Source organism: Rhododendron vialii, chromosome 2a, assembly GCF_030253575.1.
Source record: "Rhododendron vialii isolate Sample 1 chromosome 2a, ASM3025357v1".
In the NCBI taxonomy this organism is placed as follows: Eukaryota; Viridiplantae; Streptophyta; class Magnoliopsida; order Ericales; family Ericaceae; genus Rhododendron; species Rhododendron vialii.
The window spans coordinates 35,561,523-35,622,470 of record NC_080558.1 but is presented as its reverse complement, the minus strand read 5'-3'; the positions used below and the strand labels follow the sequence as shown (position 1 = coordinate 35,622,470).

The window sequence follows — 60,948 nt, the reverse complement described above, 5'->3', positions numbered from 1 at the left end:
AGGGATTCATTTTGGTACTTCTCTTTAGGAGTGCGGTTATCATTATGGAGATTGCCAAAATCACTCCCTTTTGTTATTAGGACTAATTTAAGGTATATCAAAGTGTTAGAATTTTATTTATACCTCTATTTTGAGTTTTTTTTTTATTTTTTGTACATATATTAAAACTACATAAAATATATGTTATGGTCAATCCGGAATAGTACCGAAATATGCACCAGTACCGGAACATATCGTCCTAGTAGAGAAAATGGTAAGTTTGCCAGCACGGGATTGATAACTTTGATTGGAACATCCATTCACTCTATGACCTAAAGCTATTTATCTTACAATCTATGATCTTTTACGTGATTTTAAAAACTTCGTATAAAAAAACTCATTGAGATCTATCAAACAAAATTCATATTTGATATAAAAAATATTATAGATTAAGAAGTATAGACAATTTTTTGAGACTTTCAAAGAAGGAAAGAGAACCAAGAATTTGGGACAAATGGAGTACATTTTTCATTTTGCCCCTAAAAGTAGATTCAATTTTAAAAAATCGGTGAGTAAAAATATAATGATGTTCTCGTGGAGGATAATAGGGAAAGTAATACTTTTAAAGTGTTGATAATATCTCCATAAAAAGTTTTATTTACGAAGTGGGTCCATAAAAAGTTTTATTTACGAAGTGGGAATCATAAAAAAGGAACAGAGGGAGTAGGATATTTTACGTCTCAACTCTAATAAAAATTTTAACCACCAGTTACAGTAAAAAATTGTATCGAACTAGTAACCGTGGTTTAAATTATGGTTTAGATAAAATTAAAACCTCCGTTTTAGTTATTGTTTTGACTTTAGGTACATATTTCGGTTTTGGTTTTATTTTTGCCAATAACCAAACCGCATTGTTGACCTCCCTATGTATTTTCATACATTGAATTACTAGTTTGTGTACCAATGTGGTATTAATTCATTAGTTGGTTGAGTTTTATTTTTATAGTTGTCCCATTTCAGAATGAATCTGCACACTACTCTAATGCCAACCTAAATTCACTTACTAGTATTTCACTTTCACCATGATATCAACTTTCCTGGTACACCGTACCTAAATTCAACTACACAACTGATAGGCCATGCCTCGGTAAATTAGTTGAATGAACTTCACATATCAAAACTTTTTTTAAGGTAAAAAGACGATAGAGCACCCAAAACATAATACACAAAATGTTATCATCCACGCATAGAGCCATGTGTGCGAGCTCCCCACTTGAATGAGGATATGCTAGTCTGTGTGCAAGTGGTGTTCCTAGACTTTTTGACATACAATCATTGTAGTTCCACAACCATTTGTGCACACAAATGCACACACACTCGCATAAGTGTAAAGGCCGTGTGTTAGGGCTCCGGAGTCCGGACACACACGTTAAAGACACGAAACCACACATGCAATTCTACATACTTACAAGTTAAGTATAAAAGAGACGCCATTATGAAGAAACCAGATATCTAACATCATCTTATTACACAACATATACTCTCTCTCTCTCTCTCTCTCTCTCTCTCTCTCTCTCTCTCTCTCTCTTTTTATTGTTTGGCAAAAATTATACTTTAGTCGGTCCAGCAGCTTCTCTCTCTGTAAACACTTTGACCCGTGCGACATTTTCTTCCCAATGCACAAGTCAGAACTGTGTCCATGGCCAGCACAGACTGTAAACACCACAAGGACTTCAACTGAACAAATCAGGAGCATGACCTTATACTATGATGTCGGTAAGTAGCACTAATCCATGACCTAGAAAGTCCTGGAGTATTTCCTGATTTCGTACATGATGGAAGATATGGAAACAAGATCTTTATTGAGCGAAGACCCACCAACGATCCTCTTTATGCAATCTGAGAGCCTGGTGTAATAGAGCAGCAACTGTGTTAACGCGGCCCTTAAGATATCCATCCCACACAAGAAGTTGCTGAAAGAAGTGATCACATCATTGTGCATCAGCTCTATTGCTGCTTTCCATCTACTCCCAAAATCCTTTACAAGAGGCTCAACCTCCGAAACAGTTATTGCTCTCTCAGAGCTACTAGTTGTGTCCTCAGCTAATAAAAAACACTTGCAAAATAAGTCCAGCTTCCTGAGAGGGGGAAAAACAAAACACTAAAAAGATGCCCATGATGTTTTTAAATATACTTACAGGCTCTGGTCTTTACAAACTTGATGAGATCACTGAAATGCTCCAACAACAACTCTTCCTGCAAAAAGAGAAGCAAAGTCGAAGACTAACTGATTAAACGGTTTAACATAGTGAATGATACCCGACATGACATTCAAGCCTGATAACTCGGAGTCTCGGACTGCCAAGTAACTAACATGAAAATGAATTCGAGTGCCAAATATCCAAATTAAAGGACTTTTTTCCCTAGTTGCCATCTTACCCTGAACCTACTACCTCGACCAAGTAGATGTCTATCTAATGCTTGTTAATTTGAAGAAACAAGTTAGGAACACTGTTTTTGGTCCCAGAACATAAATTGGCCAACTTGAAAACGACGACAGGGAATTTGAATGTTCTATGACTTGGCACATACATTTGATTTACAAATATACAAATCCAAGTTTAATTCATGCAATACATGCTACCAGCTCATAACATTTCTTGGTTAGGGGTGGACCAAGTGCAGAAGTCTTCGAATACATTTGAATCTTCTGAAGTGAAATCACTAGAGTCAAAAGTAGATGGCTTTACATGGCTACAACATGGGCACTCAGACTCCACCAACAAATTAGATTTATAGCAGAAATCTTGCTTTGGCTCGTGATAAGCCCTCGACAGCGTAAATAAATGGCTTATCGCTCTCAATTTTGTCACACACGCGTGCATAACTCGCTTATTTTGAATGATGTTGCAAGAAGGTGGTGTTTTCGTGAGTTTCAGGTAAAACATGGAAATAAAGCGATTTTGAACGCAAAGAATGACTCCCGGAAGTATCCAAGGCCCCGTGGCATCCCACCACCTAGTCCCAAGGAATGTTTAAAGAAGTATCAAAGATTGCTCGGGACATCAAAGGGCTGTTGGAAGGAAGAAAACAGCACGGAAACATTCTGCCAGACTTGTATCGATACTGAGGAATTAGCTGTACCAGTACAGCCTGACCAGAACCTGCCCCAAAACTGCCAAGACCAAGACTTCGGTACTGAGGAAAAGCTTGTACCTGTACAACCTGGAAAAATCTGCGTTTTTGTGCCCGCCTTCATAACTTTCCAGGGGCATTTAGGACTTTTGTAACATGACTTTGAGGGGCTATAAATACCTTTAAGCCTCATTTTGTTAGGTTATCTTTATCTTTAACACTTTCACTCTCTGCCTCCATTAAAAAGCTCTCCCCGCTCTTCTCATTCATGTCTTGAGGAGGGATTTTAGGTACCATCTATTTACTTTTGAAGCTTTCGGTCTTCATTAAAGTTGTAAGGAATTCTCTCATCTTCAAGGTTCTCGTGTTTATTTCAAGTATTATCCATGTTTCGTTTTTTCCTTGTCTTTACCCTTGCCCATTTCATGTCTTGTTTTGATATGTGTGAGTAGTTTACTAAGGCTAGGTTGTGGGATGGTTAGCATCCCGTAGCTATGGGTATTTCTTGTTCTTCTCGCATAAATCTTCGTTTTCTAATTTAAGCATGTGCTTGGGTTATTTTTATGTATCAAAACTCAGAGGTGTTAACCTCTTTGATCATATGTAGGCAAGGGTTGGACTACTTGCCACATATGTTGCTTGTTAAGAAGAGAAGATCAAGCTCTTGTGTTATGGGTGTTGATTATCCCTAAGCCTAGTCTTTAGTTTTAAATCTCCAGATAAAAAGCCGTAGTTAGGTTAAGTAGCCATTTAACCAAATCACTTAAAAGTTGACCGTCTCAAAGCCAAACTCAAGGTTGGCGGTCCCAACGCTAAAAACTTCCAATCAAGCTATGGCCGCGGTCTTTGTGGATTCGACCCCAAACTTCCTAGTATTATGCTTTCAACCGGCCTAGCCCTACGCTTGGGGCATTCTTATTTTGGCACACTTAAAGGTCGCAAGCATTTTTGGCGCTAATGCCGGGGAGCGCTTTCTTTTATAGCTTATTTTGAAGATTCGCCAAATCATTGTAAGTAACTCGTTTAATTTTACTTTGCGTAATTTGTACTTAATCTAGTGGATACCTCTAACCTGAGTTCTTTCAAACGTGAGGTATAACGAAGTTAGAGTAAGTATAGATTACCTTTTCTTTTATTATCTATACTTATCGAAGCGGCGACATAGCCCCTCTAGTCTGTTTATTGTGTGGTATGCACATTGTTTCTCGAGGAAGGAGTCAAGGTGTATGCGTGGTGTCTATCGGAGCCTGACCTCTAAGAGGCTTCATAGATTTGTCTCCTCCGCGATCTACTCGATTACGAGCTAGAACACCACCACAAGTTTTCTCCCCTCCACGAGAAAGAATGGCGCATCCGCAGCCGGAAGGACTATGAGGGGTTATTTGAATCCAGCTCGCACTACTCCATGACCCACCATAGTCCTACCGGCTGCGAATGCTGCCAATACTTTCACCGTTAAAGATACTTTCATCAGTCAAATCCAAACTTTCAAACAAAAAGATGGGGAGTCCTTTTATCCATATTGAGATACAAGGATTTGCTAAATTCAATCATCATGGATTTGAAGATTTTCAAAAGATTGACCTTCTTTTTGAAGGGATGCTCCGTAAGTAATCGACAACTTATTGATACGAAGAGTGGCGAAGGATTCCTAGATAAACCCCCTATTGCGGCGTAGGATTACCTTGAGGGCTTGGCGGAAAACACGCAATCTTGGGATTAGTCGGACCCTTCTGAAAAGAATGTGGATAATCCGGTTCCGAGTAGTTTCGGGAAATTTCAGTTGAGTGAGCAAAGCGACCTATCTCATAAGGTCACTCAACTCACTCGTCAGCTTGAAACTCTTGCACTCAATAGAGCCGAGGTGGCCTCTGTGGCCAAGCCAGAGGAAATTTGCGTTCTTTGTGAAGTTGCAGGTCATGCTACAAGTGATTGCCAAATGCCGACCGTTCAACGGTTTGACCCTTATTCGCAAACGTATAATGCAAGGTGAAAGATTCACCCAAACTTATCGTGGAGCGATTCCTCAACCTCCCAGACCTTCACAAGCCGGCCATCAACAAGAAGAAGAAGGAAATCTACAAAGATGACAATAAAAACTACGTACTAAAAATTGAAAAATAGAAATGAAAGGGATGGAATGTCAACCACCCAATACCCCGACCAAGTTTGGGGATTTTCCAACTAACTCCAACTACTTCATCATCCTTCTCGGCTATCTCCGGTTCTTTTCCACTCCTTCTCGTGCTCGTCCCCTCAAAACCTCCCCTAGTGCAAGGCACCTCATCCTCCGTTTGCTCCTCGGGAGTGGACTCCCTGGTTTCGCTTCCACACCTCGCAACAAACAACAACAATGCGCACTTGATTGTTGAGACATCTCTCCTTGTCCGCCGTATTTGCATTTCAAGCTTCTTTTGCTTTCCTTGAATGGAGATGAGTTGGCAAGACATGATTCTCATCCATTGTTCGGGTCAAGCGGCTTGGGTGGTAGCGGTGGGCAAAGAGGCACCAACAATGTCCGAGTGACTAGGCTGGGAAAGAGACTTGCTTTCTCCACTGAACCTCCTGTAATGGTTCGGGAGTTAGTTTCTCGAGGGTTCGAGCACCTTGCTCTTCACAAATTTTAGAAACCACGACGGAAAACCCTAAACTCCCAAACTCTCACCTCTCTCTAAAATCTCCACCAAACCCACTCAAATACCTCACATTCTACCATCAATCTCCAACTTCCAACCTAGAATCTTCAAGTTTCAACCACGAATCAGGAGTTTCAAGTCCAAAACCACGGGTTCACTGTTGTTCCTAGAAAGATCTGCTCGAAATCTCATCAAAGAGTTCTCTCTGCAATTTTCGAGTAAACTCTCCTGTCCATAGATTTCTAAGTATCCCCATATCTCACATCCCCACCACAGAAAACCCCAACCCTTCCACACCTAAAAGAAACCGAAAACCCTAACCTCCACTTCTGCATTTTGTTTGTGGCGTTGAGCTGTGTTTTGGCTGTTCTCACTGTGGTGATTCTACTCTGTGTTGGTAGTTGTTGCAATGGGGAGGTCCAAGCTCATGGCAGATGGAATAAAATCGTACAGGGCCGACGGAAGCAGGGTCCCAGGATATCTCAAGCCTGTGGACCTGGTTAGAGCTGTTAAGCGTGAGCAAAGAGAGGAGGATGAGGGCCGAAAAAGGAAGAGGGATGCGGAGGAGGTGGAGAAAAAGAAGTGGGTTGATGGGCTTAAGGGCTGAAATTTCACATGCGAGTGTCACGTGGACCGCACCAAAATGGGGACCCACCCTATCATTGAGGTCATACGCCAAGTACTTGAAGAACAATCAACGCCCCAACTCCCGTGCCATTACTTATCCGGACCATGGTTGGTCAAAATCTGAAAATGAAATACTAAACCCTCACTGACAAATTGCTGGAAGGTGGAAGATTTGTTCACGGTCGGCTATTTGAGCTGTATCATTTGTGTGATTAACAAAGTGGTACATTACAATCTATTCCCCCACGGTTCGGAGAAGAGACCGCACAAGTCTGACGGGGAAATCCTTTATGTTTTTGGCTCTAAAGATGATGTTATTGACTAGGCTCGGTGGATTTGGGTAGAAATGATGAAATTTAGGCAGCGAGGTTCTTCCAAGTCCAACAATCCTTTTCCCGCCATGGTCACTAAAATTTGTGAAGAGCCAGGTGCTCGAACCCCCGAGAAACTAACTCCCTGAACTCCCGGTCCCATTACGAGAGGTTTGGTGGAGAAAAGCAAGTCCCTTTTCCAGCCTACTCACCCAGACATTGTTGGTGCCTCTTTGCCCACCGCTACCACCCAAGCCGTTTGACACGAACAATGGATGAGAATCATGTCTTGCCAACTCATCTCCATTCAAGGGAAGCAAAAGAAGCTTGAAACGCAAATACGGTAGACTAGGAGAGATGTCTCAGCAATCAAGCGCGCATTGTTGTGGTTTGTCGCAAGGTGTGGAAGCAAAACTGGGGAGTCTTATGTCCCGACAGAGGAGGATCTTCGGGAGTCCACTCCGGAGGAGCAAACGGAGGATGAGGTGCCTGGCATTAGTGGAGGTGGCGAAGGGACAAGCACGAGGAGTGGAAAAGAACCGGAGATAGCCAAGGAGGATGATTAAGTAGTTGGAGTGAGTTGGAAAATCCCCAAACTTGGTCGGGGTATTGGGTGGTTGACATTCCACCCCTTTCATTCCTGTTTTTCCATTTTTAGCACGTAGTTTTTATTGTCTTCTTTGTAGATTTCCTTCTTCTTGTTGATGGCAGGCTTGTGGCCGTAGTTGGGTAGGTCAGGGGATGGTAGTGGCCAAAGGTAGTTTTTTTGAACGGCAGCCAAGGGTAGTTTAAACCAAGCAAAAATATGGCCGCTTCCCTTTTTGTTTCCCTTTCTTGACACCAAGGTCATTTTAAGCCTTTAAAGTCCTTAGTTGATCCAAACTTGCGCTTATCTAACTCCTTTTGATGCATGATAGATCGTTGCTATTTAAGTTGTGAAATTTCCTAGTTTGTAGTTGTGAATAATTAGCCTTCCACTTTTGTGGCGCTTTGATAGCATGCGTACCTTTTTGTTCTCCTGCTATTGCTTTTGATCACTAGCGTCGTCATGGGATGTGATCGTATCTTGCTGTGTGAAAAGTAGAGCCTATCTTTGAGAGTTTTTGGAATCAAAATTCGAATGTGATGCATGTTGCTTGATTGTACAATTTGCATAATTTGTTCACCTTAGTTCATGGAACGCATGTGCGTGGGTTGCATGTGATTGAGTTTGAAGGGTGTTTTGTTTGGACTCTTGCCGAGTGTCTTGGGCATAGTTGTTGAATCTTGTTTCGGGGGAAGATTGCATAGCATTAGTTAAATACGTTTTGTTTTTGTTTGCTAGGGACTAGCAAAGTCCAAGTTGGGGATGTAATAAGCCCTCGATAGTGTGAATAAATGGGCTTATCACTCTCAATTTTGTCCCACACACGTGCATAACTCGCTTATTTTGAACGAGGTTGCACAAAGGTGGTGTTTTAGTGAGTTTTTAGGTAAAGCATGGAAATAAGGTGATTTTGAACGCCAAGGACGACTCCCTTCCGTATCTAAGTATCCAAAGGCCCTGTGGCATCCCACCACCGAGTCTCAAGGAATGTTTAAATAAGTATCGAAGAGTGTTCAGGACGTCAAAGGGCCGTTGGAAGGAAGAAAACAGCACGGAAACATTCTGCCAGACATGTACTAGTATTGAGGAATTGGCTGTACCGGTACAGCCTGACCAGAACCTGCCCAAAACTGCCAAGACCAAGACTTGTACCAGTACTGAGGAAAAGCTAGTACTTGTACAACCTGGGAAAATCTGCGTTTTTGTGCCCGACTTTATAACTTTCCAGGGGCATTTAGGACTTTTATAACATGACTTTGAGGGGCCATAAATACCTTTTAAGCCTCATTTTGTTAGGTTATCTTTATCTTTAACACTTTCTCTCTCTACCTCCATTAAAGAGCTCTCGCCTCTCTCCTCATTCATGTCTTGAGGAGGGATTTTAGGTACCATCTATTTACTTTCAAAACTTTCGGTCTTCATTAAAGTTGTAAAGAATTCTCTCCTCTTCAAGGATCTTGTGTTTATTTCAAGTATTATCCATGTTTCATTTTTACCTTGTCTACCCTTGCTCATTTCATGTCTTCTTTTGATACGTGTGAGTAGTTTACTAAGGCTAGGTTGTGGGATGGTTAGCATCCCATAGCCATGGGTATTTCTTGTTCTTCTCTCGTAAATCTTCGTTTTTTAGTTTAAGCATGTGCTTGGGTTATTTTTATGTATCAAAACTCGAACGTGTTAACCTCTTTCATCATATGTAGGCAAGGGTTAGACTACTTGCCACATATGATGCTTGGAGCTATGTCCTTTCAAGTGTTCGTTAAAATGTCTCAAAACCCTAGTCACACTTAACATCCTTGTTAAGAAGAGAAGATCAAGTTTGCCCTTGTGTTATGGGTGTTGATTATCCCTAAGCCTAGTCTTTAGTTTTAAATCTCCAGTGCCATAGTTAGGTTAAATAGCCATTTAACCAAATCACTCAAAAGTTGGTCGTCTCAAAGCCAAACTCGAAGTTGGTGGTCCTAACGCTAAAAACTCTACACAAAGCGAATTTCCAATCAAGCTATGGCTGCACTCTCTGTGGATTCGACCCCGGACTTCTGGGTATTATGCTTTCAAGCGACCTAGCCCTACGATTGGGGCATTCTTATTTCGGCACATTTAAAGGTCGCAAGCAGCTCGGTTATGCTATTTTAAACCACTGGGGAGGGTAAGCCAAATATAGAAACCCAATTTATCCGATTTGACTTTAGCAATCCCTCACTATTTCACAAGCAAGCTTCGAAGCATAGTTCTTACATACCACAAAAATTGCTGTGTAGTTCTTCAGCAGTTCCTCAAAGTGCAGTTGAATCTTCCCACCTTCTGGACCAGCTTCCTGTGAACCAAATAATAAAAATCTTGAGCAAGATCTCCAGAGGTATTAACACATTTTTGAGCATCTTAGTTTGGTAGTTATTCATTTCCGAGATAAGCATTTCCTCCGAGATTTCTTCTCAACCTTCAACAAGTCTGCAATTACCTTTAATACAGCAATTGTCATGTCATAATTGTTAATCAGAAAAACAGTCTGCAGCTTAGGCTTTGGAAACATTTGCGCAAGTTTGACAAGCAAGTCATTAGCAGCCATTCTGAGTCTTTCCAGGTTCAATTCAATCTGGAAATATAAGGCCGCAGCTAGTTAAGTAACCATTCTGAATGGCAACTGCAGAATAAAAGTTTAGCACTTGCAAGTCAAGTAGGTCCAACCTGGCCATGTCCAAATTCAACATTAAGATGAATGAGAGAGGCAGTAAACTCAGCATAGCGCCTCATTACATAATGAGGATGGACATCATCTTCCCATAATGCTTTCACATTTGCATTTCGCAAGCTGCTTAGGTGCATGTCAAATACCATCTTGAAACGAGGCCATAAAGAAATGTTGACCTGCTCAAATTCATTAAAGTAATTCCATTGGTCTATATTGAGATAGTTCCACAGGCAAGGAAAATAGGATCTAAAAGAGAATACATGACCTCCCAAAGACATTGGTTTCGCAACTCACTCATAATCAGTTGGAATGAAGAAATTTTGTAAAACTACAATGTTTCATCGGAACTTTCTGAGTTTCAATGGTCCCATTCAGCAAAATTTAAACAAGTGTTGGCAAAAAAGTCACCTGTGCAAGATTATGTCATCTAATCCTAGATCACAACTAAGTTCAAACGCAGTCTATATTCCTATATAAGGTCATGAGCTAATGTGCAATAGTCTAGGCTAGAATAGTAGGAGCAATAATATGCACCGTGTACAGTAATATCTAATTATGAGTAGTTACTGTTTGTATGATGCAATAGATGATGTAAGCAACCTTTTCCTCCCTATAAAAGGGAGGACATCCCCGTAATGTAATCCAGGCTAGTCCAAGTAAATGAATACCATTACAGACACCAAGTGGGTACAAACACTAAGTAGGTTAGGATCGCAATAATGGAAACAAGAGGGGAGATATTATAGAACACTGGTACTGGTATTCATTTACTTGGACTAGCCTGGATTACATTACGGGGATGTCCTCCCTTTTATAGGGAGGAAAAGGTTGCTTACATCATCTATTGCATCATACAAACAATAACTACTCATAATTAGATATTACTGTACACGGTGCATATTATTGCTCCAACTATTCTAGCCTAGACTATTGTACTGGACTTAAAGTAGTTTACAGACTTTCACTTTCACCCCTCTCCGGAAAGAGGACATTATTGTACTCCAATAATATGATACAACAACAAACAGTAATCACCAATAATTTTCACCCTTGTCACTCTGGATCATCTGAATTGCTTTCTTCATCTCTGTCAGTCAAGTGATACTGGGTCAAAAGATAGCGAATATTTTGGCGCCATTCTTCCGGATAAGCATCATTGAATTTCCAGTTTGCAGACTCATAATGGAGGAGAGATGAGGGAACGTCGGCAGGTGTTAATCCATTGAGTGAACACATTGTTTGAGTCATGACCAGATAATTTCCACTGTGGATCTCAATGCTTGGGGACTCTTGATATGCTGAAAGGAATATAGTGTGATACTCCTTTTTCCAGGTGATAGAACCATCAGGATTAGGAACACATCTGTTGTTGCGAGTTGTCCAAAAAGCAAATTGGAGATCTTCATCTGGACCTGTGGGAACTTGTCTGATCTTTTGCTGCCAGTAGGGTATGCTTCCAAAAAGCAAAAGAAATTTTAAAAAGAAATCTTCTGGGCGTTGGACTTGATTGAACGCCGCATGAGCCAAATAAACCAAGACTGCTGATTTATTAAAACAGACACTTATAGTATACACATCGACTAAATACCATATGAGGAGAAAGGCTTCTTTTTTAAAATAAAAGGTATTATGGTAAGATACTTCAAACTGAGTAAGAAAAGGATAGACAGGATGGAAGGGTAGACCTTTTATGGGACCTTCATCAAGACCATACTTGAAAATACAGAGATGTTGAAGGTTTTGACACATTTGGACACATCTAGAAAGAAGGGTTAACTCTAAAAGATGACACTGAAAGTGGACAGGAAAATTGATCGGATGGAAACAGGAAATCATGGGAAAACAACCAGGAACAAAGGGATGTGGTTTTGTTTTGGAAAACTGATTGATTTCTTTTTTGAGTCTTGATAAAAAATCAAGGAGGACATTTGTTTTTCCTTTTATGTGAACAGCATCAAAACTCCAATTGGAAAACCAATTTGCCCATCTGAGTAACTGTGCCTTTGGAAGGTGCTTCTGTTTGAACTTGAGCATGCTGGGAAAACTCATCATATCAGTCTCAATTAGGAAATGATGACCGATTAGATGAAATTCAAACTTCTCAATGCTCCTTTTGATTGCCAGAATTTCTTTGTAAGTAGAGTGGTAATGAAGTTCTGCTGGAGAGAATGCACCACTCTTGTATCCACAAATTCTGCGCTTTTGATCTGAATTTTCTTCCAAAAGAACTGCTCCCCAATATAGATCAGAGGCATCTGTCTGAAGGACTCTCTTTCCATCTGAAGGTATGGCTAAAGGAGGAAGAGTTTTGGTTAGGGCTTTGAGGTCTTTTACAGCTTTGGTACAAAGGGCTGACCAAGGAGAAGGGGTTTTCTTTAGTAGAGCTGAGAGAGGAGTTCGGTATTGGGCCAGGTTGGGAATAAAATCAGCCATATAGTTAACAATTCCAAGGAACTGTTGGACTTGTTTGACTGTGAGATTTTCATCTGAAAAATGATCCAGTTGGGAGGCTATATGAGGTTGGAGGGTATATTGACCTTTAGAGATATGCATCCCTAAAAAATCAATTTCTGGTTGAGCAAGAAACATCTTTTTCTCTGAAAGCATGATGCCATGGGTTTGGACTAGAGAATGGAAAATTTGTAGTAGGACAACATGAGACTCAATATCTGGAGAAAAAAGTAGGATATCATCTATATAGATAAGGGCTGAGGATAATATAGGAGCAAATACCCGAATCATGGCCTTTTGAAATAAGGATGGAGCTGTTTTCAATCCAAAAGGCATGACTGACCACTGGAAGTGGTGATCTGGAATGCAGAAACCAGTTTTAGGACGATCATCTGGATGGATGCCCAGCTGCCAAAAACCTGCTTTCAAGTCAAACTTTGAGAAAATTTGAGCTTTGGGCAAGTTTGCAAAAAGAACACTTCTCCGAGGAAGAGGGAATTTGTTATCTTGCAAAAAATGATTAAGAGGCTGGTAGTTGATAACCAGGCGAAGTTTTCCTCTTATCTGCTCTGTTCTTTTGTTGACATAAAATGCTTCACATGCCCACTGAGAGGTTGTGGGTTCAATCAAACCTTCTGATTGAAGTTGCTGAAGCTCTTGAAGAGCAAGCTGGTAATGTTCTGGGTTCATTCCATGATGGGTAGCTTTGGTAGGGTTGATGTCTTCATTTTTCTTAAAGGGAAGAGAAATGAAGAAGTCTGGATTTTTCCAAAGTGGGTTGGAGCATTTGGTGAGAAACTGGGAATGGGATTCAGCACAGGAAGTTTGGATTATGGCTTCTTTAATGGTGGAGAAAGTTTCTATGGAAAAGAGATTTGGTTGGGTGGTCCAGGGTAACAAATAGTTTTTGTATTTCAAACCTTTTTTGAGCCAGGAAACTTTGCTGAGATTTTGGAGAATATCGAAGCCTAACAATAAATCTTTCCCTGGGAGATCAGAACCATAGACTTGATGTTTTATGGTGTATCCAGGAAAAAGTTGAATGGAAACAGGCTTACTTATCAGAGTGATAACAAATGTTTCTCCATTGGCTGCTGTAAAGGGTCTGAAACAAGACTGCCAGTAAGACCTGGGGAGTATTGCTGGGTTGAGAATGGAGGCTGCTGCACCAGTATCAAAGAAAGCGATGACTGGTATGGGTTTCTCATATTTGCCAAGCAAAATTTTGACCTTGGCTAAAGGCTGAGCCAGCATGATGTTGGAAAACCCAATTGTTTGGACTTCATAAGGGAATGAGTCAGGATCATCAGAAGAGTCACCTGATTCTGAGGAATCGTCTGAATCATCAAAGGTAAATGCAAGGACTGCTTCATCTGTTGCTTCATCGTCGATGGAAAATAGTGATTCTATATCAGCATCTTCAAGATCATCTTCAATGAGAGCCAAAGAGTTCACCATTTTGTCTTTTGCTGCCTTATTTGAACACTGTTTTGCATAGTGCCCCTTCTTTCCGCATATGTAGCAGCGATCAGACTTTCGCTGCCCTCTGAACTTTTTCTTCTTGAAAAATTTCCATTTTCTCTGGCGTGGGAACTTGCCAGATTTTGGAAACTTTGAAAACTTGCCAGGAGATTGAAACTTCCATTTTTGAAAGTGTTTAGACTTCCGGTATGAAGGACGGCAAGTGCACTTCTTGTCTTTGCACTTTATAGATAGGTCAGGACGATCACATGCTTTACCAAGAAGTTTTCCCTGTTCTTCAAGAGTTCTGAGGAATTTCTGGTGATTGCACAATTTTTCCAAGGCAATCAAAGAGTGCTGGTAAATACCACCAAGAGATGTTGCATTCAGTGTCAATCCTTTTGTCTGAAGTAATCTTGTTGTCTCATTTCCCAATGGTTCTGGAAGGGAATTGAGAAAGGCTTGCTTGAGATTGACATCATCCATGCCGTTGAGAAGATAAAATCTCTGAGACATACGGTCATAGTGAGTCTCGAGATCTTTCCTTTTGAATGAACAGCACTTCATGCTGAGATATTCCTCTCGAACAAACTCTTTTGTGTTGTTGTGGTCACCAAGAAACTCAGTATGCAGGACTGAGATGAATTGATCAAGAGTTGGCAATTGTTTGAGCTGTAGCTGTCGGTATTCACCAAGAGCTAAGTACCATTGACGTAGGCGACCAAGAAATTTTGCTGTACACTTAGTAATGACATCACTGAGTGTAGCGTTTGGGGAAAGCATAGCAGCTGTGCACCAAGCATGAATCTAATAAAGTTTATCCAACCATTTTGATGGGGGAATGGTGTCAAAAGAGAAACCTTGGGTATGCATATTGGAATGTGAAAAGGAATCAAAGGTAGGAATTTCAGGGGGTGTATCAAACTCAGGACCTTCTTCAATGATGGGATCTTCAACATGTTCTTCTGGGTTTTCAGGGTTCATCATGAAAACAGTAGGAATTGGCATAGAGTTTGTGGATTCAGTATCTGAATCAAACTCAATGGTTGGTTCAGGAGATGGGGTTTCTGGTATAGTGGCTAAGGTATGTAGGAGAGTGGAGATTGGATTTTTAGCGGGGCTAGACGTTGGTTGAACCATTAACTGAGGTGATTTGGAATTTGGGTCAGATAGTTTGGAGGGAGTGGAGGTAGTTGGAGTAGATGTAGATGTAGATGGTGGAGACGGACTTTGTGGAGGCTGGACAGGTTTTATCTGGGGCTTTGGGAAAGGAAGTTTTGGTGGAGATGGTCTTTTTGGTGGAGGAAGAAAAGCTGATGAGCTCCCAAAAATATTGGACTCACTAAATCCTGAAGTAGGATTTATAGGTAAGGGTTGAGACATTTGAGGATACCCAAACAAACTTTGTTGAGAAGAAGATGTGAACATATCAAACGGGCTTTTTTGTTGAAAATTCTGCTGAGCTTGGAGAGAATGAAGCTGGTTCTGGAGATGCTTCATTTCAGCATCCTTGTGGTAAAAGGCTGCTGAAAATGCTTGGTTGGCATAAGCCATTTGGAGAAGTTCCTGGTGAACATTCTGAATTTTTTGCTGCAAATCTCTGATAAGAAGTTCCAAGGTTGATAACTTCTCATGAACTGCATTCTCCAAATTTTGCTGGGAGTTAGCAATTCTCTGAAGAATTTTGTTCTGAGCCAGAGAATTTGCTGACTGCCAATTTATTGCTGCTTCTGCTGCTGACACTGCTTTGGTACTACCATCAGGGAGAATGGTAGTAGAGTCTGAAATTTTATGCCGATGGGTCGTTCTTTCTTGGGAATTATGAAATTCCAAAGGAGAAAAATCTGCTTCTGTCCAGGAAGGGGATGAGGTGAACATGAAACATCTACTCGGTTGACTCGATGAACCATCATCAGATGGAGGTTGAGGAGGAGGTGGAGATTTACAAGGAGTGGGAGGTGAAGAAGGACATATGGGACATGGTTCTTCAAAATCCTCATCATCTTCTAGGAGACTGTCTTCTAGACAATCGTCACAGTCACGGGTATCAAAATAACAATGACCTGTTTCTGGATTTTTGAAATAGAAGACTGGAAGGCCACTGGGATCAAAATATTTAATTGGAGGACCAGGCCTAGAACCATCCACAAACATGTTAATTCTCGAAGGAAAAATAACAGGATGGGTTGAAGATGAGGCAGAGGTTTCTTTTGGAAAAGTAATTTCCACGGTACCATCAGGTTTGGTGATGAAAGTTGGGTTGGATGTTTGGACAGGTATGGGCTTGTTTTGGTTTTTCTCATAAGCTGTAACCCAAGATTCTGGGAGAAGCTTGAGAAGCTCAGGACGGGAAATTTGTCGGGGTACATGGACACAAGAAGCTTGGTGAGGTGCATTTATGGTGAGGAAAAGGGCTTCATCTGTGGAGGATGGTAAGGACATGTCAAAAGCATGGTTTTGGAGACGGTAGGCCATTTGGTAGTGAAGGGTGGCTGCATATGTGGAGGAGATTTGGGAGGCACCACCAATTTAAACTTGGACCTTCAAGGCGGATAGCAGATGAGGATCTGCTAATGGCATGTTGAAATTGGGGTAGAAGGTAAAAATCACAGTTCCAGCATTTAGAGTGGTTTGAACTGTAGCGATGCATGCGTGCTGATACTGTAAAAACCTGGTATCGACCAGAGCAAGTCTGGACGTAACAGGCAAACCTTTTCTACCATGGAAAGTGACAGCAAGTCGAATTGCTCCAAAGTGAAGATGGGTAAATCCTTCTTGTTGCCAAAGACGAGGCAAATCAACCGGGATTTCCAAAGGTAAAAGTTGTTCAGCTTCAGTTGCTGCTATGAAGCACTGATCAAATTTAGAGGCTTGAACATACTCTTTTACGGAGGTTGGGCGTTTTGTGGAGAAAAGTTGGGTGACGGTCTTTTTTACAGAAGTTTGTGGTCTGACAAAAGCATTATAGGGATTTAGGAAAGGGAGATCAGTAAGAGGAACCTTACTATCATCAGGTAGGTATTCAAACTCATACAAATATTCTAGATTAGAAGAGGAAGATGAGGAATTTCTACTGGTGGAGGAACATGAAGGGACTAAGGATGACAAAGCAGAGGAGTGGGTGGTAAACAGGTGATCCATTTTTAAGAGTAGAATTCTGGGTTCTCCTTTTTCCTCAGTACAACAAACCTTTTTCCTTTTTCAACGTATAGATCTTCAACCAATTCTGATTAATAAAATTCTGTATACTAGGGTAGATAAACCGAGACACACTGCTCAATAGCCAAAAGTCTCAAGGTACTTTAACCCACTGATACAAAATTCTTTTAACCAAAATAGTTGATGAAGTTTCTGATGTGGAGGATCCTGTGAAGGCAACAACAGAGCAAACGCTTCAAGTTTTTCTTTTAAAAAAGATTTGAAGTAGTTTTTGGAAAAGAAGTTCCCAGAAGAGGGTTTAAGCTAGAATGGAAGACATGGCTCTGATACCAAATTTACAGACACCAAGTGGGTACAAACACTAAGTAGGTTAGGATCGCAATAATGGAAACAAGAGGGGAGATATTATAGAACACTGGTACTGGTATTCATTTACTTGGACTAGCTTGGATTACATTACGGGGATGTCCTCCCTTTTATAGGGAGGAAAAGGTTGCTTACATCATCTATTGCATCATACAAACAGTAACTACTCATAATTAGATATTACTGTACACGGTGCATATTATTGCTCCTACTATTCTAGCCTAGACTATTGTACTGGACTTAAAGTTAACCGGTTAGATTGCCATCGCAGTTGTTGCCTTGTTGGTAAGAGAAGGAAATTACAAAACCATCAACTGAACTTGACCTCATCTCTTCCCTCACATTGCAATCATTCGATTCATTCTACATACTTTTCTTTTTCGCCCCTCTTTTCTTTCTAAGTGCATTATCCACCAGTATCAGAGGGTCTTAGATAGAGGTGTAAATTTGGCCCGGCCCAAGCCCATTTGACTCCCCAAAAAAAAATTGGGCAAGGCTGGGCCCGCCCAATGTTAAAAAGTCTAGGCACAGGCCGTGGCCCTAACATATCTGGGCTAAAGGCTTGGGTTTGGGCTCAAGCCTGGGCTATTTAGGGCCTTTTTTCTTAGAAGTTTATTTCTAGAAGTAAAATTAATACTTGAGCATAATAAGTATTTTAATTACTTAAAAATTATGGGTATTTTGAACTACATGAATCGCATAAAAGTGTTTATAGAGTGCATGACTTTAAGACAATGTGTGTGGAATATAATTGAATAATGTAGGCAAAAAATTTTGAATAAAAATACTTATTTACATTGAAAAAACCATGAATGATACATAATAAAAATTTTATAATTAACATGAGTTTATATATTGCACATCGAGTACATCCCAACTAGTATATTCTTGCTCTTCATTAAAACACTAAAAAAAACAAATCATTACCAATATTTGCATTAGGATCCATAACAGAAAACAAGCTACTACTAGTAACTAACCAATTAATTGAAAAACTAAGTAGATGTTACCAAATGGCAACTTGAAACAAAAGTTGGCTCTCACCTTTAAAAATGAAGAGCTTTAGAGTGTGTGTGTGTGTGTGTGTGTGTGTTGAAAAAGTATAAAGGATGTAAAGTGAGGATTGTGCAAAGAGAATTGAAAACTTGGAGTAGTTATAGAGTTACGAATTAATTAGAATATCAGGCTTTTTTCGGGCTAAAATCTTCAGGCTTAGGACCAGGCTAGTAGGGTAGCCCTACCCATAGGGTTCGGGTAGGGCCTAGAGCCTGGCTAACATCAGGCCCGAGTCAGGCTAAATTTCAATGGGCTATGGCGGGCTTAGGGCCACTGGGCATGCCCCTGGAATCCTTTGTTCATCCAGGCATGCAACAACGAGCAAAACAAGGTAAGTCATTAATGCACTAATAAGTAAAGCATATTTTCTGGAAATAGCAATGGTGCTTAGTGCCCTCAATCAAAAAAGCTTTTGAATGTGCTATAATGACCAAAATCGTTAATGTACTAATAAGTAAAGCATATTTTCCAGAAATAGCAATGGTGCCTAGTGATGCTCTCAAGACGAGCATAAGTTTTTGAGCCTATATACATAACAGAGTGACCTCACTGCTGCTGATATGAAAGTATGCCTCAGAAGAATATAGTTAATGGGAAAGTCACTATACAAGTTTTGCATTATTTTGTGTTACTTTGAAAATGGGTTGTTCCGATCATATTGGTCATGTTTGAGAAAGGGAATTGGAGCTAAAAGCCAGTTGAAAAACCAAAAGGTTAAGTACATCTATGCGTGTGTGTGTGTGTGTTGGGGAAGGGGGTGGGGGCGGGGGCGAAGGAATAAACTATGCGTGCAGATGTAGCAGATGAACGATACATACCTTATCCAAATATGAATCCAGGCATGGGATGCGCCTTCGAGACATGATGAGCTGGGAAGGAAAAAACTATGAGTGACACGAGGTCTTGCACACAAAATTTGACCAAATTCAAACCCTTAACTAAACAAGACCAATATAAAATCGACAACTGGATTCACATCTAGCTAACACAGTTTACACAAGCATTTCTAAAGGAATAAGGTAACCATTATTTGGAGTATCAAAATCGTTGATTTCTTCTTGCACTTAAAGTATAAGTCTTCTTTTTCTGCAACAAGGGTGTTCGGGGCTTTGCCCGGCTAATCTTCCCTGGTGCATGTAGTCATGGCATCCTTAATATACAAGGTAATACAGGACCAAAATCCTAGCCTCAAGGAGAATCAAGGACACTGGAATATTTCTTCATTGGTCCACTCCTTGAGATTCAAACTCGTGACTTCCTTACAAGGAAGTTCTATGCTATGGCCAGCTCAGTCGGTTTCTCCGATGGAATTGTCCTAGGATAACTTGGTTGTTCTTCACAAGAAAGTGTACCAGCCATGCTCCCTTTTAGAACCCTAACTTGGATAACACCCTTATTATCATAGTAGAGACAAGTAAAAGAGGAGAGAAAAAGATGCAAATCAAAGAGAAGCCAATGGATACAGTAGACCGCAGTTGATACTGTAACAGATGAATTTAGAAACCATGATCCAGACATCACTCCTTGTCTTCCATGAGTGCACAAAACACATCCAGATCAATGGTCATTTCATTCGCCAGCATGTTCAGTTTGATACCACTCATCTGCCACCTTGCAACTTGGGGATCTCGTCGCCAAGATCCACGCTCCTGCTTGGCATGGCTCACATCATGAATTTGAGGGAGTTGTGAAATGCAGTTTTACCATGCTTTTCCTATTCTACATTTAAGTTTAGGGTATTTGGGTCGTATTTGGGTCTTCTTTGCTCACTGTGATTCTCTTTATTCTATTACTGTAAATGAACCTCGTAAATCGTAATAAGGACTTTTAGAGATTTCCAATCCACAATAAATGCTTCTCTTTCTCTCCACCCTGCTAACAGAAATTAATTGGACGGGAAATAGTAAACACTTGAACTGCATTGAACTATTGGACCAGAGCTACATCTATCATTTTGAAATACCTCATACCTGTTACTCTACATTGAATTGTGTCCTCGAATAGTTATGTATTGCATGAGATTTCAAAGCAAAATTCTGATTGTAGAACAGGTGCAACTGTCTTTCTTTTTTTTGTTGCAACGCAACAGATGCAACTGTTTCATAGCTGCTTGATATACTTGTTGGGCCCATTTCCTAACCACTTAAGCTTTTGGAACTACAGGCAACTTAACAAGTAAATACTTACGTTGTTACACATGCATGCATATACCCAATACACCCCAACTCTCTCTTCTTCTTTTTTTGAATGGCAAAAAATACATACAAATTTAGGAGCTCAATAGAGTCCCACCATATAGGTGACCATTACCTGGTGCAGGTGTATAATTCGGATCATAAGCATTAGGCCAATGGCATCAAAACAATTTGGAAGGATTGTATTAAAGTGTTCATCAATAACTGCAAATGGACCTGATACACATCAAAGTTACAGAATATGTCAAAGTTCCCAAATTTCGAAGTCTCTGACAACCATTTAAAATGCTACTTCCAATATTCATTGAGGAAAGCATATTCTTTTTCCATATTACACCTACGCAATGAAAGTTAACTATTGTCATGGGGAATGCCTTGAAACTCAAAGCCTTTAAGATAGTAAAATGCCTGTATATTCACTCAGTTCTCATTCAGGTAACATGTACAAGAAGATTTGAAGAAGAGAGCGTGACAATCTGGATGCAACAAGATTAATCTCATAGAAAGAAAAGTGGCAGCAAGTTGCTATCATAGAATCATTCCATTTTTGATGCAATCAGTGAAAATGGACAATACCGTACACCAGTACCTGCAAATATTTCATAAAATATGGATTCTTCCCCGAAGAAATCATCACAGAAGAGATACCTGTGTAATGAGAGAACGAAGGTTAATATCTATTACTCACAAAATAGATACCTGTTATGGTGTAAGGCAGTATTGACTAGCATTTAAATAATATATCAAATCAAGAGTCTACTCAGAACTGGCAGTATCCATAAGAAGCTTGTGCAAGCTCCTAAATAGGAGTTCATAAGGATATTTGCGGGAGCTGGCTTCGGCTATATGGGGAATCAATGCAGGTTCATCTATTTCCTGAAATAATAAGTTCAACAATGACCCTGCCGATCAGCTAGAAACCGAGGCAAAAATAGAAATTACCCGAGTACAAAATGCAAATGATATTTATAGTAAAAGATTAGCATGCAATTGTCCAACATTTGAAATTATGTTTTCAAGAGAAAACTAGAAATGTCTTTCTTATTTCATCATTAATATATCGAATATCTATAGACACAAGAATAACCGTATACATCACATTTCCACCAATCCAGAAATGCAGCTTCACATGGCTTATTTCCCTTTTGAACTGTAATGATGATTCATAATGATATGGATGAATGTATTTATGCAATGCCCTCATATTTGCATCTCTTTTCACATCACTGTCTCTTCAAAAGAGAAACTTGAAGCAATGGAGAAAATTCCAAGCCACAAATAAGGGAGTCAGCCAAAAGGGGACACAGCATAAAACAAGCTCTCTCCCATGTTTCCCAGATTACATGCCTTCAAAACCCAAAGGACTTTGCAACCTAGGCGATGTGGAAAATACTAGTTTTGGAGGGAGATAATTAACTGATGCGGAACAAACTCCAACACTCCCCCGCACGTGTGATCCCCGACTTGCATGTGGAGAGGTAAACAAACGATCCATAACACAAGGATCACAACAACCAACAGTGCACTTGATGTAGTATGTAGTAAGGGTATTTATGTCTTTTTGTATTGAGTCTATATATAGGTGTTGGAGTCCTTTCTTTTGGGAGCTTTTATCATTTTGAACAAATATTATCAAGAGCTAGTCTCTTTTGTATCCAATTTGGGAAGTTTCTCTCTCTACATCATCTATGGGTACCTTTGGTTGCATCATTTGGTATCAGAGCACCTGAGCTTAGATCCTGACCCTTCATCTCGCCGGAATCCTCGCCGGAAAACCTACTCTCGCCAGAAAACCTCGCCGGAACCCTCAAACACCTTAACTCCCTTCAAAATCCATGGATTTGGCCATTTCCGAACCATTTCAGCCTTCAATCAAACCCTAAACCTTTGAATCAGACCTGTTTTCACCTAAATCGACACACCCAAGCTCCGAAAATTCTAATCGCACCTGTTCGACCAGTTCTTACCCTAAATCGACCCTATACCCAACGAATCAAGCCATTTTCGAGCCTGTAGTTGTCACACCAGTCCCATTTCCCGCAGCCCTGATCTCAGAAACTCGATTCCATGCTCTGTAGGACCAGATTCAGTGATTTCGGACTGATTTCAACCTGTTTCTGCTGATTTCGGACCAGATCTGAGGTGGTTAAGTGTCGAATCTTTACTTTCTTTACTGGGTTGTTGCTAGATTGCTCCATGGTTGTCGATTCGAGTGTGATTACTGTTGATTAAGTGTTTTGAAGTTGTTTCTGTTGAAATTGGTGGCTGAGTTAACTGGATTTTCATTATTTGGGGTGGATTTACTTGTTTGGAGTTGAATTTGGGTATTGTAATAGCTTATCGGGCTAGAAGTAGAAGAGGAGGTAGAGGTAGAGGCTTTGTAGTGAACAATGGTGAAGAGAATGAGTTTGGCAACCAAAGCCATGAGATTCAAGAGTTGAGACAACAAATTGCTACCCTAACAGCGATGGTGCAAGGCTTGCAAGTGTCGCGTGCAGGTAGCGGAGGGTTCGAGGACTCTTAAAGTCATTTTGACAATCCTTTTGGTGATCCGAATTGGCGTAGGCCACCTTCCACTCACTCTCTTTATAGATGGGAGAAAAACATCAAGATTGAACTTCCCAAGTTCGGGAAGTTCAATGGAAGTCTTAACTCGGATGAGTTTGTTGATTGGATAAATACTGTTGAAAGAGTGTTTGACTATGGAGATGTCTCCGAGGAGAAGAAGGTGAAGTTAGTAGCTATCCGTCTCAAAGGACGAGGTTCCGCTTGGTGGGAGCAATTGCAAGGAACTAGGTTACGAAGAGGAAAGGGAAAGATTAGAGAATAAGAGAAAATAAAGAAGAAACTCAATGAGCAATTCTTGCCTTTCAACTATATGCAAAACCTCTACAAGAATTTGCATAATCTCAAACAAGTTGAAAGTGTTGATGAGTACACGGAGGCTTTCCATCAACTTGTTGCTAGAGTTGATTTGAATGAAAGTGAAGATCAAATGGTTGCAAAGTACATAAGTGGGTTGACAACCACCATCCAAGATGCCCTTGCTATGCAAACTTTGTGGACGGTTTCAGAAGCTTACAATCAATGTTCTAAATGGCTCTTGGCGGTAGTCCGGCGGAGACCCACCTCCAAGCAATTCGGTAGAATTTTTTTTTTTGAACAAACCATTATCCAATCAAACTATATTCCATGTATCCATAATGCAAGTTCAAACTTCAAAGTTCAAACCCAAATGAAATTAAGTAGTAGCAACTAGCAAATAAGTTGAATAAGACAATAAGTAGCAGGGCTTCGCTCACCTCCCTCGTATTATTTTATATATATATATATATATATATATATATATATATATTTTTAGGCCGCCAAAGACCTCCAAAAACGCCGACGACGCCGCCAAGGCCGCCTTGGCGGTTGCCAAACACTGCCAAACCTCCCTGGGCGCCAAATCAAACGCCAAGCGGCAGGGCACCTCCAAGCACCTAGGCAGCCGCCATTTATAACACTACTTACAATCGGGCCTTGGTAGTCGAAAAGCAAGAAAAAAAGGAAGTTTTCGAGATCCAGTTAACAATATCAAGGCGGTTTCAAGTCCGGGCAGCCCTTTTACTCTTATGCTAGGGGTGGTTTTTCCTCTAGTGGTGGCCAAGGTGCTTCTTCCGGGGTTATTTCCCAAAACCGAGCAAATAAGGCTTCAACACCAGCCCAAAATCAGCCTCAATCTGGTGCTTCGGGGGCTCGAAATCAATTCCAAAATGGGAGTTTTAAGTGCTTCAAGTGTGGGGAACCGGGTCACAAGTCTTGTCGTAAGGCTTCCGGAGGTCGTAACAAGACGCTTTTCATTGAGGAGGTTACGGAACAACGTTGTGAGGATGATATTCCCGTTTATAACGAAGAAATATGTGAAGAAATTAGGGGTGAGATGAGGAGGAAGAAGGCTATGCGTTGATGATCAAAAAGACTCTCCTTACTCCCAAGGATGCTAGTAATGAAGATTGGTTGCGTACCAATATCTTTTATACCACTTGCAATGTTGGCGGTAGAGTTTGCAACATGATTATTGATAGCGGAAGTTGTGAGAATGTAGTCTCTCAAGAGGTGGTGGACAAGTTACAACTCAAAGTGGAGGAGCATCCCCATCATTATACCCTTTCTTGGTTCAAGAAGGGCAATGAAATCAAGATAACTAAAAGGTGCTTGGTATCTTTCTCCATTCGGCAAAAGTACTTTTGATGAAGCTTGGTGCGATGTAGTTCCTATGGATGCTTGTCATATAACACTTGGTTGCCCGTGGCAATATGATAGGCATTCCATCCATGATGGAAAGAAGAATACATACACCATTAGAAACGACAATTCACTTTGTTACCTATGAAGGAGAAGGTGACTACAAAGCCTCATCCCACTACATTGCTTGCTTCTAAAGGATTTCTCAAGGAAAGTCATGAAACCGGGTATGTTCTAGTGTTGGTTCCTATGGCAGATATGGGTGTGTCGGATGTTCCCAAGACTATTTCTAAACTTTTGAAGGAGTATGTTGATGTGTTTCCTCAAGAGTTGCCTCCCGAATTGCCTCCTTTACGAGATATTCAACATTGTATCGACTTGGTACCCAGGGCACCTCTTCCGAATAAGCCCGCATATAGAATGTCTCCAAGGGAGAGGGAAGAGATTCAAAGGCAAGTTAAGGATCTTCTAGAGAAAGACTACATAAGGGCACGCCTTAGCCCTTATGCCATGCCGGCTCTTTTGACTCCAAAGAAGGATGGTTCGTGGAGGATGTGTGTGGATAGTAGAGCTATTAACAAGATCACAATCAAGTACCGCTTTCCCATTCCAAGGCTAGTGATATGTTGGATTGCTTTGCCGGTTCAAAGGTCTTCTCAAAGATTGATCTAAGAAGTGGTTATCATCAAATTCAAGTTCGTCCGGGAGATGAATGGAAAACGGCTTTCAAGACCCCTCATGGCCTCGTTAAATGACTTGTAATGCCTTTTGGTCTTACCAATGCTCCAAGCACTTTAATGTGGGTAATGACTCAAATGCTTCAACCTCGCTTGGGTATATGTGTAGTTGTGTACTTTGATGATATCTTGGTGTATAGTCGGTGTTTTGAAGATCACTCATCCCACATCCAACAAGTCTTTGAAATCTTGAGAAGAGAGATTTTATGGGAACTTGAAAAAGTGTAGTTTTGCCATTTAAAGGTGGTATTTTTGGGGTTTGTGTTTTCAAAAGGGGTTCACATGGATGAAGACAAGATTAAGGCCATTGTGGAATGGCCAACGCCTACAAGTGTTCATGAAGTGAGGAGTTTTCATGGGTTAGCTACTTTTTACCGGAGGTTCATTGCCAACTTTAGTAGTATCGCGGCTCCTCTTACAGATTGCCTCACGCAAAGGGTGTTTATATGGTCCCAAGAAGTCGCCAAAAGTTTTAAATTGTTGAAGTCCAAACTTACCGAAGCTCCTATCTTGGCCTTACCCGACTTTGACAAACCTTTTGAACTTGATTGTGATGCTTTGGGAGTGGGGATTGGTGGAGTCCTAAGCCAAGGTGGTCAACCTATTGCTTTCTTTAGCGAGAAGTTGAACGGTGCTAAACACAAGTACTCTACTTATGACTTGGAATTCTATGCCATTGTCCAAGCCATCAAGCATTGGAGTTACTACCTTGCCTACAAGGAATTTGTTCTCGACACCGATCATGAAGCTCTTAAGTACATCAATAGCCAACAACACCTCAATAAACGGCATGCCAAGTGGGTGGCTTATCTACAACAATTCACGTTCTCTTTGAGGTACAAATCGGGGATTCTCAACAAAATGGCCAATGGTTTGAGTAGAAGAGCGGCTCTCTTGGTGGTAATGAAGAACAAGGTTGTTGGGTTTGAAGAATTTCGCACTTTCTATGCCGAAGATCCTTACTTTAGTAAGATAATCGATACTTTGCAAAGGGGTAATAAGGTTATCGATCCATGTTTCATGATGAAGGATGGATTTCTCTTCAAAGAACTCAAGTTGTGTGTCCCTACATGCTCTTTAAGGGAGCAATTGTTGGCCGAAAGTCACAAGTTGGGTCATTTTGGCAAGGATAAGACTCTAGCGTTGCTTCAATATGCATAATATTGGCCGGGAATGATTAAAGATGCGGGGGGCTATGTGCAAAGGTGTCAAACTTGCCAACAGAGCAACGGACAGCCACTAATGCGGGGTTGTATTTGCCTTTACCGGTGCCAGAAAGTCCTAGGAAATGCGTGAGTACGGATTTTGTTTTGGGGCTTCCTCCTACGCAAAGACGGAGTGATTCCATCATGGTGGTAGTGGATCAGTTCTCAAAAATGGCTCATTTCATACCTTGTAAGAAGATTATGGATGCGACTAACATTGTCAATCTCTATTTCAAGGAGGTCTACAAGTTGCATGGTGTCCCTACTTCTGTTGTCTCTGATAGAGATGCTAAGTTCCTTACCCACTTTTGGAAGACCTTGTGGAGGAAGATTGGCCCCAACTTATGCTTTAGTACTTCTTTCCACCCTCAAACCGATGGTCAAACGGAAGTGGTAACCCGGAGTCTTGGGAATTTGTTGCGATGCTTAGTTGGTGAACATCCAAAAAGTTGGGATGGAATTCTTCCCTTGGCAGAGTTTGCTTACAATTCTTCTCTAAACCGCACCATCCACACTTCCCCATTTGAAGCGGCTTACGGGGTTGAAACCTTCTAGTGTGGTTGACCTCATTCCTTTGCCAACCTAAGAAGGGACACTCCAAGGCGGAAGATATGGCTACTTTTATGAAGAATATCCACTCTCAAGTTAAGCTCAACATTGAGAAGTCTAATGCGAAGTATAAGGCGGCCATTGATGCACACAAAAGGGAGGTTTAGTTCAAAGAAGGGGATCTTGTTTAGGTTATCTTGAGCAAGAATAGGCATCCTCACGGTACTTACATGAAGTTGAACAATCGGAAAGTGGGTGCTTGTGAAGTCTTGCGCAAGATCAATGACAACGCTTATCAAGTCCGCTTACCCTCTCACTTGAGCATCTCCAACACATTCAATGTGCAACACTTGGTGCCCTATTTGCCGGAGGACACTACCGTAACTTAAGGACAAGTTTCTTTTTAGTAGGGGAGTATGATGTAGCATGTAGTAAGGGTATTTATGTCTTTTTGTATTGAGTCTATATATAGGTGTTGGAGTCCTTTCTTTTGGGTGCTTTTATCATTTTGAACAAATATTATCAAGAGCTAGTCTCTTTTGTATTACATTTGGGAGTTTCTCTCTCTACATTATCTATGGGTACCTTTGGTTGCATCAGCACTTATGGCACAAACAAGGGAGAACAAATTCTGTGAAACCCTAGCTCTGATACCATGTTAAAGCATCCAACTTAGAATTGCCAATGAGTGGAGAGGCCGTCATGCTCTTTTACTAGTTTTGAAGGAGATAATTAAGTGATGTGGGACAAACTCCAACAAATGTAACACCTTCTCAACCACAGCTGTAAAAGGCGATCCTAGGAGCATCAGGGCATAGGTTCCCGTCTCAACTAGGGTAGAGCAAGGCGACATAAAAGAGGCAGAGAATAGGCAAGAGAGGTGTGGGCCCCAGTTGGAGGCGAAAGGCACAAGAGGCGTCGCCTCTTGCAAATCCTAGAAAATCAGGGAAAATAAGGCATCAAATAAAAAAGGTACCATGTGGCCTTTCATGTGGCCTACAATCAATCTAAACTTGATTTTCTTCGAACAGATTCTCTATCTTCTGGTTGAAGCTCTGCCCTCTGTCCCCCTAGATTTTGCCAATCACTCTGTCTCTCTCTATATTCATAATTTCATACCTTATATCTACATATGTGTGCAGGGCCTGGATATATATGGTTTCAATGACTTCGAGGCAAGGTTTTAAAAAATGGCCATTATGTAACGTAACGGGTTTTTGAAGGTCCAATATCCTAATGGGTGAAATAACGGCGTTACGAAAATTCACGAGCGTATCGGCCATTATGCCCGTTACGTATCTCGTAACGGCCGTCACACCCTGTCATAGGACCTTTACGTTGACAGAACACCGTGAACAACAGTTAAATTGTAACGGGTTTTCTTCTTTGTTTTTTTTTTTTTATTCATTTCTTCTACCTCCATGTGATCCTACAGTGTATTCTTAACTTTATGAAATGCCTTCAAGTGCTAAACAATAGTTTGAGAACCAAACTCTTGTTAGAATGAGAAAAAAAGAACTTTAATTTCGTTCTTAAAACGCAACATTTGATCCAATCTTACTTAAAACTACTTATAAAAAAGTAAAATATTGCTTAAAAACATTAAATTTAGTCATAAATACGGTTAGAGCATGTGTATCAATGAATTTTTCAGCACTTGCTAGTGCTTGAAAAAAATTCACAAGTGCAGTGTCCGATTTCCGTTACACATTGACCGATACTCCTGATATCCGTTACTCATGACTACGATCGTTATGCTGACGGCTACCGCGATTTAAAACCATGCTTCTAGGGTTCTTAAGAATTTGGTATGGGTGAATAACTAGTACTACCTCCGTCCCAAAAGATTGTCCGATCCGCAGAATGAGAACTTAAAAAAAATGCGTCTTTTGTTAAAAAACAAATGGAACTTTTATATGCAAGTTACTAGACATCAATGAATTCTTAAATTGATCAAAAGTGTAGAAATATTTTGATAATAGTACATTATTTTTAAGTTCCCGTTTTGTGGACCACACAATCTTTTTACAGAAAACCATTCAGAAAAATAACAAATTTGGATAATTAACAGCAGGATAAAACCTTTAGAATATTAGTCCTCTCTCCCAGAGCAAAAACAGCAGACCGATTCTTCAGAGGTTCTCTTCCTCTAGAAAAAAGACCACTACTTCTGGTGTCAACACCTAACAAATCACTAGATGTCGCTATATCCAATTGCAATTTCTCCAATGCTTGAATATAAGCACGAAAATGTGCACTTAAAACCTGCATACAGAAGGCATAACGATGTAGAACATATCAACACATGTCATCTGAAAACCTGTATACAAAAGAAGAAAGTAAGAAAACATGCGAACACGTATCGTAATTTCTGGCCAATAGAACACGCTAGGATAATGATATTCAGAACCTGCACGAACAAAAGAAGGAAAATACATATTCCAACCTAAATCAAACAACAATTTGGAATGAATTCATCATTAATAAAACCGCCAATTCAGTTTTATGGACATACCAACTAGAAGAGCAAGGGATGCATATGCTTCTGTATGTTAACAGAACTCCATCAACCTAGAACCACGGTAATGAGCAAGGGACAATAATGAAAGAGCAACTAAGAACTATATCCCCTATTGAATACAAGCAAGCATATAGCATGAACTATAGCCCCTATCAAGAAAAGATGGGGCTAAACTTTATTCAAAAACCTTAATCTGAAAGGCCTTCAGATAAATTTGGAAGGGGAAAAACAGAAGTTGATAAGAGATTATTAGTTTCAAAAATATGACCTTGTTAAGTTATGGGTTTATATGTAATTAGTTGTAGTTTACATTTAATCTCTTATGTAAGTAGATTAGGAGATAAGGTCTAATGTGTAGTTAATGTTTACATTTGTATAAGTATAATGTAATGAGAAATAAACCCTAATTTTTGGGTCTCAATTTCGGTGTCCACGTTTTACAGACCTAAATACATCCATCACACCACATTGTTGAAGCCACCTGCTAGCGACTAATGAATGGATGGGTCCAAACAAATTTGAGCTTGTCACAGTTTCTTCAGATTTTAATTACGCAAGAACGTGGTTTTGCACCTTTCAGCAGTGGGTCACAGGTAGACAGGAAAGAAAAGAGCAAAGTAGTCACATGCAACTGTGAGGGACTAGGCTCTGCTAACATGAAAACTATTGCATGGATTTCATTTGTATAATTGAGGCTTAATCATGAACTACTAGGAACGTGACCTCTGACATTCTCTGCACGACCCATCAAGAATTGGGGTAATTCTTCCTTTTATATCCTCCATAATTGCCCAAGGGTAGTCCAAATAAAATTAGAACATGTAATATAGTAGTTCATCATCATTCATATTTCATATCATTATTTGAACGTAAAAATACACCAGGTAGAGATCATTCATGAAATTAGATCATTCACTCATAGGTCCCAAAAGATTGCAAATAATGTAGTTCAATATTTCATGATGCTGGTTGTAGCTAGACATTTCCCAATTATTCCATGGTGTTTAGTTCACTCATCCCGTGAATATATGCTGCATGAGATCAAGATAAGGATGAAGAACACATCAAATAGTGTTTATTCAAAAGCAAGTACGCAAATCTAATCAAAAGTTTTAAAATGGTTAAGAACAGTTACCTTGTTCATCGTGTCAACGTATGCAGCATGAACCTCAGTGTATACCTCCTTACCATGCTCCTTGAGAAAGGATATAATATACCTACATATTCAATAATTTAACACCACATTAACATAAATCTGACTGATATACAAATACTACTAATGCAAATCGTACGTCCACTAAGAAAGATAAAACTGTCAGAGATACAATATAAGCCTGCACCGAAAAAATTAAAGACTGGGGCAATGATAACCAGATGTGCAAAATATAGCCTAGAGACTACGTCAGTGTTCCAAGTTGAATTATAACTCCAATAACTCAAATTCTCTATGGTTCATGAACTCTATTATAGCCTTAAACTTGGCTTAAATCGGCCCATAACCATGGTAAATAAGACACTAAAATAAACTTGAACACGCCCTATCTAATTGTGGCCACACAAATTTAGGATGTGGAAGCCCAAAACAAAATTCGTGGGCCCCATGGCATACACAAAATCCATATTGGTCCAAAGCGAGGAATCTCTCATCACCAGTCAAGTCTCAAATTATGTGCATTTGATTTTAATTTGCTGCTTGTCTAATTTAGTTTGGGCCAAGTATATTTCAAGCTAAATGGTGTCAGAACATTAGTTCATCAAAGTCCCACAGGATTAGGAGTTGAAGGTAGTAACATGAGATTCTAATAAGTAGTGATGCAACCAGCTGTTTATGCATTTTGGAGTTTTCTGGCTGCAAAGGAATCTTCTGAATTGTTATACTTGCAGAAGTTTGACAAGCTACGCCGGGATTGTAATTAATCGGATTCTTTGACTATGGGGCACAAACAGTCAGGTTCATAGAAACTTTTTCGTTTCCTGCATTGGGTAACTAAGGAACAGCTCTAACCTTTTAGTTACCAGATCCTTTGACTTCGGCTCTCAAAAGAATGTGAGCAGGCAGAGATATTTTCCAGAAGTATGTTCAGTAGATGAGCTTAATAGCTCAGCCCCAGCTAGGGTCTTAAGAGCAGGAAGTTTGGGTTTGAGGAGTCAACCCCACGGCAACTTTCTGTCCCTCCACCATGCAAAAGGCCAGCATCTAGCTGCTGTCTTTTTTTTTTCTCCTACCATATTTCAGCTTTAATGATTGCTATCCACACTGTTATCTTATTTAATCAATAGAACTTGTCCATTGTTGTCCTGGTTTGCATCAAATAGACATCACTAAGGGGAGAATTAGAAATGATGAGGTGGAGAGCATCGAAATCATTTTATTTTCTGATAGATTAACATGAATAGAAGGTCTGAAGACTCTGAACAAGATACATTTGTAGGAAAATAACAGTTATAAACCGAAATATTACAAATGCAAAGTATACTTGAGTCCAACACAACTATATTCATGAATCAAGAATTAATCACAACAAAAATGATATTATAATTGGATCAGACACATTTAATGTACCAGCACCAGCACAATGTAAATGTCAAAAAAGAATCAATACATAGGAGCAAGAGCAATGAATTATGAAAGTGCCAACTAGTGGCCATCTTAACGAGTGTTGAATAAACAGTATGTAAACCACGCAAAAAAGTGATATGAAAACAATTATGAAGGCAAAGAAATAACTTACCTATACTTTAGTAGAACACTCTGTTGAAGGATCTGGATATTGGTTTTGGGTTTCCTCAATGCATAAAGCTTTTGAACAATGAACTCAAAAACCTAAAAGATAGGGACAAAGGAGGTAAAAGATGAAAAGCTGACAAATGAAAAACATTACCAAACCAAACCGAGCCTTATGTCCCAATCAATTGGGGTCGGCTGACAAATGAAAAACATTAATATTTATTAATATTCACATAGTAATTTGTAGCGGATGTTAGTTTAAAAAAAAAATAGTTGCGTGATTCATGATGTGATGGTTCGTGAGACTAACATTAAAATAATCATCACACTTAGATCTAGAGTAACATATACAAAGCAAGAAAATTATGTGTCTGCCCATGAAGTTCTCGGTAATGTATAGAACTTTAGAAGGAATGCCACATCATTCATTCCAAAATAATGGGAGAACTTTAAACAATATGAAAAGAGCTCTTCATAAGAGCCAAAATAAATACACGGAGGCCCTTAATCTATACATGTTAAGTCCTGAATCTATGTTACTTCTTTCCAGTAGCTTAATCTCTGTTACTTGACTTACTTCGGGATATTTCATAATTAAAGGTCACGGGAGCTGTTAAGAAGAATTGAGCATTAATTTGGAGGTTTGAGGACTCGAAGAAGGACCGTGTTCCAATTTGAAAAAGCTCAAGTGAGTAATAAAGAGAAGTACAATCCTATAAGCTCTATAAGTACTGAAGACTTGGAATCCTTCAAGGGAATCTATGTCAATCCAGTTTTGAGGCAATAATGAGGGGTTTGATTCCATCCCGAATTAGAACTCAAGTTGTATTGCTTTTGGTATTTCACTATTTTGAGTCTTTGACAACATCTTTTCTGCTCGGTTGTCCAATTGCGGTGATTCAAGTTAGGTTGGAAAGATAATTCAAAGGGCTACAACTTGGTGTGAAATACAAACTTTAAAATTCTGACGATTACAAAGTCAAAACAAGCCCACAAGGAAAGCCTTTCACGTTGAATCTAAAGAAGAATAGAAGGTTACATCAGCTCCAATATCCATGAGCGGCCAAAACCTCCTTTAGGGTCTAGATGAAGCTCAAAGAAACTCTAGTTTTTATAGATCTTATTTTATACTTCTTCTGTCCCCATTTGTTGGTCCCAATTGCCACTCTTGAGTTTTTATAGATCTTATTTCATGCTTTTATGCATAGATCTCTTGTAAACTCGAATAAGTAAACATGCGCTGGGCAAACTTCCATGCAAAATGTTAGATATGCAGCCGACACCCTTACTCAAGGTTGGGTATCCGAGACAGGAATTTTACACATTAAAATGAGTTTATGTAACGTGGCAGACTACATAACTCAGTCACAGTCAAGGAACAATTCCAACAATTAAATCTCAAGCACCTTTAAAAACAAAAAGAAAAATTGGACTTCGAATTTTCCTTCACACATAAATAGAACTTTTAAAATTGCATTTCCTCTTTTTCTATTTCCATCATCCTACAGTTAGATATGTAGCTGACACCCTTACTCAAGGTTGGGTATCTGAGACGGGAATTTTACACATTAAAATGGGTTTATGTAACGTAGCAGACTACATGACTCAGTCACAGTCAAGGAACAATTCCAACAATTAAATTACAAGCACCTATAAAAACAAAAACAAAAAATTGGACTTCGAATTTTCCTTCTCACTGAAATAGAACTTTTAAAGTTGCATTTCCTCTTTTTCTATTTCCATCATCCTACAGTTCCATATCACATGTTTATGGACTCTATGAGTTGCTTTTATTTCTTAATGGTTGGCAAGACATTGCTGACATGACAAGGGATTATGACTGACAGCAAAACGTCTTGTTCGAGGATCATCTTATTGGATATAATCTTTATGTTATGCCATGTAACTATGCTTAAGATTTCTACTACACCTTCCAAAGTATTCCTATCAATATAGCGAGCCTAATCTAGTCCCAGAATGCTTGCAGCAAAGACTACAATCTTACTGCATTCCCTTCTTTCTTCCGTTTAAGAAATTTTGACAAAGCACAGATACCAAGATGACAGTATTGATCTCAGAAAAGCTAAATCTCAGAAAAGCTAAACACTGGAGACAATTAATGTAATAAGAAAGATGAACGATAATCACACGTAAAGTGGCACAGAGTCCAAATAATGAAGAGTAAGCAATGCACAGATTAATCTACTCCACAACCTTTGAGACTGCTTTCTGACGAAGTCTTTCTAGCTCAGGCAGAACATCTTTCAGGGCTACCGAAGTCTTAACCATAGGATCCACTTCAACAAACTTCAATTTCTTGCTCATGATCTCAAGAGTTCTCATAAATTCATCATTAACCTGAAGATTGATTCCACAGCACTCACGTTAGCAGCTAATAAAACTAGAACAAAACAATAAACTAATCAGCAACTAGTTAACCTAAAGTCAAGCCTCTGAATTTCCAGATTTTATCTATTGCAGGTTCATATAGTTTTTACAACTTCTCACAAGCTATTTTAAGGCAGTGTTTTCCTTCCAATTTAGGCATCAGAGATGATTTGAAAATCAGTACTTAAATTAATGAGGATTGGTCAGCTATTTTGAAAATGGATGGATATCATATATTCATATGCAGTAAAGGGAGTTGCAGTCTTGAAAGCTTCTTCCCATTCTTTGTTGGATATCTAAAGAGGTATGAGAAAGCACAAAAAAAAAAAACATAAATCTAAAGGAAACAAAACCAAAAGATGCAAGATATACTTTTGAAAGAGGCTGCAACATTAATAAGATGAATTCTTCTTACAAAAGATAGCTTAACGTGTATACACGTCACGGAAAGCAAAAAAAATACCTCTCCATCAACAATTATATCGATCATCCTTGGGGGGACGATAATATCTTCAACAAACTTTGCTAGTCTTGACTCTGCTACCTGTTAGACAACAGAAAACATCTTTGACAACATATCACAAATAGTTTTTTTTTTAGTTTCAAAAAAGCATAGATTCTAGCTGTTGGGAAACTATTTTTATTATATTTTCCCCGTTGGGAAACTATTTTCAATATAATAACAACACAACCATGTGACAGGGAGGTATTGCAGAGAAGTTAAAGGGCTTGCACAAATGAGCACTTGGTGCCAGACAATGTTTACACATTCTTAGGGAAGCTAACGAGTACAAGTATTGATGACATATGAGAGAGCAAGTGAATCAAAAGATCTAGATCTATAAGCTATTATCATCCAAAAACTCAGAAAAGCAATACTGCATAGTGATTTGATTACTCAACTTACAAATAATTAAGCTTTTGTTACTCCAAACCTCTTAAGAGTGTCTCCCACAACTTTGTCCTGACAAGAAAAGGTATGCTAAACACTTTCCTGACAAAACATAGTGAACATGCATTTTTTTCAGCTGGCTACTAAAACTGACAATCCATCTAGAACCACATCAGAGTGGCTTGCTTTTACATGAGGTCAATTTGACATGGGAAGGACAATAAAACAAGGTTATGTCTTTCCTTGCACGGCCACACCTAATCCCATGCCGACATTTTCATCATAATAGATTCTGGTGATAGGGAGCTGGCAAATGAAGCCCCATGAATAACTAAAACAGCAGAAAATGATCCAGCTATTTTTATACCTTCTTTTGAAGGAACTCCTTTGTGCACCTTTTCCAAAAGTATGTAACCATGCGAGTTGTGTGGGGGTGCGTCAGTGCGAGCGATCTTAATGTTCAAACCTCCTTTCACAAATCTGTTTCCTGTGTGGGATTTCATTCCCTTCAGTTGCGGCTTCTTGGATTTCACCACAGCTAAATCGTAGAATATGCATCTAGGGGTTGAAAGGAGGAAGGACTGCCAACATCTACAGTACTATACCACAATAAATATTTATTGCATAAGATATCTGTTTTGATTGGCACCAAACACCTTTCCGAGACTAGAATGAAAGGAGGAAGGACTGCCAACATCTACAGTACTATACCACAATAAATATTTATTGCACAAGATATCTGTTTTGATTGGCACCAAACACCTTTCCGAGACTAGAAAAGTAGAATTATTTTCCCAAGTTACCTCATACTTTTGTCAGTTTGTTAATTGGAGGATCAACAAACTGAAAAAAAGACAAAAATATGCACCTTTAGCAAAGTTTACTGATTCTCCATTGAATAAACATATTAATCTGAACTTTTTGTGGTAGAATATTATGCAAGGTCCAAAGTGAACCTCAATTAGTTGTTGATGCTCCAATGTATCTGAGGTAGATCGAAAAAGTGAACTCCAAGCTCTTCAATTTGTGTGCGCCTCTCAGGTTTCTCCTTTTTGTCACTGTAGTTGCCTTTTGTCTTCTGTTGATTGAAGTGAAGCTAGGAGTTTTAGTGGACTGGCCTGGATGTGGCTGAATTTGGGTTCAGGTTCCAGACTTAGGTGTTTTCGGTCAGGTGTCAGGTGAAAGTTGAAAATGGGCTGATTTGTTGAGTGGGTTTGGCCGGACTAAGCTCTAATACCAAATTTGATGGACAGCGATGAAGAACAGGATAGTAAAAAGAACACTAAATATCCCCGTGCTTAAGGACCCCTAGACATCCCTATGCCTAAGCAATTAAAGATATCCACATATCAAAACCAAGGTCAAATCTTTGTATATTTATCAACTCATTGAACATAAGGTTAACAGCCCTTTAAATAGGCTCTTACAAAATACTCCCTCCGTCCCAATTTGTTGCGCCTAGTTTGACTTTCACGTAATTTAAGGAAAGATTATAATTACATTGACTTTGTGTCAATTTACTATTTTACCCTTTTGTAACTTATGACTTTTTGTCAACTTTTTTTGTCATGTAATTAATTTGCTCCACTTTCCTTTCAAATCAAGTTCAAAATTTGAATTTGGGAGGGAGAAATGAGGGTGGATATCCAAAATTAGGAAAGTTTTGAAACAAGCACATCATTTTGGGACATCCCAAAAAGGAATAGAGGCACAACAAAGTGGGGGACGGAGGGAGTATAACAGAGATAAAGATAACCTGGATTCAAAAATAAGACAAGTAAAACCCTAAAATCTAAATAGAAGATACTAACATGAATCACCACCCTCCCAGATCATATACAAATAGCCCGTGGAGCCCTTTCCTGTTCTCTATCAGAATAGTAGGCAACTAGGCATAAGCAGGAGATGCCCCCATTGATTGCACTAGTGACTGACATATTCGAGCTACTTCTTTAATAAGATAGTAAAGTCCTTCACAAGGCGCACACAGCCATGACAGCCCTTATCTCTATCTCCAAAAGGGTAAAAGGAATAATTGGAAAATGTAACTTTAGATAAGGGCACATTTAATGAGCTCACCATAATATAGTTTTTCTTCTCTCTTTTTTCACTTGCATCTGTTCAATAATGAAATCATTTGGCATTGCAATATGATGACACCTCCACTTATATGTAACACCAACAAATAACGAAAAAACAAACGATGAATCTGTCAATTTTATGTAGCTTCCAATACTATGATAACTGAGTTTAGAATAAGTCTTCGAAACAATACACAAAGCTTATGATATCAATGTACCTTTCGATTCTTCAGCTTCAGTCCCATATCCATCGACTTCTCCTGAAGAACTTTTATGTCTGAACTTATAGAGCCAATCTCAGCCTACAAAAATTACTCGGAACATGAATATCTTATTTACACAAAAGAGAGATTATTATTACTGTTTGTCGTTGTTGTGTGTGCGTGGGTGGGTGGGGGGTTGGATGAAGAAGAAACATAATTATTCTCTATGAATGACCAGAAAACTAATAATAAAAGGCCAAAAGCAATTCAGATTGCACGTGTCAGTGCTGCAGCACTTTGGGGGGTGGGGAGTGGTGAAGAACTTAGAACTGTAGGATCATATAGTTCCTAAAAACTTTTTTGTACGTGATAACTAATAAGATTGTATAAGCGAACTATTATGGCACATGTTAGAAATGAAGATTTCCTCGGTGAAGGTCATCATGGTAAGCGTCTGGAAGACAGATATTTGGGGTGGCTTGAATTGTTTCCACTATCTGCTTACGATAAGTAAATCATTGTAGCTATCACTAACAGTTTCAGTTTGACCTAAATCTGCTGTCTCCTGTGTCTTTGAGTTGTCCTTTAAATTCTTTAACACATCCAGACCTTTTCATTAAGCTTTTCCCTAGGTTCCACAGACTTGGATACAGGTATCAATCAAGGTTGAGTTGTCCTTTAAATTCATTAACACCTCCAGACCTTTTCATTAAGCTTTTCCCTAGGTTCCACAGACTTGGATACAGGTATCAATCATGGTTGTATGGGTGCTAGTCTAATGCTTATGTCAACAACAATGGGACATGCAACATTCCAATATTTCTCCCTTCTTTATGGTCTTCTAACCTATTATCTTCAAGAATGACACAAATCCAACACATTTACTCAAATGCTGAGTGTTTGATGCGTACGTCATACATTTCGATGGGTATATGTAACCTAGGAATGGAAAGCAAGTACACATGGATAGTCCAACTTGAAGGAAGAAAAAAAATTTAATGCCATTTGAAAATAAAAATACCTCCTCAAAGCCAAAGGTTTTCGACAAAATACAACTAAATCCCTAATGTTTGAGAAACTATATCCCGCGTCCAGCTATCGCCCCTTTTGTCATTGTAAAACAACTGCTAGCCCGCTCGGCATTACAGTTTTTCAAGAAGCCCATTTTAGCTTTAGAAAATATAACTTCTCGATTCCTCTTTACCCTACTACACACCCTTCCACTCTGCCAACATTACCCAATCCAAATTACCCACCACACAAACTGCATCCCAGCCACGCTTCTCCATCCACTTGCCTCCCTCCCTCAAACCAAAAGACAACATCCCTGCCTCACCTCATCTCATTTCTCCCTCCGTTGGGTATTGGGAAGCATGCATACGTTGAAAACTGATATGTTGCTTTCTGGGATATCTATCTTATGAAAGAAGTACACCACTCTTATAATATATTGAAGCATACCCCTACCATACCATGATTTTTAGAACACATGGCAGACCACATTCCTGTTTCCCTCGTACCGATACAATCTGCAACCTTGTGGCAGACCAACTTCCCCAGAGAGATACCAAGCCCATCTGCACATATTATCAAGAAAACCTCTCTTCTTAACCAAACGAATGTCTTCCGCCAGTCAAACGAAAATCCTTATGTAGGTTGCATCACCAAAACCCCAATATTTCCCATTGTGTCGATCAAACCCACCCATACTCTAGGGTCCCTAAAACACTTAGTTTTCCCATTTTCAGAGAGGGTAACCTAAGAGGAGGTGAGGAGGAGTTGAGGCGGGGATAAGATGGTCAGTGTGACAATGGCCATGATGTTGGCGGCAATGTTGTGCGATGGGGCACTATGCTCAGATTGCAGCTATTGACGATTACGATAGGACACTTTGTCCAGATTAGCAATGGAACCATGTCTGGTTCTGCCATCCATGGCCATGCAAGACTTTATCCCTTGATCTTTATTGCATCACTCTGTTTGTGAGACACGAGCTTGGGGAAACAGAAAGAGCATTTACTGATTGTGCCTATTTTTTGTTGTGTCTCTTCCTAGTGCAGGTGGTGTAGTGAGGGTGGGAGATTTTGCTCATAAGAGTTGGGGGTGGTCAGGATGGATGGTTTCCCATGGGTTGCGACGGTGGAGGTGGTGGTAGAAAAGAAGATGGTTGCAACATGTAGGAAGAGTTATGTACCTGTTGGTCAGAGAGAGAAGGTGGTTTAAAGTTGGGTGAGGGAGGTAGGACAGAAGAGTAACACCATAGGTCCATAACTTGCCTTAGCAACACACAATAAAAACTAATTTGTTGTAATCATTAATCTGTTAAGCCTGTCAAGAGAAAAACACAGACAGGGGGCAAGTGTAACTTCCCAAACCACAACCGAGAGACGTTTACATAACTGAAACCCAAGCAGGGCGATCATACTTTACCAAAGAATCTGATATTGACATGTAACAGTGAAAGCAATGTAACGATTCTTAAACAGTGAGAGAAGGTTAACAATATTCCTGATCCTTCAAGTATCGTTTCTAATGAAGTAGAATTACGACTAGGTTGCAATAAAAAAAGTTTTATTCGCAGTAATATCACACGTATTTTATAAATCTGACAGGAGATAAGCTATTAATGCATAGCCAAACCAAACTAAGCTTCACATCTCCATCACTTGATGTTGGCTACAACGGATCCATTTTCATCATTGCAATATAAGCTATTTACGTAGATGCACTCTACGTCTGTGTATCTGAATAAATTGATAAATGTAGTTTCTCGTGAGAAGAATAGCATAACCATTTTGTTTTTAATCAGACAAAAATGAATTATCATTTCCATTTTTAAAAGTAGTACGATGAGAAGAAACAAAAGAAAAAGATTGTTTTTAGGGTTCTGAAGCGGATTGCTACTTTTATTCATGGGTAAATATCATTTTTTTTTAAACGGCAAAATATTATTAAGAAACTTGATAGGGTACATCAAGGGGGGGAGAGGGGACGGGGATCCAACCGAAGGTTGGACAAACACCAGAGGAGGGCCAAGCCCAACCACACCTGAGGGCGTAAGCCCGAACTCCTAAGCACCTTAGAATGCCCAGATCAAACAAATACATCTCAAATAAGGAGCAAAGGGCCTGAAAATGCCCAGATAAACAATAAAAGCCCAAACCAGCCAAGAATTGTATGAACAAGGCCCAACCCAACCCAAGATGCCCAGAACTTAACCCTAATCAAAATCTGCATCCACCACCACCTCCAAGCCGCTGACTAAACCAGCCAATCGGCCACCACCAGCAAACCCATCCAGACAGCATAAACACAACCACCAGAAGACGAAACCAACAGCCTGCTCCACCGCCGTCCACAGCAACGATGGAACCCAGAGCAGACACCGAGAAGTTGCAAAACCAACCCTCAGTTTGCCTAGAGCTCCACCTTCTGAGAAATGAAAAACAGTGCAGCAACCTACCGTTCCGAAATCACCCAAAGCCACACATGATGATCATGCCCAAAACTCGAAGTGAGATCTCCACTTGTTGTTGAGCCGGAACCAAAACATACCCAAGGGAAATGAACGGTGGGAAATCCGCGAGCCAACCATCTCCGGCTGCCAAGACCAACCCTCACCGTTAAGCCTAACCGATTCCACCCAGGAGTTGGAGACTAGCGGGCGGCAGCGAGCCAGAGAAGAGATGCTGAAAAAGATGGCAGCACAAGGAGATGAGGGTGAGAAAAGAGGGTAGGGAAAGGGGGGAGGAAAGGCCCGGGGGGAGGAGGGGAGAGGCGGCGCCTCCCCCCCAGGTGGTGGCTGCTGGAGTAGATCTAGGATTTTTGGTTTCTTTTTAGAGAGAGAGAGAGCGCTTTGGGTAAATATCATTACAAACAGCATTACAAGAGAATGAAAACCAGAGATATATCAGGTCTTATGATCGTTGGATTGTATCCTGAAAGACATCATATCCAGTGTCTCAATGGAGGTCCCCCTACAGTACAGAGGAAGGCCAATAGAATTGAGAAAAGAAAGCATTCCACCCCACTGAAGCCACAAAGCGGGGAAATTTTTTCTGTTACACGGTCTTGGTTAGAATTGAACCCCAAAGCTAGCTATTGAAGCAAGGGCACCCTCTTGCTTATATACTTCATGATACTTTGGTACTCAGGCTATGTGGGACTATATGCTTAATACCCTCCCCGCAAACGCAGCCGGCTCACTCAGCTGCACCTCCCATGTGCAAGCCACAAACACGCACCCAACCCATACTTGATAGTAGCTCTGATACCATTACACAGTCTAGAATTAAACCCCAAAAGCCAGCTATTGAAGTGAGGCCCTCATGCTTATATAGTTCCTATTACTTTGGTACCCAAGCGATGTGGTACCTAGCTTCACAGTTTCCAGGACTATTAATATTTAATAAATACACTGGCAAATACATACTCCCTCCGTCCCAAAATGGATGACAATTTTTGAAACTCGTGTCATTTTTCGCCACTTATATCTTTTAATCTATAATATTTTTCATGAGTTTGAAAACTTTGCATAATAGAACTAATCGAGAACTATCAAATAAGATCCATGTTGCATATTTTTGAGATTCATATTGTTGAAAGATATAAGGAATTGAAATTGGCACGGATATCAAAAATTGACATCCAATTTGGGACGGAGGGAGTAATTGATATCCAGTCCAACAATTCGAAATGCATGTCTATCATCAGTAGTAGTATTAACGAATCAGTCGCTATTTAAGTAATCATTAACATGGGCTCTGGTACCTGAAATCCTCCAAGTAGTGTCTCCATTTGAGACAAGATGTTGTCACAATCACGAATCTGATCATGAAGTGAGACCAGGTTATCACTTTCATTTATGTAATCCTATGAGGTAATCAGAAGAGTACTAATTAGTACACTGTTAATCAATAAGAAGAAAGTAAAACCACAATAAAATCAAAGAGCATATTACCAAGTATTTTTACCAAATAACAGTCTTGAATTGAAAGTTTAAAAAAAATATCAAAGAGCATTTCACCCATACATTTTTACCAAATAACTGTCTCGAAATAAATATATTCAAAAAAGAAACCCTATGTTGCAATCCATTTTCAGACTACGAAACTAATCTAGCAGATGGGGTATTTTAACAAAAATGGCTTGCAACCAGAGGTCCCAATATTATTCTCAAGAACAGAAAGTCTCGAAGAATGTGGCATGATAATAAGAGTTAATTGAGTTGTTAATGGGCAGGGTATTATACGTTTGCAAAGTATCTGGTGATGAAAGTTGGCCAAGTATCTGATGAAGAAAGGTGGTCAAGAAGCTCTTTTCCCTATAACTGCCTGAAAGCTAAGCAGCAGATAACAAAGCTACAGCCATTTTGGTAACAAAAATACCATTGTAGCGTGATTAAAAACAAAAACTGGTTTATCTACAGTTTTCCCTCATATGAAAACTACAAAATACAATAAGAAACACGAGGCAAATTCTAGGATAAAACCATCCATAAAAATTTTAAAAAAAGGAAAATGATTTTCACTCCCCTTTTAACCATCCACACTCCCTTTTTTGTTTTTATCCACATGAACTTACAATATTGTCCTTGAATGTGTGAAAAAGTGTATTGAATAAAGGGCAAGATAGTAAATTCAAGTGATCAACGACAAAAAGGGAGTGTGAGTCGTAAATAGGGAAGTGTGAAAATCAATTCCCAAAAAAAAAAAATTAGTAATCTAATTGCCAACCTGAATTGAGTCCAATTCAACCTGCCGTAAATTATTTTCGACGCCCTTTGTATACTCCCGTAATTTTGTACCTTCAGACAGTATGTTTAGAACTACCTGTAAGGCAAGTAATTGAAATAAAACAAAACAAACCTTTATATCGTTAATTAAGTGTCCCAAAAGCTTAATTGTCAGGAAATAGGCCCAACAATTATACCATGCTATCTAACACCCTCCCTCGTGTGCAACCTATTGTGCACACGGAATGCAAACACCCAAAGATAAAACGAAACAGAATGCGTAGGGGTAAAGCGGAATTTAAATTGGCAACAAACATATACAGAAAAACTTGAATGAAGATCTCCGACAAACCAAAGTTTGTACCATGTTGAGTTACCAATCGTCCCAAAAGTTTAAGCTGTCAGTAAATGAGCTCAGCAATGAATAATTGAATATCAAGCAATCTAACACATAAGGTTAGTACCAAATAGCATGTCAAATTTAGACTTAAGGGAGCATTGTGGTATAATTAAATAAGTATATAATGTGAGATCTTGAAAAGTTTTCAAGGGCCTAAGTTTAAGTCAGATGCTACCACAACACTTCCAAACATCTTCAGCGCATAAACCACTTTGTCCACTAGTCATAGTTTTCAACCTATGAAGCACGGTGCGGGTACAACATATGGGTACGGTGCGGTACAGGTATGGTAATACAGGAAAACCTAGGATAAAACGCTGAGGATACTGCTGGGGTACGTTATTTATTAATATGCATAATTCTAATATTTATCTCCAATGTAAAAAAAAGTACGGCAAATTAAAGAGTACTTCATCTCCAACTAAGTTAATGTCACACCTCAAAGCGTTCATCTATCCTCTTCGCATGGCTTGGTCATTTCTCAAAAAGTTATTAAACAAAAGTTCTATACATAAATACTAGACCTCATATTCCCCAACTCTTCTTACTATGTTTCATGATTATAGGGTAAATAATCCTCTTTCCATTTTTCTTTAAGAGAAAGATGGTCTTCATAATTCATTAATATCCCACCTTCACTTACTATACTTCAACTTTCCATAGTAATTTTTTTTCCCGGTCTGGTGGGTCTTCTACAAATAAAAACTACAGTAAGGACAAAAGAACTAAGATTGGATCAATTCGCAAATGCTTCATCAACAATTCACAAGATTTTCAATCTCAGGGTTCAATCTTGGATTAAGCACGTAGTGGGGAATGGTCTAAGCAACTTCTTGTGGCGAGACAATTGGCACCCCTTTGGGCCTTTAAAGTCATGGTTTGGGGATAGGTTGGATCAAAACCTACTCAGATCTGTGTCCATGAAAGTGGGGTCTATTATTTGAAATATAACTCCTGGTTCTAGGATAGAAGAAGGAATCCTGCTGCTAGTGAAATTCTGGAGGGTATACCTGCCACCCTACAACCAAACTCAGATCAAGAAGACTCAGTTCTCTGGAGTTTAACTACCACTGGGAAGTTCACCGTCAAGTCTGCTTGGCAAGGTTTTGGTAGGCCTTCTCCTGAGATCTCATGGTACAATGTGGTATGGTTTCAGCATGCCGTACCTAGGTGGTCTATTATGCTATGGTTAGCTATCTTAGGTCAACTCTCTAGAAAAGATAGAATGCAGACCTGGGGGATAATTGATAATAGCCGTTGTTGTGAATATATATTCTGTATCTAGAATATATATTCTGTATCTTCTTGTAATATGCTATTTTAGGACATGTATCGTAATCAAATCATAGCATAATCATAGGGTAATCATATCGTAATCATATCATAGCGTAATCATAGGGTAATCATATCGTAATCATAGGGTAATCATATCGTAATCAAATCTTGTAATCTTCCTTTCTTAGGCATAGCTTTACTCTATTTAAAGATGTACTCACCTCATTGTAATTCATTCAGAAATAATATCAGTATTTTCCGTCTCTGTTTCTCTATTTTCTATCATGGTATCAAAGCCGATTCCGAAACCCTAACCTGTTTTCCAATCCTCAAATCTCTTTCCCTCTGTCAGCTACTATCGTTCCCTATCTCTCTGTTTTTCAGCAACTCAAATCACAAGAAATACCCATAGCAGCGGACACCCATCCCTCCCCAACCGCCGGTGACCTACCCACACTCCGACAACCTCCAGCAGCACTTGCAGGCACTGCAGTAGCTCCGGCAACCTCTGTTACAACTCCGACGAACCAGTCTAAGGCAGATTGGTACTTTGGTATTCTGTTTTCTTTTTTGACTGCGTTTCTCTGTTAGCATCATGTCTGGCGATAAAAATCAGGCTATTAGTGTTCGTTTGACCGGTAACAACTACTCCTATTGGGCTCATGTGATGAAAAATTTTGTTGTTGGTAAAGAAATGTGGGGATATGTAGACGGTTCTACGCTACCTCCTTTTGATCCAAAAGACCCAGGGTATGCCACTGCCTTGGGAAAATGGAACACAGGGAATGCACAGATTTTGACTTGGTTTCACAACTCCGTAGAACCAAGTATTGGCATGAATTTTTCGAAATATAACACAGCAAAGAAAGTTTGGGATTATCTACAAGCTCTGTATCTTGAATCAAATTTTGCTAAACGATATGAGCTTGAAATGTCCATCCGAAACACCACCCAAAACAATAAATCGATTGAAATGTCCATCCGAAACACCACCCAAAACAATAAATCGATTCAAGAATTTTATAACGAAATGACTACTTATTGGGATCAGTTAGCTCTCATGGAACCTTCAGATTTGCAGCTACTTGATAGTTATGTCAGATTTCGTGAGGAACTACGACTTGTTCAGTTTCTCATGGCCCTTCGGCCTCAGTTTGAGCCTCTTCGTGGGGCTATCTTGCATCGGTCTCCATTGCCCTCAGTAGATGGTGTTGTTCATGAGCTTATCGCTGAGGAAACGCAGTTCAAAGTGGCTAATCTTGCACCTCCCTCACAGTCTGTCTTTGCTGCTCCATTTGCTCCATCTGGCCAATATCCGACACATCACTCGCCCACTCCAGCATCTCATCCTGTCCAATTTGCGGCCAAGCCAAGGCCTCAAATTCCTGAAGATGAGTGTAACTATTGCCATCAGAAGGGTCATTGGAAGCATCAATGCCCTAACCGTCCCAAGCCAAAGGGACGAAATGTTACTCAGTCAACTGGTCCTCATGCCCCGCATCAGTCTCGGGCACCACAACAGCATTCTCGCCCTCCTGCAGCCTTGGCAGCACCGGCCTCCAGTAGTGCACCTCCAGAGTTTGATTATGAGCAATTTCAACAGTTTCAGGCTTACATGGAAGCCATTCGAGGGGGTTCCCCCCAAGCTTCTGCCATGACTACCACTCACTCAGGTTTGCGTGGTTCTCCCACCTCAGGTATCCAACCCACCACTTGGATCTTTGATTCTGGCTCTTCTCATCATATGACTCCTGATATGTCTCTTCTTAGTAATTGTGTGCCACCTGCTTTTCCTATTAGTATTGCCACAGCCAATGGTTCTCCCATGCATGTTGCTTCTATTGGCTCCATTCTATCTTCTACTGCACCTTCACTATCTATTCCTAATGTCTTTTATGTTCCTCAGTTGTCTTTGAGCCTACTTTCAATCAGCCAATTATCCGACTCTGGTTTTGATGTTGTTTTATCTTCCTCTGGTTGTGTTGTGCAGGATCGGGATTCCAAGAAGCAGATTGGGGCAGGCCGTAGAGTTGGTGATCTCTATCTTTTGGAGCACTTGGATCTCCCAATAAAACCTTCTTCCACTGCTGCGTCATCTTTTTGTTTAGATCATAAGTCATCTCCATTTTATCTTTGGCATTCTAGATTAGGACATCTGTCTAGTGAACGTCTAAAACTTTTAGTTAAGTCAGGTCATTTGGGTCATATTTCAGTCAGTAATATTTCAGAATGCAGTGGTTGTAAGTTTGCAAAAATGTCAGCTTTACCTTTTAATAAAAGTACCTCTATTTCTACTTCGCCTTTTTAGCTTGTTCACACTGATTTATGGGGCCCTTCTCCGGTTGCTACTAAAGGTGGTTTTGTCTATTATGTCTCTTTTGTGGATGATTTTAGTCGGTATACTTGGGTTTACTTAATGACACACAAATCTGAGTTCTTTACGATTTATAAGAATTTCCATGCCATGGTTCAAAATCAGTTTTCTACATCGGTTAAAATTCTTCGGTCTGACTTGGGTGGGGAATATTCACTTTCAGAGTTTCATAAATTCCTAGATTCGCTTGGGACTATCCACCAATCGTCTTGCACTGACACTCCTGCCCAAAATGGTAGAGCTGAAAGAAAACATCGTCACCTTCTTAATACTGCTCGGTCTCTACTCCTATCTTCCTCCGTCCCGTCCTGTTACTGGGGAGAAGCTGTTCTCACTGCAGCCTATCTCCTGAATCGGATGCCCACCCCACTTCTTTCTGGTAGCTCTCCTTATGAGCGCCTTTATGGTCAGGTTCCTAACTACTTTCTTCTTCGAGTGTTCGGTTCTACCTGTTTTGTTCTCCTCCCCAAGAAAGACCACACTAAGCTCAGCACCCGCTGTGTCTTAGGTGTTTTTTTAGGGTATGGCATTAATCAAAAAGGGTATCGGTGTTATGATCCTGTGACCAAAAAGCTTTATGTTTCAAGGCACATTGTCTTCTTAGAGCGTCTTCCCTATTTTACTCTTCCACCTCGCACTGCTCCAGTAGCCAAAGAAGACTTGATCCATATTGACCCATTTCCTATGGATCTGGATGTGCCTCCCGAAGAGTACACCTCCACTCTTCAGGTATCTGATATTTCTACAGCCCCCTTAGCATCACCTCGTCGTGCTCCGATCACCCAGGTCTACACCCGTCGTCCAACTTCTACAGCTGCTCCCCAATCTGCCTCTGCGGATCCTAATCCGCCTGCCCGCCGGTATCCCGTCCGCGACAATCGTCAACCACCGGTAAAATATGGCTTTACTAATACTTGTTTCTCATCCTCTTATCAATCATTCCTTTCCCGCATTCACACTTATTTTGAGCCTAGGTCCTATAAAGAAGCTTGCAATGATCCCAATTGGATGGATGCCATGCAAGCTGAACTTACTGCTCTTGCTCACAATCAAACTTGGGAGTTGGTTTCACTTCCGGATGGTAAGAATCTAATCGGTTGCAAATGGGTCTACAAGGTTAAGACTCATTCTGATGGTTCTTTAGAACGGTAAAAAGCCCACTTAGTTGCTAAAGGGTTTTCTCAGGAGTATGGGATTGATTATGAGGAAACTTTTGCCCCCGTTGCCAAAATGACCACTGTTCGCACCTTGATCTCAGTGGCCGCAGTGCACCAGTGGCCTCTTTCTCAGTTGGATGTAAAGAATGCTTTTCTCAATGGCAATCTCTCTGAAGAGGTTTATATGCGGCCTCGTCCTGGCTTCTCTCATCCTTCCGGTATGGTTTGTCGCTTGCGTCGTGCTCTCTATGGCTTGAAACAGTCCCCTCGCGCTTGGTATTCACGCTTCCAGGATGTTGTTCTTCAGATTGGCTTCACGCCCAGCATGCATGACTCTGCTCTATTTCTCCGTCGCACCTCTCATGGCCTGGTACTTCTCTTACTTTATGTTGATGACATGATCATCACTGGTTCTGATTCTACTGCTATTGCTGAAGTCAAAAGTCATCTCTTCCGTGAGTTCGAAATGAAAGACTTGGGCCCGCTACGTTATTTCCTTGGTATTGAAGTTGCTTCCTCTCCTCAGGGGTATCTTTTGGGACAGTCCAAGTATGTTACTGATATTCTTCACCGTGCTCGTCTCACGGATACGAAGACTGTTGATACTCCCCTTGAACTCCATGCCAAGTTCTCTGCCTCTGATGGTGTCCCCCTTGAGGATCCTACGAAATATCGCGAATTGGTGGGCTGCTTAGTTTATCTTACTGTTACTCGGCCAGATATTTCTTATGCAGTTCACATTGTTAGTCAGTTTGTCTCTGCCCCCCGGACTACGCATTGGGCTGCCCTCTTACGTATTCTCCGTTATCTTCGTGGTACCCTTCATCAGTGCCTTCTGATTTCTTCTACATCAAGCTTAACCCTCCATGCTTATGCTGATGCTGACTGGGCAGGTGATGTCAATGACCGCAAATCTACCTCTGGCCTCTGTGTTTTTCTAGGCGATTCTCTTATCTCTTGGAAAAGCAAAAAGCAATCTGTTGTTGCTCGCTCCACCGCGGAAGCTGAATATCGTGCCATGGCCCATGCTACCTCTGAAATCGTCTGGCTTCGCTGGCTTATTTCCGATATGGGGGTCTCTGTTACTACTCCTACGCCTCTTTACTGCGACAATAAGAGTGCTATTCAGCTTGCCCACAACTCGGTCTTCCATGAGCGCACGAAGCACATTGAGATTGATTGTCATTTCATACGTCAGCATCTTCAGTCTGGCACCATTGCTTTACCCTTCGTCTCCTCCACATTGCAGCTGGCTGATTTCTTCACAAAGACCCATACCGCTGCTCATTTCCGTTTTCTCCTTGACAAACTCTCGATGCTCTCTGCCCTCGCACCTTGAGTTTGAGGGGGGGTGTGAATATATATTCTGTATCTAGAATATATATTCTGTATCTTCTTGTAATATGCTATTTTAGGACATGTATCGTAATCAAATCATAGCATAATCATAGGGTAATCATATCGTAATCATATCATAGCGTAATCATAGGGTAATCATATCGTAATCATAGGGTAATCATATCGTAATCAAATCTTGTAATCTTCCTTTCTTAGGCATAGCTTTACTCTATTTAAAGATGTACTCACCTCATTGTAATTCATTCAGAAATAATATCAGTATTTTCCATCTCTGTTTCTCTGTTTTCTATCAGTTGTGTGCTCTGTTCTGGAGGGCATGAAATTCATTCAAAACTATTTTTTTGTTGTCCTTTCTCCTCCCAAGTGTGGGAACAGTTACAGGGGAAAAATAACGTCTCTAAGAGGCCTGATGGTTTGTTGAGAGAATTGGACTGGATCTGCCAGCATGTGAAAGGCAGAGGTATGCTTCAATCTATTTGTAAGTTGTCATTCGCTGCCACAGTATACTATCTCTGGAAGGAAAGAAATGCTCGCATTTTTCATCACAAAGCAGAAGCAACTGAAGAAGTGGTGCAAAGGATAATGTCTAACTTGAGGAGCTGTATTAGTTCTTGGAGAGGGGTTGTGAAATCTTCTACTAATCAGCAGCTCTGCCTAAAGTGGAATGTCTCCCTTAAAAATTTTGATGGCTCCTAATGTGGAGGCTGATTTGATGTATTGTTCTTGCCCCTTTGTTTGTAGTTTTGGTGTAAATGCTGGCATAGCTTCATACTTTTCTTGCTACTGCAGGTTTTGTATTGGTTCTGATAGGGGTATGTATGTCCCTATATTTGTAGTTTTCTGGAGCTATCTAGCCTCCATAGTCCATGTCTTGTTTTCGCAGGGGTAAGCCCCAGTGATTGTGTAATCTGTTTTGGCGCAATAAAATCTTAAATTACCCCCCCCCCCCCCCCCCCCCCCCCCCCCCCCCCAAAAAAAAAAAAAAAAAGACCTAAGAATTGAAAGGTAAAACATATTAGTTATTGATATCTAACATCTAGTGTATCACACAAGGCCACAAGCAGTCAGGCACATTGAGGATAGATTCAGTGACTTGGGTAAAACTTACCACTAATCGGCGAGATGGATAGATGGTGAAAAGTTTCTACTTTATTCCGATCCATTAGCTTAACATACCAACATGGGAATGGGTATGGTCATTCAATTCCTGCATAATTCCATTTTGGCAACCATTCCATTGCATTCCCACTACTAATTCCATTCTCACTGTATTCCATTCCTGTGCAACAAACATAGCCTAATTGTTCTGTAAGGACTTTCATAAGCGGGAGAAAGCAGTAAAGGGTATTGAGCAAAGAATGCTTAACAAGGGCCACCGCAGGGCTTACACAGCATAAAAGGGGCTCACTTGACCCTTTTGACAGAAAAGCAGAACGCATATCGGTATGGTTGGTAGTTGCCATTGACGTGAGTAAAACAACCATAGCCGAATTCTTGAATCTATAAGTTAGACTACAGTCTACTCTAGCGAGAAAGCTTCTTTGAAGAGAAGGCAGTTGCTCTACGATCAAATTTAACAAAAATAAGCTTAGAATGGTGAATCACATAACCTACCCAACCAGGTGTCATGCAGGACTGAAACCGGCTACCTTAAAGTTCTAATAAGGCAAAAATAAATAAAAAGGTAACTTGTATATTATACTAAGAAAACTTTCTGAATTGTTTGGAACTGAATAAATAAATTTTATGTTTAGCAAAAGGGGCTTCTACTTAATTACAGGAACCCACAACCTGAAGAAGCATCAACAAGATAATCACATAACAGCAACTAGGAAAGAAAACTGTACTCCACTTACATCATCATCTTTACATTCGTCTAGCTCTTGCTCTAGTCCTTCAAGTGAAATATCATCACTAAAAGAATACAGCCAGATATCAATTCAGGATGCCATGGTGAAAATTGAAAAGAAAAAAAATGAACCCGCAGATGTAGCACAATATAGTAATTAGGAATGATGACACAATTATGTCCGTAAAAGAAAACATAGATGGATGCTACACAAGATAAGCAGCATATATTCATGAGATGGAAATCAAGCCAAAGCAAATGATTTCCCCTCATCAGAAATCAAATCAAAAGTAACAACAGCAAGGCTTTGTGCACTAAGCAAAATTTTGTGACTTTATCCCACTCAAGCCAATTTTCTACCTTTCCAAACTTCAGTTCCCTTTTCTATGTAAGATATCTTTGGTGTAGCGAAATTGAAGCCACAACCAAATAAATAAGAGGTTATAGCAAACTAAAAAGGATCTTGAATCAGTTCTGCATCACCAAATGCAAATTGACTTCTTTTTTTTAAAGGAAATTCCAAATTGACTTGAGTTGACTGGACTGCAGTTTACCACATTTGACCTGACTGCCCGCTATCCACAAAGAAATTGACAAATAGCACTGTTATATGGTCTTGTGTAGAACTCAACCCCAAAAGCTAGCAATTGAAGTGAGGGTGCCCTCACACTTATACACTTCATATTACTTTGGTACCCAGGCGATCTGGGACTTCGCTTCACAAGCACTTCGATCATTAGAGCAGTTCAGTTGCTTCCTTTAAGTCATCAGTCAGTCTTAAGATTGTAGTGATTGGTGAATTTCTTAACGTGTTAAGACAAAGAACACTACTCTATGCCATATTATTTCCCCAACCTTAAATTCACGTTTGTCTTCTTTCTAGAATGATTAGAACGAAGTTCTATCAAATGTTGAGTTCCGCATAGTTCCATAATAACACAAAATTTGCCAGAACAAGAGAAATTCATATACCACCGAAAGAATTACCTAAATATCTAAACAAATAAATGTCACAGAAGCATGGAAAAGTATGACGAGAGAAAACGGTCCTTAAAGCTATCAAATTTGAAGTCTTGAAAGTGATGAATAATCCTAGAACCATATTGGAACATCTCCACCTTGCAATGATTTAAGAGAATATGTTCAGAGGAAGACAAATGAAATGCCCCCAAATATTGTTTTACTGAGGAAGATGTCTACTAATCATCATAAGCTAAGAACAACAAACGCATCTACCTGATCCTTGTCTAACACGTCAGATGAGGACATAACACAACACACTTCAAAAAGCATCGGACATGCTTAAAGTGTCTGATTTCTTTCAATTTTTTGCAGTCCGGCATGTTGGGGACGCGCTAAGACACATTAAGGACATGCTGGGGACATGAGGGGCTCATGAAAAGGTCGTAACATATTTTTTAAAAGTTGGGCCACAGACGACATCGCCCTTGATGCTCACTTCATAATATATAATTAGTTGCTGCTAATTTAAATTTTCATATGATCATGTTATTTGGGTTTTGCTATCCTAATTTGTCATATTTAATGTTTATTCATTTTTATATTAAGTTACAAAAAAACTTCTTTGCTGTAGAAGCAATTCGTCAATCAGAAAATGCATTGAAGTTAATATCTCATGATCTGAAAAGTGCTCCCGGAATATAGTTAGTAAAATCATTCGATAAAATTAAAGAAGGGTGTTCAAAAATGAAAGAGTGAAGCTTCCCAATCTGTCCTTGTGACAAACACCGAACAGTTCTTGAAAACTCATTGTCTCTACAAACTACTTGTTTGATCAGAAGTATAAATTTCTGCCTGTGCTCCAGCAAATTACAAGAGGGTTGAAAATGTGGGTAATCTCACCAAAGGAGGATCCCAAAAGAACCATATAATATGGAATTTAATTTTATCTCCTATCAGTCCAAAAAAAGAATCATTTAGTAATTCCATGGACAGTTAGTTGTGGTGCACTTGGAGGAACTGTAATATGAAAAAATGTTAACTCTCCCAACAAGGGAAAAAAAGAAAGAAAGAAGGAAATGAAGTGAGAAGGGCAGAAAAGAGAGGAAAGGGAAAGAAGAAAACTGAACAAAAAAAAACCGAAAATCTTGCAATATTCCACAATAAGAGTTACTCATCATGTTCTAGTTCCTTAACCTTCAAAATTAGGTGAAGTTAATCTAACTAGTGATAGGTGAAACTAAACTAGGTAAAGGTGAAGCTAAATTACTCAGTTTTCAAATACTCCCTCCGTCCCAAATTGCCGGTCCTTCTTTCCTTTTTCGATGTCCCAAAATGTTAGTCCTTTTAAAATGTTGAACTCAAAAGCTTTTAGTTTTCCAAAATTGTCCCTAAAATGTAGTTATCATTGTGTTAAAAAGATAGAATACAAGGGCAATGCAGGAAAGTTATGCCTCATAATTTGAATTTGATGCAATCATTGCTTGTCCCCTTAATACTTAGCTTCCCCAAAAGGGGCAAGCAATTTGGGACGTAGGGAATTGTATTTTAGAAATGTAAAACCCTCTTCCTGAACTCAAGATACTGGAATCAAACTACATGATTCTCAAATATATTATAGAAAATCAAAAACTTACACAGAGGTGAATGGTTAAGTTCTTATTATCTTGCATTATGAATCTATATCCATACGCCTTCAAGTGCAATCTTCAATAGCATACATGATCTGGTCTACCAGACATCATGTCCATAATCCGGACAAATTGGCTAATCTTTGCAAAGGAGGTGAAAAGAATACCTTCTCTTCACCAGAATTTATACTACAAACTAATACTTCTTACTCCAGATTCATAGTGGCCAAAGAACAAAACCCTTAATTCCATGCATGCATTGATGTGGGGAAGAATCATACTTGTTTGTGTCCTCCTCAACACTTAAATCCCCAACAAAGGCTCCCAAGTCAAATAAGGATTTCTTGACATCATTTGTCACATCAAATGAGTGAACCTACACAAACATAAGGAGGCACAGATATACAAGTACAAAGTGAAAAAAAAAATAGAGGAACCAAACATAAACAGCAGGCAGGAGAAATAAGGTCATGCTCTGAACATTTTTCCAATAGTGCTAGTATTGACATGAAAACACTTGCCAGTTTGTTCGTTGTGCCCTCTGCCATCTGTTAAACCGATTCAATGTTCAATAGGCATACCTGCATATTGAAATATGCAGCAATAAAGAGGTATCAGAAAACTAAAAGAACACATTTCTACAGATTCCTGGGGTTCATCTACGTTACTTGGACTCGAGTATAGATGTCAGGTGCGGGTATGTGTCTAACTATCCGGTTCATATACCTCAATATAATTTCTATTTTCTAGCTGACATGGAATGTACTAGTTTTTTTTTCATGCATATTACAGGAGTTCTATGCACGGCTTGTGAGAAATTTGAGTTAGAAAATATATATCTGAGAAGTTATTGTCAAAATAAAGATGCAGATATGGAAGATATATCCTTATCTGAATGTCAAGTGTCCGACACAGGTACTTTATATATTTTGAAGGATCCATGTAACGTAGAAGTACAGTAGATATATCATACTCCAGGTTTACTAAGATTGAGTTTTGTTTGGTTGATTTGGATATGAGAATCGATTTGGATCAGAAGTGCACCTGAAAAGAATGGCATTACTTCTGTACGGGTGGACTACTAACTGCTTTAGCTATGTCCAACTTTTAAGAAAAACAACAGACTATTGGGTTAGTTCGAGAGAACCATCCAATTTTGCATCACACAAATATTGTCGACAATAATCATTCATTGCCTTTCTTCATTCATGGACTTGCTTAAAAAGAAACAGTCGGCCTATAGCTTGATTAATAAGACTTAAACGTACTTGATGCCAATAGGTTAGTGAAGCCAACAAAAGGGTAAGGGCTAAAATAGGTTGGAGGTGGACTGCCATATATCCCCGCTAAGGACTGGGGTGGTAAGTTACAATCCTGATGTCTGACATCGGCTATGCGCTTGGCATGGATATATAAGCTCCTCCACACCCTCTCCCTTGTAATCCAGTTCAAGGGTGAGTTACTACCCAAGGAATAGTATCAAAGTACCTCCAACGGATAACCCCTACAAAATGATAATGACCCCAAAACAACATTGCCTTGTCCAGACTAAAACCCAGGTGACCCAAGTCAAGCATCTGTAAATATAAACTACAGAAGGAAACCATCAGCCTAAACAACTACCTTTTCCTAATTTGCTCACCCATTCAGATGTGTAAGCAGGGCTGCAGGGGTGGCCTGAGACAGAATATGCAATTTTTGTGTAGTTTTTGAACCCAGGGGCCCGAGACAGAATACCCAAGGAAACCATCAGCCCACACAACTACCTTTTTCCTAAAACATAAGTGGAGCCGCCCCTGAAAATGAAGGCACCCATAATCTACCGTAAGCATTGAATGAACAAAATCCTGGTTTGTGGATTGGATATGCATATAATTCAACCACGGAAAACACACTAACAGAGAGAGAGAGAGAGAGAGAGACGAACACACACATACAGAGGTACCTGTGTCCATTGTTGCAGCTTTGTTCGATTGAAGATTTTGGGTGGTTCTAAATTCTGATTTAACATCGATTCGCCAGATAGTAAAAGGAAGCGGGGAGGGGGTGAAGGAGTTTCACCACTAGTATTTAACATGAACATGTGGCTGAGTTAAAGGAAACGGACCCGGAGATCGAGACAAACTATAGTTACGGAGGATCTCCATGCCATAAGAAGGGTGTAGCCCATCTGTGTACCCGTTGCCTTTAAGAGCAAGTCCGATGACACAGCTCAAGCCATTCCTAAAAAATGGCAATGCACCATTTGTCTAGCAAGTCCAATGGTATGAAAATGGCTCAAGCCATTCCCAAAAAATGGCCATATTTGTGAAAAACCCTGCCCCAATGGGTGGCCCTTTCTGCAGCCAAAAAATGGCTGGGCCATTTGTGCAGCCATTTTTGCCACATCACCAAAAGCAACAACCAAACCCATCCCTCACTCCCTTTTCTTCCTGGCGAAAGATATGTGCGTGTGTAGTGTGTGTGTGTTTGAGAGAGAGGTCAACCAGAAGTTACCCTCGACAGAGCCATTTGCCGGAGCCGGAACAGATCAGGACTGATATCGACTGGGTACTGAAATCGATCTCTGAATGAACCCTAATCAATCTGGACTGAATTTGGATTGAAATCGATCTGACTGAACCCTAATCAATCTGGACTGAATTTGGATGGAAATCGATCCGGCCTGAACATTCCCCCCGCCGGAGCAGCTGGGTTTTGGACTGAAATTTATTTGTCGATTTCTGGGGGGAAATCGCAAACTGGGTTTTGTGATTTCGTAAACTGGGTTTTGTGAAATCGCGAACGGGGCTTCTACTGAAATCACAAACTGGTTTTGGGGGTTGAAAGGATTTGAGAGAGAGAGAGAGAGATCAGTTTTGTCTGTTTAGACTGGAATGAGAGAGAGAGAGAGAGAGAGTGGAATTGGTTTTGGGGGTTGAACGGGTTTGTGAGAAAGAGAGAGAGAGAGACACAGAGATGGAGAGGAGATGTGCGTGGCTTTGGAGCCCAACGGCAACAAATTAAAGGAGTTTATAAATACAAGTGCGAATTTACTGCACCTAACACTTTACTAACTTAAACCATAAATTTTATAAAAATTTATTACCATACAACCCAAAAATAGGCATGAACTTCCAAAATTATTCCTCCCCAATCCATCGACCAAAATTTTTTGAAAACCCTCCATTCCCCTCTCGGCCTTTCTCTGTTTTCTGAAAAACCCACTTGAAAACCCTCTGCTCCAATTCTGAAACCCACCTAAAACACCACCACTTCCCTTCCCCCTTCTCCCCGTTCTTCTCCCTCACTACCTCTGTTGTCTCCATTGTCAAACCACCACCGCCACACATCAGCAAGCACCACCACAGTGGCATCACTACCGTCGACCGACCCAACTCCTTGAAAAGGTAATTTTTGAATCTCTAACTGATACAATCAGATATTAGAACTTGATTTTAGGTTTTCTGTTCAATTATTAGAGTCTGAAAATCTTGTGCCATATTCAGGCATATAAACTTGAAATTTTCAATTTATTTCAGATGTTTGAAATTGATTTCTGTGACAGATTTCGAACTTAAGAATCTAATTTTTTACATTTATTTGAGATGTTTGAATCTAAAACAGTTTGAAAATTATAGTGGTTCCTCTATGTTCGTTTTATATGTTTCTAATCAACTGTAAATAACTTTGCACACCATGTGTTCGCTGAAATTCCTAAGAGAAAAACCAATGTAGAAAAGAGGACTAGTTGATCCGATTATTTTCTATCAAAGAGTTTCACTAAAGGACGGAGTGCATTTATCAAAGAAGGGATTGAATATCACTACCTTTGTTTGTTTTTCTTAATAACTCTATTGAATAGGCGTTGGTGTTATAGCAATTGTAAGCAGCTCATTGTTCCGAACTTTAGGAGTTAGTTTCTCATTAACGGATAATCTAGCTGCGATTAAAAATGTAGTAATGATGATCGGTACTTTAGTTGTATAATCATCCGTAGTTATATGTGAAAACCTTTAGGCGGGAAAAAACCCAATTCTCATGTTAATCTTTAGTCCACTGCTCTCTAGTTCAAACATTCAATCTCTAAAAGTTGTACATGGAGCAAATCTGAAATATAAAGGTTCTCTCACACTAAGACACATTGTGGAAGTTTACATTTCTTACGTTGGGTCGTTTGACTCATTTGTGTTTGGTCCTGGAAGTACTTATTGGACAACTTTGTTTCTATTTGAACAATACCTAAATCTTATGGAATGTTGTTAACTTAGGCAATTATTGTCTTTTCTTTTTTCAAATTTTTGTTAGCATGTTGAAGAGCCTAGTTACTATGGTGCTTGGGAGAGTGATAGAATGAATAACCATTTTGGTAATTGTTGCTTGTGACTCATGCATGGGAATTATGATGGAGAGCATAAAAATAAACATGTTGCAATCTAGTCATCCACATCATTCAGTTCCTAAGATGGATTAGATGGAAAGAATTATAGCTACGAAGTGGGTAGATAAAACACTATGGAAACAGGTTACGTGACTGTCCAACTTTTCATGGGTTTCAGCCTAGAACACATCCTAGGTTAGGAAAACACAAAGAAGGCAAACGAATCCACCAACGTCATGCAAGATAGATTCACAAACGATATCCACATTCAGAAATCCAAAGAATAATGAAAGTAAACAATAGAGCAGTAAGATACGAAGTCTGATGATATGAAGGCAATAGTATTGCTTGTGAGTTTCATATTATTTATTTTTTCCTTTTCATGGTATAACACTTATATGCGCAAATTTTTTTTTTTTGGGGCAATAAATGAAGGTCTTTTCCACTTGGGTACTGGTTTTTCTATGTTTCTTTCTTATAATATTTTTCCAAGAATGGGTTTTATTTGCTTATACTGTGTGAGATATTCTATCATTTTAGATGTTTAAAATCGATTTTTTTGACATAAAATGTAGAGGAATCCATGTGCTAAAGGTTGATTGCTCTGAATTGGTGAATACAGGAAAATGAAGAGGACTCGTCCTACTATTTCAGCAAGAAAGAGGAAGGCTGACCAAACTTTAACTTCAGAAGTTGGAGAAGTTGGAGGGAGAGGACGACGACAGAGGCAGAAGAAGGTTGTTAGAGAGGTCAGGGAGGAGGGGAACAGGCCTGAGGTAGAGCAACAAGTGGAGGAGAATGCTATAGAGGCGGAGGAGGAGGCTAGGCCCAATGCACAGGCGGAGGAGTCCAGGAGGAGGCCAGACCGGATGCACGGGCGGAGGAGGATGAGGCAAGGCCTGATGGACAGGCGGAGGAGGAGGCTAGGCCCGATGCACATGAGGACGATGCACACATTAAGGCTTCAGTTGTACGCAGAGGGCGAGGGAGAGGGCGACAACAGAGGCAGAGGCATGATGAGGTTCCGGTTGGTCCAGAAGATCAGGATTTCAGGAATCATGTTGCAGCTGATATTTGGAATGGTAGGGAGCGACAGTTGTTGAAAATATATAACCACTCGCGTTATTTGAAAATTTGGGAGCTACCGACAACCAATCGTAGGTTCATGGATAGGGTTAAAGCTTCAGGGTTGTTTCCACTCGCTCAAATTACTTACAGGTATTGCAACAAGGTGTTAGTGTCTGCGTTTGTGGAGAGGTGGCACCCAGAGACCAACAGCTTCCACTTTGGGTTTGGGGAGATGACCATTACACTTGAAGACGTGCTCTATCTTGTTGGGCTCCCAGTCGAGGGGTTAGCTGTGCATGCAGAGGTTCATAGTAAGGAGGATTGTGTTGCTCTTGTGCATAGATGTCTTGGTGTGACAGTGGCTGAAGCGAGTGACGTTGTTTCTTGTGGTGGTGTTAAATTGCACAGGTTGAAAAATACTTTCATGAATGTGGGAGATGATGCCACAGATGAGATGGTGGATTATTGTGCACGGGCTTTCTTGTTGTACCTTCTCGGGATCACACTATTTATGGACAAGACTGGAATTAGGGTGAATGTTTCCTACCTCGCTCTTTTGTCTAACTTGGGACAGGTTAGGAGGTATGCTTGGGGTG

The 60,948-nt window shown here is 40.0% G+C and overlaps 1 protein-coding gene across 13 annotated transcripts; it reads right to left on the bottom strand.

The window, feature by feature from the left end:
* Positions 1-1,275: 1,275 nt before the first annotated feature.
* On the bottom strand, positions 1,276-57,909 carry LOC131316182 (vacuolar protein sorting-associated protein 52 A). 13 transcript variants are annotated; one of them, XM_058345466.1, is made up of 22 exons: positions 57,596-57,870; positions 57,421-57,548; positions 55,446-55,505; positions 55,206-55,300; positions 52,341-52,398; positions 43,921-44,016; positions 42,956-43,057; positions 38,201-38,284; positions 35,473-35,553; positions 34,836-34,979; positions 32,626-32,717; positions 31,029-31,110; positions 29,455-29,637; positions 21,415-21,530; positions 21,244-21,302; positions 20,770-20,870; positions 19,278-19,328; positions 9,963-10,142; positions 9,736-9,870; positions 9,517-9,591; positions 2,178-2,235; positions 1,276-2,082 (listed from the first exon to the last, which is right to left on the bottom strand). In XM_058345466.1, the coding sequence occupies exons 3-22, from the start codon at positions 55,470-55,472 to the stop codon at positions 1,778-1,780; spliced, it is 2,124 nt and encodes a 707-aa protein (XP_058201449.1). In that variant the 5' UTR covers positions 55,473-55,505; positions 57,421-57,548; positions 57,596-57,870; the 3' UTR covers positions 1,276-1,777. The 13 variants fall into 13 exon arrangements, with proteins under 13 accessions (XP_058201449.1, XP_058201448.1, XP_058201456.1 ...); XM_058345465.1 differs by having other exon boundaries at positions 57,421-57,909; XM_058345473.1 differs by having other exon boundaries at positions 42,956-43,012; positions 57,421-57,909.
* Between the last annotated feature and the right edge of the window lie 3,039 nt (positions 57,910-60,948).

Coding starts and splice junctions, on each gene's coding strand:
- LOC131316182 (XM_058345465.1), bottom strand. CDS start 55,472: ATGGCAGAGGGCACAACGAACAAACTG. Junction 52,399..55,205: donor GTTGAGGAGGACACAAACAA/GTATGATTCTTC, acceptor GTATTCTTTTAG/TGATGATATTTCACTTGAAG. Junction 21,531..29,454: donor AGAGGACTAATATTCTAAAG/GTTTTATCCTGC, acceptor TTATTATTTCAG/GAAATAGATGAACCTGCATT.